The sequence below is a fragment of the Danio aesculapii genome, chromosome 1 (genome assembly GCF_903798145.1).
Source record: "Danio aesculapii chromosome 1, fDanAes4.1, whole genome shotgun sequence".
Lineage (NCBI taxonomy): Eukaryota > Metazoa > Chordata > Actinopteri > Cypriniformes > Danionidae > Danio > Danio aesculapii.
The window spans coordinates 24,333,251-24,405,339 of NC_079435.1; the positions used below are offsets into that span (position 1 = coordinate 24,333,251).

General features: G+C 33.4%; 1 protein-coding gene across 1 annotated transcript; it reads right to left on the minus strand.

Annotated features, from left to right (window-relative positions):
- Nucleotides 1-20,510: 20,510 nt before the first annotated feature.
- Nucleotides 20,511-54,209, minus strand: ednraa (endothelin receptor type Aa). Its single transcript, XM_056457742.1, has 8 exons — nt 53,967-54,209; nt 50,862-51,342; nt 44,399-44,526; nt 34,571-34,769; nt 32,448-32,600; nt 29,101-29,234; nt 25,464-25,572; nt 20,511-20,748 (listed from the first exon to the last, which is right to left on the minus strand). Exons 2-8 carry the CDS (start codon nt 51,270-51,272, stop codon nt 20,611-20,613), a joined length of 1,272 nt encoding a protein of 423 aa, XP_056313717.1. The 5' UTR covers nt 51,273-51,342; nt 53,967-54,209; the 3' UTR covers nt 20,511-20,610.
- Nucleotides 54,210-72,089: the final 17,880 nt, after the last annotated feature.

Here is a 72,089-nt window from a genome sequence, read left to right on the forward strand (position 1 = left end):
AAGAACTGTGTGTAGTGTTATTAAATGAGTTTCCATGGTGGAGTAGTCACATTGGTGTGAAGCATGTCATGCACTACTCTTGACTCTAAAGACCTGGAGACATGTTATGTGGAGTAAGGAATCACGCTTTTATGTCTGACAATCTGAAAGATGAGGCTGGGTTTGGCGGTTGCCGGAAGCACAGTAGCTACTTGGTTGCATCATGCCTAGTTTAAAGTTTGGTGGAGGGGGTTGTTGTGTGGTTGTTTTTCAGGGTTTGGGCTTGACCTCTTCGTTGCAGTGAAATTAACTCTTAATGCTTCAGCATACCAAGACATTTTATACTATTACATGCTCCATTTCAATTGTGGGAACATTTTGGTGATGATCACTTCAAATCACTTCTATTGTCACATCATCAGCAGCATGTGTATTATGATGAATGAAAAGCTTAGGTGCTGGCTCTAGACATTGCAAAATACAGACAGTGCAAAATACAACAACATACTCCCAATAAACAAAACAATATACAATTAGCAATGTTGACAGTAATACGTACAGTAGAAGCATACGTAGGAACCTACATAGTCTGACTGTTGGTGGAACATTATTGTAGGCAATATTGTTTTAAGTACGGATTGGTTAAATTGCAGTGCATGGTATATCTTGTTGGTATGCAGTGAGGGGTATGGAAAGAGTTTGTGTGAAGTGTGTTAAGTGTTCATCAGTCTTATAGTCTGTGGGAAGAAGCTTTCCTTCAGTCGGCTGGTGCGTGACCGGATGCTGCAGAACCCTCTGCCTGAGGGTAGCAGAGAGAAAAGTCTATGGCTTGGGTGGCTGGAGTCGCTGATGATTCTTTCCTCGTGCACTGCCTGGTGTAGAGGTCCTGGAGGGAGGGAAGCTCACCTTCTACCACATCGCCAGCAGTTTGCACAATCCTATGTAAACCTTTGCAATTGCTGCTGGAGCTGTTTCCATACTAGGTGGTGATTTAGCCAGTCAGGATGCTTTCCACAGTGCAGCAGTAGAACGAGCAGAGGATGTGGGGGCTCATTCCAAACCTCCTGAGATGCCTGAGGAAGAAGAGGTGTTGTGCCTTCTTCAGCACTGTATCTTTGTAAGCAGTCCATGTCAGATCCTCAGTGACATGGACTCCAAGAAATTTGAAAGTGCTAAACCTCTCAACTGGTGTCCCGTTGATGGTAATGGGAGTGTGTTCTCTTTCTGTTCCAACATGGATTTGGCAATATTACCAGTCTTTAATCTTTTGCAACATGTGTTAGGTCTGATTGTCCAATGTTTTGTACAATCTAAGGTTCATATGGAAAGAATTTATGGGAAGATTACAAGTGTTTGAATATAATTTCATATGAGATTTAAGTGTGTCAGGAAAATAATTAAAAAGAGAAAGATGTATGAAGAGAAGACAAGAATGCCTTTGTTATTTAGACCCTACATCTCTTCACAAAGCAAGGTCCATAAAGGCACAAATTACTGAACTTGGTTTGGAGGAACTTGATTCGCCCACACCTCTTGACCTCAACTTGATTAAACACCTTTGGGATAAATTAGGGTGGAGACTCTGAGCCAGGCCTTCTCATCCAACATCAGTGCCTGACCTCACAAATGCACTTCTTAAAGAATTGTCAAAAATTCCCATAAACACACACTGAAACATTGAAAAAAGCCTTCCTAGAACAGTTGTTATAGCTGCAAGGGTGTGCAGATTAATACGGATTAATATTGGGTTTTTATTAAAGATCATGTGCATATTTAAAAGCAGATGCCCAAACATGTTTGGCAATATAAAGTATGTCAGGAAAGTTTGTCATACATGACACAAATCTTTGTTTTTATGTCTGTCTGTCCTGGTTTATATTTAAAGAGATTGAAGAGATGCTGTTTCCCAATCATCCCAAATACTGCAGAATACCTATTGGAACCCGCATGGACCCAAGATTCTCAAAGAAATCAGTCAAGTTTGGTGATGGAAAATTCATAGTTACATTCAGTATGGGGCTTGCGAGAGATCTGCAGAGTGGATGGCAACATCAACAGCCTGAGGCATCAAGACATTTGTGTTGCCCATTACGTTACAAACCAAAGAAAAGGCCAAAGTTTTCTACAGTATAGCGTTCCTTCTCAGCCTCCACATCAAAGTTCATGAAAGCAAAGAAGGTTAAGGTCTTCCAGGATTGGCCAGCCCAGTCACCAGATATGAACATTATTGAGCATGTCTGGAGTAAGATGGAGGAGGCTCCTCATTTTAAAAGAAAATTCCAGATGGCATTTAGAGGCTTTAGTATCTGAACTCTTCAATTGTTTATTTGTATTAATTTATTATTGTATTAATATGGTTATTTGTCCATTTATTCATTGGTTGTTATATTGATACCAATCACTCTGTGCAAATATTATTAATGCCATACCTATTTTTAACCTCGTCTTTAACCTTTATATCCTTCATGTTATATTGCCATCATTCTGGAAACAAAAGGAAAAACTCATATGAGACCGAGAGACATGACAGAATCTTCATTTTGGTCAACAAACAGTAAAGTTTAAACCTTTGTTTTGGTGCATCTGTTTACATAGTTTTACTTAAATTCTAAAACAATGAACATTATAGAAGAGAATGCAAATGATCTTAAAACAACACAAGAACAAATCCTGCGTAAAACAAAGATGACTGTTTTCAGACTCAAAATGGTTCACTAGATGGCAGTGTGTGCTAACACTTTATAACTCTTCATGTAGCTCTGTTTCTTATAAAATGTTCCTAAACACATTCTGTTCTTTTTTTTTAACAGAATGATTGCGCCACATTTTAGTTTGTTGTCATGAACAAAAAAAAAAAAAAAAAACAGTGATCAAATTACCATTTCTAATTAAGATTCCTGAGATGTGAGGAAAAAGTACCATTTATTTCACCCCATGGTTATCTAATTACAACAAATGCAATATCAGCACAATGGTTCACTGTGTTTGTACCTACATGTAGTAATGAAGAGCTGCTCTGCACAGAAGTCCAGAATTGTCTTTTTCTTAGAAATAACTTTTATATTTATAAAAAAAAGTTTATTCCATCAGCTGTAAGATATTATATTATAAGATAATATTAGATATTATAAGATAATATTGCTCCCTACATCTTAAAATGAGTTTTAGCATGGTTTTGGGAATGAAATGTGTCCATTTATGAACTTTAAAAGCTCTTCCCAAATTCTGTTCCAAATAATATCAAAAGTTATTTTCAAAATTGTGTTCAAACATGAATGAGCAATGAAAAATTGCTATCATTTCCAGATGCTTTTATCATAGGTCTGGTTTGAGTTTTTCTTGTGAGATCCAGCAGTCCTGTAGAAGACATAGAAGCATGTTTCAAGAAAGGCGAGTTTACTGTTCTTTAAAATTAGCTTAAACCTTTTTTCCATGATGAAAGTAGAGGCAGGATCTTGACCCATAAAACTTCTCTCTTGTTATGATGAGAAGAACCAGACTGCAACAAAATATCACGTGCAAGTCACACACAAAAAAAGGTATCCACATTTAGCTGCTTATGAAATCTACGTTACAAATTATTGGTTGCATTTGCAGTTTATGAAACTGAAAAGAACTGAAAGAAATAATGTCAAATAATAAGGCTGTTCAACAAATAATCAATTTACATAGTGTTTGTCATGATTTAAAAAATAACATTATACTTTGTATTTTAACATGACATCGTCACAAGCATATCTGTATCTAAAACTCTTTACTTCAGTACAATCACTGACCATTAGCTTAGAACCAACTTATAAACCCTCTACTGCACGGTGTCACCATATGGCAACATGAAACTTATGTTCATTTCCCTGCCACTGTTTCTTTAAGATCAACATAAAAAAATTTTGTTGGAAAGAGAAGACCTCAGTTTAGTCAATGATGTGCTTTGGTTAAGTCACATGACATACAGTGTTTTTCTGTTGCGCGATTTATGGCAGACTGGCGTTTATTGTGAGTAGTTGCTGAATGCAAATGTAAACGTCAATAAAAACAAAGGATCAAATTATGTCAGATCCACAAAAAAATCTGAAACATCACCTCCAGTAAGTTATGATGACATAATCACAACTCAAATGTTTTTTGTAAATCGATCAAATGTATGTGTTGCCAAATGGCAACACTGCGCAATAATGGAACGTGCAAAATTGCAATGGGTTAGCTAGCAAGGTCTGCTGTGAACTTTTAAGTTGTAACAATAACAACATAAATGCTAGTAATGTAATGTTGATTAGTTGTATATAATAATGGCATTTGTATTATGGATAAAATCTAGTTTTAATGGCAATACTACTTTTGAATAGATATAAATACAGGGAACAGTGTATTAGTTAGCACCACCATGTTCTATGGTAAGTGAAAGAAGAAAAGGACAGAACTGACTCTTCCTGCAGATGAAAGTGAGGTTGAGATGGGTTTTAGTGATCATGAGAATGATGCAGACTGGACATTTGATAGAGACAATTCAGGTAAGTTAGCTCGGAGGCAGATTAGACAGGCGTAGTATAGTATATATAGTATAATATATAAACATTGTTAGCTAGTAGCTACATTATTCTGATGCATCTGGATATACTAGACTTGTTATTTATTTGTTATAATATTTACTAGAGAAAGTATTTATATTTACTGTATGTTGTATACATGATAATACAATATTAGGTTTGTTTTTAATAATATTCAGCAAAAAAGAAAGGAATAAGGGAAAGCTGTGTAAATGTTAGTTGTTGGAAAGTATGTATTAGGTGTTATTTATAAGTTCTGTAAAAAAATAAGTTCTTAAAGCTTATAATACTGCAACCCCAATTAAATCATTTCAACCAACAAAATTAAAAATTATAAGGAAAGTTTTAAATTGGAAATTTCTAAGTTGGATCCATTGTTGGATGTTGTTGTGTGCAGTAGAGGGTTAAAAATGACTCTTTATACTTTATACTTGTGCACTGACACTTTTCTCTTTATTTATTTATTTATTTATTTATTTGCATTTAATATAATATTTATTTGTCTTTAGGGTTTGCTGTGTAAATTGTTTTATTGTTTGGTCAGCTTGTTGTTGTAGTAAAGTGCTAAGGTTAAAATAAAGGTTGATTTTGAACCTGCAGATCATTTTCTTGTTTGTCCTACAACACAGTATATTCAATATATGTCCACAGTATTTCTGTTGAAAGTTTTAGTGTATTGTGCGGAAAGTAATTTGTTAATTATAATAAGTTTCCTTTTTAGTATTAGATGGATGAACTTTTGTGGAGAATAATGACACCAAATTGTTCCTTTTTTTTTTTTACTTCACTGACAGTTTTTATCTAAACTCACTAATTTGTATGTGTAACCGAGGCCAGACACTAGCAGCCATGGTCAACCAATTCCCATGCAAAGAATCACAGGTTCAATCCCAGCTCAGAGCAGGTTGGGTGGTGAAGTACTGGTGGGTTACATACGAATTCACACAATTACATTTGTGTGCCCTCTACACCAGTGCACAAAGCAAAAGCCGTAAAGGCATGAATTAGTGAACTTGGTGTGGAAAAACTTGATTCGCCTACACAGAGTCCTGACCTTAACCCGATTAAACACCTTTGGGATAAATTAGGGTGGAGACTGTGAGCCAGATCTTTATATCAAAGGCCTCCACCATCCCTACACTTCATTGGGGGATGGGCAAATCATAGAAAATTGTATGAATGAAATTGTATACACTGAAAAACATTTAAGGTAACCAATTTATATGGGCTGAATTTAAACAAATTAAATTTAGCAATGTTCAACATATATTTTTTTTTTTAAACCAACTTTAAAATTGTATAAACCATTACATTTAAAAAATAATTTTGTAAATCTAATGAATAATTTTTCAGTGTACAAATGAATATAAATCAGCCTCTAAATCAAAAAAAGTTCTGAATTGCAGTGAGATTGCGTTGGATTGTTTTACAAAAGTTACTCCCGAAGTTCATGCAAAACATCATGGGCCAAAAAGGTGGATATTTGAAAGAAAAGAAAAAGAGTTGATGCAATAGTTGTGGGCCAAGGAAGATGTAGGCTGAAGTCGTCCTGAATACGCGGAGGCAGAACTTTTCCTTTATGTCGCTGCGCTGTCATCATACTGGCCCCCCAGTTACAGAAATGGCTCATTGTGACAGGACAGATTGTTCATGAATATTGAATCGATCCTTTTGGCTTTTATAAATTAGAAATTGCTCTTGCCACACTCATGCGAGCGTCTTGTTGGATGACTTGGAGGGATAGCTCTGCAAAATGGCATGCGGGACTCTGCCATGTCGGGGCAGGGAAGACAAACAGGCGGTGTGTTGGAGAAAATTGGATACACATTTAAAGTTTAAACGGCGAGTGACGTCCATGGTTAACGTCTCATGTGACTCCCAGCACGAGAGTTTGTGCTTCTTCTGTTTAGTTTGGATTTAATTTAGATGTCACCTCGTGTTGGACTGAATGGGGAAGGTTGGCGGTTACTTAATCTCTTGATATGTGAATTTTTATATTCACGAATTGGTGTCATGCCAGATGGATACCCTCAGGACAGGAAAAAGAGAAAGTATATGTTTGATTATTTATTAATCTCAAACATCTGGCCAAAGATTTATGAGTGCACAAACGATTCAATCCAATTGTCATTAGCATTTGAATCCAAATACCCCTAGATGATAAAATGTAAAATACTATATATGGTATATAGGCATATACTACATAGCCTATATTACATTTACATATACACACACTTACTGATCACTTTATTAGGTACACCTTACTAGTACCGGGTAAGACCAGCTTTTGCCTTCAGAACTGCCTTAATCCTTTGTGGCATAGATTTAACAAGGTACTGTAAATATTCCTCAGAGATGTTGGTCTATATTGACATGATAGCATCACGCAGTTGCTGCAGATTTGTCGGCTGCACATTCATGATGTGAATCTCCCGTACCACCACATCACAAATGTGCTCTATTGGATTGAGTTGTGGTGACTGTGGAGGCCATTTGAGTACAGCAAACTCATTGTCATGTTCAAAAAACCAGTCTAAGATGATTCACACTTTATGATGGTGTTATCCTGCTGGAAGTAGCCATCAGAAAATGGGTACACTGTGGTCATAAAGAGATGGACATGGTCAGCAACAATGCTCAGGTTGGCTGTGGTGTTGACACAATGCTCAGTGGGTACTAATGGGCACAAAGTATGCCAAGAAAATATCCCCCACGCCATTACACCACCACCAGCCTGAACCATTGATACAGGGCTGGATGTATTGGTGCTTTCATGTTGTTACCATGACTCTACCATCCGAATATCACATTAGAAATTAAGACTCTTCAGACCATGGAACGTTTTTTCCAATCTTCTGTAGTCCATTTTTGGTGAACCTGTGTGAATTGTAGCCTCAGTTTCCTGTTCTTAGATGACAGGATTGGTACCTGATGTGGTCTTCAGCTGCTGTAGCTGATCCGCCTTAAGGTTGAATGCATTCAGAGATGCTCTTCTGCATACCTCGGTTGTAACAAGTGGTCATTTGTGTTACTGTTGCCTTTCTATCAGCTCGAACCAGTCTGGCCATTCTCTTCTGACCTCTTGGCATCAACAAGGCATTTGCGTCCACAGAACTGCGGCTCACTGAATATTTTCTCTTTTTTAGTACATTCTTTGTAAACCCTAGAGATGGTTGTGCGTGAAAATCCCAGTAGATCAGCAGTTTCTGAAATACTCAGACCAGCCCGTCTGGCACCAACAGCCATGTCACATTCAAACTTGCTTAAATCACCTTTCTTCCCTATTCTGATGGTCGGTTTGAACTGCAGCAGATTGTCTTAACAATATCTACATGGCTGAGTTGCTGCCATGTGATTAGCTTAGAAATTTGCGTTAACAAACAGTTGGATAGGTGTACCTAATAAAGTGGCCGTCTAGTGTGTGTGTGTTTGTATTTTTTACTTTACATTTAATCGATTTTCAATTGATTTAATTTGTTATGTATATTTTTTTATTAATCAATTATGTTATTAGTTTTTATTTCTTAATAACTATGCACAAAAAAGTTTACTTATTTCATGGTAAGTTTTCAGTTAAATTACATTAACTGTTAAGATTTACAGAATGCACTCATTGACATGGCTTTTAGTAAAATAGTAGTTTATAAATGCTGTCAGGTACACTGTTTATTTATAAGAAGAATCATTTGATGAAATTATAAAAGACCTGTTTATGCTCTTAATAACATATTTCGGAATGCTTTAAAATAGCTTGCATGACAGATGAGGTTATCTCATTCACAGAAATAGAAAATAGAGGCCGCTGCACTGCACGCTCTCAACAGTTAAAACATGCAGATATGATCCAAAACCCTTTTGTTTCTTGCCTTTTTAAGTATCAAATCGGCAGAATGTAATATCAGAAATGTGTTATTAATATAATCCATGGCAGAGCACAGTCTTATGAACAAACGTAAGGATACGGTCCAAGCTTATCTTTATAGGGGAGTCTGGCCTTGGAGACCTGCACTATAGCACTGTTTTTCCTCAGAACATATGGGTTTTGTTGAGAGATTTCACCTCAAGGCAAGAGAAAGTTATTATATTATATTATATTATATTATATTATATTATATTATATTATATTATATTATATTATATTTGTTGTAATGAGCGACGCAGTGGCGCAGCAGGTAGTGCTGTCGCCTCACAGCAAGAAGGTCGGTGGTTCGAGCCTCGGCTGGGTCAGTTGGCATTTCTCTGTGGAGTTTGCATGTTCTGCCTGCGTTTGCGTGGGTTTCCTTCAGGTGCTCCGGTTTCCCCCACAGTCCAAAGACATGCAGTACAGGTGAATTGGCTAAATTATATTAGTCCGTAGTGTATGAGTGTGAATGAGTGTGTATGAAGATGGAGATGGGTTGCGGCTGGAAGGGCATCCGCTGTGTAAAACATATGCTGGATAAGTTGGTGGTTCATTCCGCTGTGGCGACCCCAAATTAATAAAGGGATTAAGCCAAAAAGAAAATGAATGAATGATATTTGTTGTAGTCATCAAATGTGATAGTCTAGCAATCTAACTGCTTGAATGTGTCACTCATTTCTCGAGCATTTCATGGCAGAAACTATATTGATTATATTTATTAGGACACTGCTGTTGTTGTTGTTGTTGTTTCTTTTTTTATCAATTTGTGCTTTTGAACTATTGTTTAAATGCATTATCACTTATGGGACGTGGCCTCTATTTTTAGGTTAGGCTTAGAAGAATAAGTTATCATACTTGCAAAGATAAACCTGTACAATGTCTAAATGGTATCATATATATATATATATATATATATATATATATATATATATATATATATATATATATATATATATGTATGTATGTATGTATGTATGTATGTATGTATGTATGTATGTATGTATGTATGTATGTATGTATGTATGTATGCATGTGTATATGTGTATATATATATGTATGTATGTATGTATGTATGTATGTATGTATGTATGTATGTATGTATGTATGTATGTATGTATGTATGCATGTGTATATGTGTATATGTATATATATGTGTATATATATATATATATATATATATATATATATATATATATATATATATATATATATATATATATATATATATTAGGGGGGTAACGGTTCACAAAAATCACGGTTCGGTTCGATACGACACAGTGGTGTCACGGTTCGGTATGTTTTCGATACAGCAAAAAAAGAAAAGAGCCAGAGGATTTCTTTGATTTAAATTTTTTAATGTATTAAAACTAACATCATAAAAGTATGATCTTGTTTTTTTTTTTCTTTTACTTTAAACAGTGATAGAGCTATACTTCTGGAGTTTCTGCTTGGCAGCAAATAAAACAAATCCCTCTTTATACTCAAAACCAAAAAGCGTCCTTTAAAAAAAATAAATGTAATATTGTAGTAGTTAAACAAATAAAAAGAAAAGAAAAAAAATTTGTTTTTATATGGAACTCCGTTTCAATAAATTTTTAAGTAATTTTTTATTTTCAGAAAGATGAGTGTCCACCTTTTTTTCTGACAGCACAAATCTGCTTGATTTGACTGTCACTTGCCATTTTAGTGGATCTGAAAGCAGGAATTATCTGATTGAAATGGGCTTATGAAGGAATAATGTAACAGGGCTCTATTACATTTAACATTTTCTTAAAACCCAAAATTTCCTCTACCGATAAAGGTCTAACAGGGCCTGAAATTAACCCTTTTCTTCTTGGTAGCACCGGTGCTCCTAACTTCAAAAATGTATAGGCACACCAGACAAAATTTTGTAGCACCCACCAAAAATTATGAGCACCGTTACTACACGTTTTATAATAACAGATTCTATTATATATTAACACTCTAATCACAACTAACAAATAACCAAAAATCTGCATGCGCTCAACGGCCCTGCACACACTGCTTGACGTGAATGAGATGAACTGAATTAACAATAATAACTGTGCTGTTCTCACAGGTGCTGTCTGATATTGCACAGATGATATTATAACTATTTGTATACGCCATCTTAATAGCAGTAATAGTCTTTTCATGAGCTGCAGTTTCATCTCAGTGAATGCATGCTCCTCAGCTATGGTGAACGCTGTGTCAGTCGCACGATTGACAGCATCGTGACGATTAAACGAATGATTAAATAACATTAGATCTCGTGCTTAATGTGTAGATTCAGTGGCAAACACTGTTACCTGAAAACTCCGTCCCACCGGCTTTACGGTGAATGCTTTAGTCATTTTCATAGCGGACTTTAACCACTGGAAGTCTTTTATCCCCTCTTTGAAAAGTGTAAATGCTGGATTGACACTCCGCACATGATCACTGATCAGATGTGTCATTAATTGTAACTCTTGCCTAGAGCACCAGTTCAGCTTGCTCTGGCCCTGCGTGTGTTTAACGTGCAATTTGTATCGGACCAAGGGCGCGCTTTTAGAAGGAAAGTTTCAGTATAAAACAATTAATGTCGCATCACCAGGCTATCCTGCATTTCCTCCAGAGTTTCATGCAATTTTGGGTGTTTCATTTTTAACATTAAGACTTTAACTGCAGTTCAGCAGTTCACTCTCATTTAGCATATTTTCATTCAGGATGTTTTATTGGAATTTGTTACCTCATGGTGAACGGAAAGAAAAACATCCGCATTTTGGGACTCACGTGATCCTTTAAGGTAATCAAAAATCGCTGCTTACATGATATCTTAATCAGAGTATCTTAATCATAAAAGCGGAGTATTGGTGTCCATGTAAATGTACTTTAGTGAAAGAGGCAAATGAAGTCGAAAACTGTCAAAGACAGCCTTATTCTCTGCCTTTAAGCTACTTCCATGAGCCTTCACTCCCGCCCTACACTCAACTTTTGTAAAGAATCTGCTTTACGTTGCTGTTTCAGAATCGTTTCTTGTAAAATACAGCCATACTTTAGAACGCTTAGTTTAAACAATGAACGCGATCATGCATGTTGATGAATCTGAAGGGATCCCTCGCTCACCGGGTCCGTACTGTGCGCGTTGTCTGTGTGTGTGTGTGTGTTTGTAGTCTACTTAGAATCCAACATGGAAATCATTTTTGTTTGTTATTGGCATTGATTGTTTTGAAATTCAAATGGCACTTAAATGCCTGTGTTTTTATTTCTGTAATAAATATTGCGTTTCGTGATTAATCATGATTAATTAAAAAACAAGTGTGATTTAATTACGTAAATTTTTTTTAATCATTTGACAGCCCTTATATATATTAGTGCTGGGCCGTTATCTGCGTTATATCGCCGTTAATCTATTCTCAAAGTTGGGTTGGGAGCTGGGTCTATTCTACGCAAGCTATACTGACTTTCACCTTGATATTTTACCGTGGCTGTATACCTGACCTATACTGTGAGCCGTCTGACAAACAAGTGCCCTTCTGAATCAAATCATCAGGATGCCTGACTTTAACTGCAGTTCGGCAGTTTCACTTTAACTCATGAACATTTCATTCATGCCATTAGATGCAAATAAGGAGTAAGGACTGCTGAGAGTGTCATGGAATTTACTAACGCACGTCGCTGGAAAGAAAAAAACTTCCGCATTTCGCGATGTGTGTGTCTGTGTGCATGCGTGTGTGTGTGTGTGTGTGTGTGTGTGTGTGTGTGTGTGTGTGTGTGTGTGTGTGTGTGTGTGCGTGTGTGTGTGTGTGCGTAAGGTCCTTAACTGACAGCCGTGTGTGTGGATCTTGTCGGAAAATATGGCAAAAAGTCCTACATGACGGTAATAATTTGATAATAGTGTTTACTTCCATAATGCCACTAATATCTGCATACTCCACATGTCTTAATTCAGTTTCTGTTTAGTTCAGTTATGACTTTAGTCGGATTAAGGTAATCAAAAATCGCTGTTTGGAGCTTATGTAGGCCTACAATTCAAAATTCATGTTTAATTGAAACAGTCAGTAAATACAAGTACATCGTATTGAACATAATTTATTTTCATCATCAATTATCATAGTAGAACAGTTTCTCATGCAGTTTGTGATGCATTTTGGAAACAGGAGATGAGCCCCTGGTCTAATGTGCCACCTGGCTTGAGAAACCCTTTCTCAAAGACTTATTATTTGTGTAGCACACATATGCCTTTAGCAGAATTCAAATGAGCCATTTTAATCTAGATTAATCTAGATAATAATTTTTTTATCTATGCCCACCTATAATATATATATATATATATATATATATATATATATATATATATATATATATATATATATATATATATATATATATATATATATATAACATCAATTGACTGTTAAAAAAGCAACTTTTAACATACTAAGTTTCTTTACCTTTATAATACAACATCAACCAAATAAAACAGGTGATAACAAGAACGTAACATCAACAATGCTAATATTTTATGTTTTTTAACTGAATAGTTAAAAAACTATAAATATAAAAGTACTTTAGTGTAAAATTAAAATGGTAATTATTGTTGCTATTTTATTTTTTTATACATGACTCACACCCTTACAAACTCAGCTCAACCAATCTAAATGAATGATTTTTCACAAATAGAGCTATTCAAGCCATCTGGTGAAATTGTATTCATATCACAATATATATTGCAGCAAAACACACTATCGCAATGTTAGATTTTTCCAGTATCGTGAAGCCCTTCTTCATCCTCATTATATATTACTTAATTGACATAACCTTACATTCAATTTTACACTATAGTACTTTTATGTTTCTAGTTTTTCAAAAAAAATGTTATAGTATTGTTTACAGTTGAAAAACGTAAAATATTACTATTATTCATGCTACTTTCTTGTTATCACCTCTGGTTTATGTGGTTGACAGTGTATTATAAAGGTAAAAAACAAATGAGTATGTTTAAAGTTGCTATTTTAACATCAATTGATATTGGTGTTGTTTTTTGTAACTTTCAGCAATTACATTTTTGACTATTTCTTTGAAATAAGTATTTCAATCTCACCAATGCAGCATTTGTTTGATCAAAAATGTAAAAAACTTTATTTTCACTCATCTTATGATTAATTTTGATCAAATAAGCGCAGCATTAGTGAACTTAAGACACTTTTAAAAATAAATAGATAAAAATGAAAGCATTTTAAAAAGTTAATTATTCCAAATTAATAAGGCAGCTTTCACAAATTAAAAATAAATGAATAAATAAATCCAAAAAGTCAGCCTTGCTTTGCCTTTGAGCTTCATTTGCTTCTTCCTTGGCAAGCTCAGAGGTTCCCAGCAAATTCCTCGAACCATTCCTTCTTCTCCCTGAAGGCAGTTTCACGAGCATGAGAAAGAATATCTCCAACTGCTGATGATAACTCATACATTTTCACTTTCAGTAGTTTGACAAAACTCTCAAAGCAAACTTGTCTCTGTCCTCTAAATTTAGTTTCTAATTTCATTTGTGATAAAGAATGCCTTAAAACAACATTTCTCGTCCATGCTTGTTTTGGCTAGAGCGTGGTGTAGTATTATATTCATCTGAGTACATTGTGCTGCAATGACTCTAGATCAATCAAAAATGATTTATTTTAAAAATAATACACATTTGTAGCTGTAAGAACTTATAATGAATCATCATCACTGTACTTCTTTATTTACTTACAAAAATCCATATAAGCAAATAAAAACACGTTTATTTGTCTAAGCCGTCTCTGTTCTCTGATATCAATTTCTAATTTCATATGGGATAAGGAACGCCTTTAGACAACAAAACAGTTCATGCTTGTTTTGGCGAATATATGGCATATTATATTCAGCCTAGAACATTGTTTTGCATTGACTTTATCATTTTAGAGCAACAAAGAATGTTCTTTTTAGAGCAATTGATTCCAATGCAACTTCACACTTCCAATTTTGTCATTTAGTAGCTTATATAATAATTTGCTGCCCTTCAAGCCATCCTCTGTGCCTCAATGTATATGACTTTTGTTTTCTGTCAGAGGAACACAGTCGGTGTAAATAATTTTTTTTTTTTATCTTGCTGTAGCTTTTGCATGCTGTATAACAGGGGTTCTCAATCTCGGTCCTGGAGGTCCGGTGTCCTGCAGATTTTAGCTCTAACCCCAATCAGACACATCTGGCCTAGCTAATTAAGCTCTGAAGCTGCGGTCACACTAGAGTTTGTGTGTGCGAAATTCTGTCGTGCGGTGCTGCGAAAAAGGGCGGGATTAAACAAGATGATTAGACATTAAAAAAGAGAGCTATTGCTCCATGTTTTAAATTTCTGTCCAGAGAGGTCATGTTTTGATCCTCGATTGGTCTCACGCAGATAAGTGATACGATTTTGCAGGTCAGAGTTCACCAAGCTTGAACTTTGCACCGCAGAAACATGCGAAACTTGACGGATGACCTTGCGTTTCCGGTCTGACGCATTCGCGTGCGTATGAATGGAAGTCTGTGGGAGGGAAAGCCCAGTGTGACCGCAGCTTTACTAGGCTTTCTAGCGTGTTGAGGCAAGTTGGAGCTAAAATCTGCAGGACACCGTCCCTCCAGGACCAAGTTTGCGAACCCCTGCTGTATAATGTTGTGGGATTGTGACTTTTATTTTGAAGATTCGAAAAAGGGAATATATCTGTCGTCAAACTAACCAACATGCTGTCATAGGATCAACGCTTGTCTTATGAAGTGGAGCGATGTGTTTTCATAACAAAAATATTTAGATTTTTTTTTTTTTAATGATTAACTCCAATCACTAACTTCCGTCAGCAACCAATGGGCTATAGGCAAAGCTAGTGTTTTTCAGCCAACTTTTGGTGAAAAGCTTTATGTGACTATTTTCAATTTCATAAGGTTCCTTTTACAGCATCAGTGTTGTAATGTAATTACAGTAGATTCAGTATAGACTTAAGCATTCATTTAGTTGGCTAGCACAGAAATTCCATTGAAAATACTGGGGCAAAATTAATTTCCATATTTTAAAGACATGGTGCGTAAAAATATAATTGAACGCAGTGCTTCTTGGTTGGTCTGATACTCACTTTATATCGTATCTTAGTCAGGCAGTGAAGATCGCTGTTTTTTTTTTTTTTTTTGAAGAAATCAAATCTTAAACTTGCCAATTTTGGATATGGGATGGCAATTAATCAGAAGCCCTGGGGCTGGCTGACTGAAATTAAAAGTCAGTGTGCAAATACCCCATTGTATGTTATGTGTATGACGTATGATGATGTAAGACACATTCGTAGCTGAAAAATCTCTCGTGTGAAAAGGTAAAGTCTAAAAGTGATACATCGGTGGCCGGAAGTTAATGATAATTATATATATATATATATATATATATATATATATATATATATATATATATATATATATATATATATATATATATATATTATAACAGCAGTAGAATTATAATCACTGTTTTACATTACAGTGAGGGTTGGGTTTAGGGTTGAGGTAGGTGTTAATACAATTAAATGGGCATTTTAATAAATAATATGAATAATACTCAGTATAAATATCATTTTTACATTACTGTGAGGGTTGGGTTGGGGTAGCCATTAATACAATATAATTTAATGGATAATTTAATAAATAATATGTTTAATACTCTCTATATTTACTGTTTTTAGTGTGAGGGTTTGGTTTAGAGTTGTGGTAGGTGTTTTTAAAATACAATTGAATGGGTAATTTACTAAATAATATGAATAATACTCTGAATAACTACTAGTTATTACATTACTGTGAGGGTTCGGGTAGGAGTAGGCATTGCAATTTATTGGTAATGTAATAAATAATATGAATAATAGTATAATTACTGTTTTTACATTATTGTGAGAGCTGGATTTAGGGTCAGGCTAGGGAAAGGCTTCAATATAATACAATTTAATGGGTAATTTAATTAATATGAGTAATACTCTCTATATTTATTACTGTTTTTACATTACTGTGAGGGTTGGGTTTGGGCTTAGGGTGGGGTAAGCATTAATAAAATACATTTTAATGTGTAGTTTAATAAATAATATAAATAATACTCAGTAAAATTACTGTTTTTACATTACTTTGACAGTTGAGGTAGGGTTAGGCATTAATGAAATACAATTTAATGGGTAATTCAATAAATCATATGAATAATACTAAGTATAATTATCATTTTTACGTTACTGTAATCATTGGATTTGTTAAGCATTTGGTCAAGCATTTGGTTATGGCATGGGCAGATGTTAATAAAATACAATCAATGGGTAACTTAATAAATAATTAATAGATGTGTCTAGCTAGAACTACTTGCAGTACTCGTTTGTTTACCACAGAAGAACAGAAGACGACGATGAAAAATAAAACTATTTGGCAATTGTACATACGTCAGTATATACGTCAGTTGGGCATAATGTGCATTCAGTCATTGTCGGAAATCAGTTACTGGAGTTTCATTAAATTAATTAAATATTTATATATGATACCAAACCACATTCATCCCCTTAATAAGACCTGAATTAACCCCTTGGTATTGTATAATGTTTTGACTATCCAACAGTACTATACAGCATGGAAGCATATTATAATTACCCCAGTTGTGTTCGTCTGACAGAAAAAAAAGTCAAGGAGTGAGTAAACTATGGGGTAATTAAATTTCTGGGTGAATCATTCCTTTAAATCTCTGTAAAATGTCTTTATTTACATACAAAAACCCACACAAGCAAATAAAAAACACATTTATTTGGCCAAACCAAAATCAGACAGACAGAATTCTTTTGTCCAAATAAACACTTGCAGAAAATATTTGTGAGAAGCCCCACAGTCTCAATCTGATGCTCTAGTGTGCCCCGTTCACATCCTCTGGGTGGACACTGATGACCCCGTGGGGCCTTGTTGCCTGCTGGGGTCAACGTGCATCACAAATCACTCCATCCTGGAGCTTCTTCCCAGGCAAAAAGCAGACAGCCGTCAGAAGACACCAATCTTTAAACACTAAAATCTCATTACATTTACAGATAAGACCGCGTTGCTTTAAGTGGTAGAATCAATAGTCTGAAACAACACTCTTAAAAATAACTAGCAGCTTATCTTGAAAACAGGACTACAAAGAGTCTAGGAGAAGAAAGGTTTTAACCATTCAATCGTGATATGCAAAATAAACAATTTAATTACTGTACTGCATTGCATTTAGAGTAAACAAAGGCATTCGCAAGCTATAGTGCTAAAATGCGCTTGTATTCATATGTGTTTGTTTTTAATAATTGTGCAACATTTCCTTATTCAGTGGTAGCAGTGAGGATGTGTAACAGAAGGACATCAAAATTCACCACACACTTTTTTTGTTTCTGTCACACACATTAACACTTCATCAGCACATCAGATTAACAAGATCCATTTAGATGTTTGTCAGAACGTATATAACGTCATTCATTTTAGTTTCATTAGGTGTATAAGGACATTATTTTATTAAAAATACAAACGTTACCGTTCAAAAGCTGTTGGTGTGTGATTTTGTTTATTCGATTGATATTGTCTTTAATGGTGATATTTATTTATTTTTACCATATTGTAAATTTTTTTTTCCAATTTAAAATAAGTTTTCATATCTATCTATTAGGGCTGCACGATATTAGAAAAGTCTAGCATTGTGATTTTTTATTTTTATTTTATTTCACGATATTTATTGCAATATGAATTATAGGGATGTCCAGGATGATCAGGTTTTTTTGCCCTCGAGTTTGAGTCATTTGATTTTGAGTATCTACCGATGCCGAAACTCAATCCGATACTTCTATAATACATAAAAAAAGAATTAAAAAGAGCAAAGAAACAGATCCAGGATGTTCCTTATTTTTTAATTTCATTTACCTTATTTTATCATTTAACAACTTGGTTTGTTTGTTGTGTTAAATGTATATTTTTCTCTTTTACCTCAAGTTTACCCACATCCCAAGTGTACATATGACACAGTTTGCTATGAAAATGTACTTGTGACATACTCGTGCTTTCTGCTTTAAGCTGCTGCCATGTTCTACTTTGCTGGCATTTAACCAATAGAGTCTCTGCAACAAAATTATGTCATGTATGTATATATATACACACTTATATATATATATATATATATATATATATATATATATATATATATATATATATATATATATATATATATATATATATACAGTTGAAGTCAGAATTATTAGCACCCCTGTTTATTTTTCCCCCCAATTTCTGTTTAATTTCTGTTAATGTGTTTTTTCAACACATTTCTAAACATAATAGTTTTAATAACTCATCTCTAATAACTGATTTATTTTATTTTTGCCAAGTTGACAGTAAATAATATTTTGCTTGATATATTTTCAAGACACTTCTATACAGCTTAAAGTGACATTTAAAGGCTTAATTAGGTTAACTAGGTAGGTTAGGATAATTAGGCAAGTTATTGTATAACGATGGTTTGTTCTGTAGACTATCGAAAAAATAATTGCTTGAATATGAGTCCTGAGAAGGTAACGTCCGATTCTGAAACTGCGTGATCGGGCCCATTTTCCGATTATGTGATATGGGATCTGGACACCCCTAATATGAAAAAATAATAATAATAATAATAAAATAATAAAAAAAAAAAAAAAAAAAAAAAAAAAAAAAAAAAAAAATATATATATATATATATATATATATATATATATATATATATATATATATATATATATACACACACACACACGCACATATATATATATATCATAAACATTTAATTCCTTGCTATGATTGCAGTGTTAAATGATACTTTTAGTAAAAATTATACTTTTTTTGTATTTTATTTTGTATATATTTGATGAAAGAAACAACCAGCCAAACAAAAACTTTAGTTAAACGTTATAAATGTTACAGTTTGGTAACTTCTGATTATTTTCATGCGTCACTGCTGAACACTACAAAAAATAAAAAAAAAATAAATCACACACTATTCTTGAGCTTTTGAACGGTAGTACTTTTTTTTTCTATCACAATATACATTAAAATATATCAACTTAAAATACAGATGATATACAAATACTGAAGCCATTAAATATCAATAATATTTAAGTATACAAGGTAAATAGCATGTATAGGTTCTCTTCACAGAAAATTCACAGTGTAAAAATAAAGCAATGTTTGAATCACTTTTTTGGATTACAGAAAGCTTTTTCCCGTGCCCTTATGCTCTCTTTTTTCTTTATTTCTTTTCTTTTACACTATAACCCAGCATTTGTTGCAGTTGGATGCATTCCTAGAAATTACTCTTAAATCCCACCAAGGTCAAAGTTTCACTTGCCTCCTTAATGCTGGAACAGAATCCAGCTGCTACCCTTCACATTGGCTGTGCCGTGTTCATGCTTTGATTTTTACATATTCATACACACACACGCACGCACGCACAAAAAAACTCATTTAGCACTCAAACACAAATCTTCGTTTTCTTCCTAAAGAGAGGTGACGTCCAGCGCACAATACGATTCACTTAAGAACTAAATAAAGATATAGGCATGAGGTGACCTGAAAGTTCCTGTTTAAAAAAAAAAGTTCATAACTGCATAGAAAATGCTAACAATAACAGCCGGACGCTGAAAATAAAGGATAGGCTGCCTCCTCAGCAGAACGCTGGGAGTTTCTTTGGCAAAGTTCATAGGAAGGAACCGAAAAAAACACTTCACTCTTCCTTTCTTTGACTTCCTTTCTCATTGGACAGTGATGATCCTGACCATGTTGGTCGTGCAGTATTTACGCAAGGAAAGCATGTGGAGCCCTTGATCAGGGTTCATTTGTAGCTGTTAGGTTCAGCTGCATCCTGTTGCTGTTGGTCTTCACTCCCACCACTTCTCACACAGCAAAACAACACTCCCGAAGTCTGAGAAACAGCTGTTGTGGGAAACTTTAAATATATCAGGTCCATTGTCTGGTCTGAAGCTATATATATATATATATATATATATATATATATATATATATATATATATATATATATATATATATATATATATATATATATATATATATATATATATAAACAGCTTGATGCGCCGAGCACAAGGCCTTTTAGTCTTATATAAATGTTTGTACAAATGTTTTGTAAGGCATATTTTTAAAATATACTTCTTAGTCGCTGTATTTCCGGATGCTTCTGTCGGTGTTGAGGTTGCCGGGCTCATGGTTTTTGCACTGAATGCTAGTGCCGTTCACTGGACCTGAGCTGGACACCTGGTTCTTAGAGTAACACCAGCAGCATAAGCAGGACTGAAAGAGTGATGGAAAACAAAATACACTGTTAATAATTTTCTGTAAAATCTACAGTAACTTACTGGCAGCAGCAAGCCTGGTAAATTACTGTAAATCAATTACAGCAGAAAATACTATATTTACATTTACAGCCCCAATTATCTTGCTGTATAAGTGTTTACAGAATTGTATGTATATCTTAACTCTAAAATATACGGTAATTTTCCTTTAAAATACAGTAACATACCAAAACTGTCCTACAATAAAATACAGTTCATATTATAGTTAAATACTGTGTAATTTACAAAAATTGTTTACAGTGTATGTGAAATCTATAAATAACTTGATTCATAAATGCATACATGAAAAATGGATACATTACATACATAAATTTAGTGCACTGTTCAAAATGATTTCTTTTAAAAAGAATGTGTGCAGTAAAATACGAACATCTTTTAACACATTCTGTATATTATGTACCCATTTTTTTAAACAAGATAGGTTAGCTTAGGTTCAGCTGTAGTTTTGTCTAAAATACATTACAGATCATTTAATGTAATGCTGTCGATGTTGTTTTTTATTTACAGTTTTTCTCAGTCGCTTTGGTGCATTTCTCACAACACTATTTACATTTGTACAACAGTTAAGGCATTTCTCAAAACAATTAGTACAAACTGCAAAACCTAGTTGATAACCTGCAAAAGTGTGTCACTTTCTCAAAATGGATTCCTCAAAGCAAGTATTCATGTCAATTATAGTGTCAGTGTCATCAAAATGAAAAGTCCTGACACCATTGTTTATGAACAAGATAGTCAAATAGCTTTGTCGTGTTTTCATTATGCCAGTTTACTCTGTACATTTTTCCAATGCAAAAAAAGTCAGATTTTGGTGACACTTCCTGAAAATGCTCAAGACAGCACTATATACTATTTGCACAGCCAGGAAAACTACAGTAAAGTTAAACATCACTGCATTTAGTGAGGTATCTGAGTACAAGACACTGAATATGTATGTTTCACATTTTTACTGCATATTCTCTTTGCAATTCTAATTTATTCACAGCATTGTGCAAAAGAATAAACACACCCTTATTTACAACAAACATAAACTCCCTTTGGGTAGAGCTGTACACAACTGTACACAATATTGCAGTACATATTGAAACTGAACAAACAACATACATAGGTCTGTAAATCATTCATAAATTTGTGCAATTTAGAAGACACTTTCAGGAAAAAAATATTTTTCAACATTTTTGTATGTAATGACATACAAAATGACAACATAAGCAAATGATAATGTTATAAAACAGCAGAGAGTTGTGTGAAAGCAATTAATGCATGTCCAAAAGCATTTGCAATTTGTTGGAATGAATGAGAAACTGCTACTATGATGTGCACTAACTAACTGTTTTGAGAAATGCATTAACTGTTATCCAAATGTAAATAGTGTTGGGAGAAATGCACCAAAGCGACTAAAAAAAACTGTAAAGTAAAAGCACACAGTTTTGTGTGTATCTCTTTAAATGCAAATGAGCTGTTGCTCCCATCCCTCTTTCTAGAAGAAGGTGGAGCCTTTACACCATGGTCTTGGACACTCTCAAGGCAAAACATCTGTTTAGTTTTATCATTGTGTGGACTTGTACAAAAAAAATGTACACAAATAACTTAAACAAAATTCAATGTTTATGTTAATTAACAGTTTGTATTTTAAGGGTGTTTTCTTTTTCTTTTAAAAATTCCATTATTGGAAGTTGATCTTTAGTGTCAACATTTTTATGATGATGAAAATTAAACTCCAGTTTAACAGTTTAACTTTCATTGATATTTTTAGTAGTTTGACAGCACCATTTAAACATCTTTGCTGCTTGTTGAGTTGGAACAACACAGTTCTTCAGGTTTTTTGGGACAACTTTTATGTGTAATCTGCAATTTCACAATCTGAAAAAATGGTTAAGTTAACATGATCCATTGGTGTTGTGAAAGCATAAAGGAATTGTATTGAACCCAGTATTTTTTACAGTGAATATTGTGAATCTGGAAAAATAACTATAAAAACACAGATGTGTATCGTTTCAAACTATTAAAAATGTCAATAAAAGTCTTGGTAAATTATTCAAAATCATAAGTATTCGGAGCTGAGATTAGTTTAATTCGAGTTTACGTGTAGTGAGCTTTTTAAAATGATTATTGCTGTAAAGCAGCTTTACTGATTTTAAAATTTAAATGCCCCAATTAGCAGAAACAACCAAATTATGTGAAACAGATTGTTAATTAACAGATATTTTGACAGTGTGGTTCAGTTACTGTACCTGTGATTTAAATCACTATTTAACAGCATTCAATAAAGGCAATCTAAAATGGTATGATTGCTTCAGGAAATGCATTATCTCACATTTGATAGCATTGTTGGTTTATTGTAGGCGTTGTGTTAAATTCAAACAACATTTAAGTGATAGTTCACCCAAAAAAGGAACATTTACTCAAAAATCATTTACTCTTTCACAAAAAAAATCATGATGTAGTTTATCTTTAACTGTTTGTAACCTTTTAATTTTATTTAGTTTGTCAGTTTTTTTCAAATGTATGTTGTCAGATTTCTTAGAATCAATCTAAATCTGTTCAATCGAATACTTTATTAATCGAATACTACATACATACATACATACATATATATATATATATATCTATATTATATATATATATATATATATATATATATATATATGTATGTGTATATATATGATATATAATATGTGTATATATATGTATATATATATGTGTTATATATGTATATATATATGTGTATATATATGTATATATATATGTGTGTATATATATGTATATATATATGTGTGTATATATATGTACTATATATGTGTATATATATGTATATATATATATGTATATATATATGTATATATATATAGTATAATATTATATATTGTAGTATTATATATATATATATATATATATATATATATATATATATATATCTATATATATATATATATATATCTATATATATATATATATATAATACATATATATATATATATCTATATATATATATATATATACATATATATATATATATATATATTATATATATACATACATATAGTTGAAGTCAGAATTAGTAGCCACCCTGAATTATTAGCCACCCTGTTTATTTTAGAGAAGATTTTTTTTCAACACATTATAGCTGAAATAAAACGAATCAGACATACTGTGAAAATTTCCTTGCTCTGTTAAACATTATTTAGGAAATATTCAAAAAAAGAAGAAAAATTAAAAAGGGGGGCTTATAAATCTGACTTCAACTGTGTAAATAAATATATATATATATATATAGCTGTAAAAAAAAGCCAGTTCCAATTAGTTTAAATCTGTGGGCAAAATTGATGCAGCTCCATACTTCACACAATAGATTAAATCGAATGTGTTTTAAATTAATAAAAAGAATTTAAAACACATTGGATTTACTGATATTATCACTTAAACCTTGTTCTCAATTGTTTTATTTATGTTTAGCTAAAAAATATGATTATTATATGATTATTATATAATATATTATGTCAAAAGTATGTATCTTTGTAAATACATAATTCTTATATGTTAGGCCTAAATATATATTTTTAAGCGACACAAAAGAGGTTTTTGAAGAATGTTAGAAACCGATAACCACTGAATTTCATAGCAGAAAAAAAATACTATAGAAGTCAACGGTTACCGGTTTCCAACATTGGAAATAACTTCTTTTGTGTTCAACAGAAGAAAGTAGCTCAAAAAATAGGTTTGTGACAAGTGAAGGGTTAGTAAATGTCAGAGATTTCAATATTGAGTGAACAATCTCATTTTAATACATTCAATCGTTTCATTTCCAAACTTCCACCATACACACGAAAATCAACATTTTAAAATGTTATCAGATTGATATTTATTTTAATATAGCACTCATTGTACATTTTGATTTTAAGAGTAAAAGATCTGTGCAATGGTAAAATGTCTTTGTCAGAAATGTTTCCAAAGGCACTTTCATAGGCTTCGGAGGATTTCCATAGGCTTCAGAGGATTATAAGTACATTAGTGCACTTAGGCATTGTTTTCGAGGGGAATGAGTTTAAATAAATCTGTATTTCTTATCTGCAGCACTAAGTTTGGCCTCAATAAATAACTTTCAATATTTCTCTTGGCCCGACACAATCTCTTGCACAAATCGCCAATATGCTTAAAACCCATGTACTTTGACTTGGTGTTGTTGTTTTGCTCAACTCACAAACACTTGAGCTGCATTGTATCTTTGGGATCGTCCTCATTACTCAAAAGAGGCCACTTTGGGACTGACATCACTTTCAGTAAACTAGCAAGACAACCAGAACCAGACATACCTTATCTCTCTCTCTCTCTCTCTCTCTCTCTCTCTCTCGCTCTGATTTGGTGTTGTCAAAGAGCTTTATGCTCAGTTATTGATGGGAATTTATTGTTTTCATGCTAATGCTTTTTAGTAGGTTAATGTCTGAATATTTGAAATTAATTGGCAATAAACAAAATGTAATCCGTCTCTCTCGTTCTCCATCTCCTTCTCTCTCTCTGTCAATGACTCACAGGAAAGTAAATCAAAAACAGTTTGTTGATAGACTCTTTGTTTTCAGCTTTTGCAAAGCTGCGGGGGAAAACATTTGGTAACAGTTTGTTGTGAGTCTGTTTTTTATGAAGGAATAAACAACTCACCTTGAAGCAATTCTTGAACTTCTTGCTGACAAAGTAGAGGATGATGGGGTTAATGCAGGAGTTCACAGTCGCCAAGTTGATACCAAAATAATCCATGATCAACAGGAAGCTGTGAATGGGTTTAGACACTCAATTACTTTGTTTTGTTTTGTTTTTTAAAAACAGTCATAAAAACTTAATCTTTAGGACCTCAGAGTCTTTACATAATTTTAAAGAATTGGTTCAATTCTTTTTTTTAATTAATTAAAATGTTTAAATGTTTATAGATTTGTATGTATTTTTGAGGTTGTGTAAATATGCAAAAACTTAAGTATCCCATATTTTCACATTAAGGTTTTGTTAATTTTGTCTACGTAAGAGTTTTGCAAAATAACCTATTCTAAAAAAAAACGAATATGGGCGATGCAGTGGTTCAATCCGCTGTGGCGCCCCTGATTAATAAAAGGACTGAGCCGAAAAGAATGAATGAATGAATGAAAAAACTAATACACAGATAAAACTGTGAGATATCTTCTATTGAGAGGTTATAATTTTTATCATCAGGAAAGATGTCTGTGGGTCAATTTTATGGGTCTACATGTTCAATCCCATCTCCTGATATACAGAGAATTAAAACCAAATGGGAGGAAGAGTTAGATACTGATATTGATGAGGAAGCATGATAATATTTAACCTAATGTTAAGAAATCATCTGTTTGTACTCGTTCAAGAGAAATACAATATAAAATAACATGGACTCCATATCTAACCACAGACATCTATTTAACCCTTTTAATTCGCCTATATGTTTAAAATGTAAAACTGATGTAGGTAGTTTAACGCATTGTTTGTGGTGATGTAACAGACTGCAAAGGTTTTGGTCTTTGGTGCTTGGGGAAATGGAAAAGATCTTTGACATGCAGATTTTGACCCAGTTTCATTGACTTTGTGTGTCCCTAATGGACGCCTTTTTCATCAGCTAATAAGAAATTGTATAATATATTAACCTTTGCTGCCAGAAAAAAAAAACATACTTAATTTTATTGGTGATAAATCTCCATCACTTAAAGGTTGACACAAGATAATTTTTGAGTTAATTCTCCTGGAACATCTTACCTATGTTTTACACAAAAAATGGAGTTAACTTGTTAACAAAGCTTCGGTGTCGGAACCACGCCTCACTCTGCTCCTTGACCAATCACCTACTTCCTAAAACATATTTAAAGCAGACCAGCCCTCTAGCACTGTTCTTCTCGTTCTTTCAAAACCACCGTCTCTCCCTCTCCTCACTTCCCATTCACAATCCTACAACCCTCTCTTCACTCCTAGGTTGAATCGGGGGTCCAATCACTCTGCAAAAATATATCACAGAGAATGTACCCCCATTCTAAGTCTCTGGGCATGTGTATGATAGGGTCCAAGGAAAATAACTGACAAATGGCTTGGGTGGATTTGGGAACAAGTCCATTATCATTGAAAATAATGTACTCCACAGTGCTAAGACCAGTAATATGTAATAGCAGTTTAGTGTACAATTTGGCATCAGCATCTTTGCTTAAGAAATGAGATCTCAGTCTTTAAGAACAGGATGTGGAGCCTTCAGCACATAATCAGTCTCAGTGCTGCAGGTGGAAATGCAGAGGAACTGTAGAAATATAAAACACCTAATCGTAGGATGCCCGATCAACCTACCTACCTGCCAGAGGCGCAAAAAGGGGGTATGCAGTATATGCGGCGCATAGGGGCGCCACACATGGGGGGGCGCCATTGTGTCAAAACTATTTTTGAAATTATCCTTACTAAAAGTTTCAAGTAATCAAAATAAATAAATATTTTTTATTTAAAATATTTATTTTGCGTTCGTTTTATACAAGTATATAATTGTATTTTATTAAATAAAGAAAATCATACTTCCCCTCCCCCTCTGTTGACCATTTGATTGATTCATTGCAGCTGGATAAAAAAATTGAAACTAATATTTGGGTTAAAAAATTACCCTATATAAATTATATATTATATTATATTCCCCTATATATTATAAAATCCATAATTTTACAGTTTATTTCCGGCAGCTGGGGTGCCAGAAAAAAAGTAAAATAATAGCCATTAAATTACAGAAATATACCATAAAATAACGAATATTAAATTACAGAAATTTGCTTAAGTAAACATTTTTGGTACATTTCTGTAATTTAATATCTGTTATTTTACGGTAGATTTCTGTAATTTAACGGCTATTATTTTACCCTTTTTCCGGCACCCCAGCTGCTGGAAATAAACCATAAAATTAAGGATTTTTTTTACAGTGTATGTATCATATAGATACATCGGCCCCTTTGGTAATGTTTTTTGCTCAAAACTATTTTAATTTTAATTACAAAAAAGTTTGGCGATAAAATAGAACATCTCAGGGCAGTTTGTCTTTGTTTATTTTTTACACTAAACATTTAACAGTCTTTTTTATTTAACTTTGTGAAAGGTGTAATAGCAGTTTCAGTCAATAATTCATGCAAAGACAAATCTTACACCTCTCACAGTAAGCATTTGAGAAGTGATTGCATGTTTAAGTTATGTTGCCCTTTAGGACTCCCAGATCTATAATTTTGTTTTGACAAATGTCATACAAAAGCAAGGCATGTCAAGGTGCTATACTCATTTAGTGAGGAAAATGAAATCATTTGGGGTGGGATGAGATGTAATTCTTTGACTCATCACATGCTTAGTGTAATTATACTTTTACTACTTCATATATTTTAAGTTGTGTTTAGAACTTCTAAATGTATTTGTTTAAAGCATGTTAATGAGAGGAGGGGGGGGGGGGCGCAAAACTTGAACCCGCATACCCCTCACTAAAATTGCAGTTGCGCCCCTGCTACCTGCTCACTGTTTATCTCACTGTCTTACTTCCCTTCCCCTTCATCCCACTGTTCTTTTACCATCCACTTCATCCCTACATTCCTACTATAAAGTCTAGCTCAAAGTGCGGCGTGGTTCATGCTGGTGAAAGTTTGGACTCCATGTTGGGATTATTTGGAACCTAGTTTTTGCCCTATCATACTAAAATGAATATTGTAACTGTATTATTATCGGAAAAATAAACAATGTTGTTAGCCCTTTACTGATTTAGTTGGGGTAGTCCTATTTTATATATAATTTTCTTTTCTTTTTCCTTTTGTTTCTCTCTATTGTTTTGTGTTGATATTTTTCTTTGGGTGTCTTTTTAGGATGTATTGTTATATGAAAATCCAATAAACGTAATTGAAAAAAACTAATACACACACAAGCACACAAAAAAGTATTAGTTTAGTATAAAAATCTAAACAATATTTTAAAATTATTATTATTATTTATATTTTACTTAATTTAAAATAATAAAAATCTCATCCTTAAGAGTTTATAATAATAATAATAATAATAATAATAATTATTATTATTATTATTATTATTATTATTATTATTATTATTATTATAACCCAATAAATCTTCAAGTTTATGCAAGGGGTATGTAAACTTATGAGAGCAACTGTATAAACACTTTAGAATACACAGTATAAATTTTATCTCAGGGCAAAAAAATAAATAAATAAATAAAGCGTGCTAAAACAGTGAAAGAATGTAGGGCATAGAATAAATCTGTCCAATACTAAGAGTCACTCACTTGAGCAGGTCACAACGTCTTTCATCGTTTGGAACGTAAACCATTTTCTTCAGCAGTCTGCTGAGATGCAGAGGGAACCAGCAGAGAGCAAAGATCAGCACCAAACAGAAGACGGCTTTAGCCACTTCACGCCGCTGCAGGACAGAAACAAGCCATTAGAACATGTAGTGCATTTAAAGGTCTCCTGAAATGTCTGTGCTGAAATGTGCAGCTTTTTACAATTTGTGATGTCAAACTAAAACATGAAGACAGAGCGTGGCATATCGAGAAGATCTGCTCCCCCTTTTTAACAATAGTAAATAGCATTTAGTTAGCATCTTAGCATCTTGGCTCCCATTCAATAGTGTCTGGATGCAGACTTGGATTTGCAAGCTGAGACCGCAGTATCTCAGACTTGCAATGTCAGACACATGCACCCAATGGGCTTAGTGACGTCACTGTGAGGGGTTGGGTCAGGGGTGGGGTTAGGTGTAGACATTAAAAAGCATCGCATGCAGCTCACCTTGCAACCGCACCAAGTCTGCATCCAGACTTCCCTCCTCGCATTCAGATTTGCTGAGCTAAATTAGAGCCTCATGTGCCATTTTGTGCATTTTCGTTTTAAAATAGACATTTTGTTAAGATTACATCTGGTGTTTACACTACTTCAGCACTTTCTACATCTGAAAATGAAGCATTTTATAAATGCGGAGGTTCTTTTCAGTAAAAGGTCTGAAACTAGGGCTGAACAATGTATCGTTTCAGCATCTATATCGTAATATGAATTTCTGCAATAGTTTAACCATAATAGAGTGAAGGATTTTTCTTGTTTGCATGCATTTTGAGGCCTGTGACTGATTTTAAAAGCATTCAGACATAATAAACTGTAACGTTTGTAACTTTAATAATGATTCATTAATATTATTGACGTTTATGCAATGACTACTGACTACTGTTAGACTCTGCCCCCCCCAACAAACATAAAACACTGTTTATCTTATAGATTGTTTATTATATTTTATGTAGATACATTTTTCCTATTCACCTTATTCTTTGCGTACGAACATTTGAATAAGCAGCCATTTGAATAATTTTGGCTCGAGACTTCCAGTCTCATTCACTTCCATTGATTTTTAGATGTTAAAAACAGCTCGTTCTGCTGCTTGATGTTGCAAACTAATATTTTCTTATTATATTATTCTGCTTTGTCTGTATAATCATGCAAACATTTGTTTGTAGAGCAAGTAGTTTGGCTGTTTTCTGCGGTTTAATATTCCTAGTCATTTTTCGCACAGGCAGCTGAATCTGAAGTTTTAAAACAATCGCAAAAACGAGCGCACTTCCACATTGAAGAAAAAGGTCAGTACCAAATCGTCCTAATCAATTATCAATTATTTTATCAGCCATTTTTAGATTAGATTAGGCAAGGAAGGCTTATTTCTAAAGCACATTTCATACACAGTGGCAATTCAAAGTGCTTTACTAGTGCAACTGTATAAACACTTTAGAATACACAGTATAAATTTTATGTCACTAGCGCATTCTTACACAGTGGCAATTCAAAGTGCTTTACAAGAGACGAGTATAAGAAAATAAAAACAAATAATAAAAGTGATTAAAAACAAAATAAAATGTGTTAAAACAGGTTTTAAAGGAATAAAAAGAAAAGAAGGACATGATGGTGCGATCTGTGGGACATAGAACAGTGCTCATTTAGTAAAGGCACAGCTAAACGGACGGGTTTTAAGTCTTGATTTGCCTAATCAAGTGCCTAATGTTAGATTAGATTAGATTCAACTTTGTTGTCATTACATATGTACAGTTACAAGTTCAATTCATCTGTACAAGTACAAGTCATCTGGTGAAATTGTATTCAAATGGCAATATATAGCACAGAAAACTACAAATTAGAATGTTAGATTTGTCGGATATCATGCAGCTGTAACTGAAATGCAGAATTTGTAAAACAAAAGTGTTTTTAAAACCACAATCACTCCCAGCTCCTCTGGACTATTGTGTATCAGTCCCTGATTTGTACACCCATAAGACCATTACACAACCAGTTGACAGCAAGCATGTATCCCAGCAAAATATGCGCATGGAATATCTGCATGAATGGTCACAAATAATGCATTTTATATTAAATACTATAGATGGAGACCTTATTTCTTAAATCCAGTAAAACACCAGTACAGTAGAGGAGTGTTTTCATTCTGAAACACCTTTTAAAAAGAAAATGTACTACTGTAGAGCAGCTCAGTCTATCTATAATGGCAATGCGGAGTCGGTCTAACGATCTCTCTGCTTTTACGTTATTCATTGTCATCTAAATGAGTCCAATACATGTTGTGCTTCAAGCTGACTTGTTATACAACTACAGGAATTCAGATCAGCACAGTGTCAGCATTACCGTTTACTGCTTCACTATTGAGAAGCTTAACTATTATGAACTATTATGCAAAACTATTATGACAGTCACCAAAATGGCACACTTTGGATCAAAGCCTAAAAGCAATACACACATAGACACACTCTAGGGACACCTGAGGCTCATTTTACTATATAAAATAAGGGGGCATAATTGTTCCCCACTGTAAAAAATAAATCTGTAAAATTTATGGTAAAAAAACGCAGCTGTGGTTGCCAGTATTTTACATTTAAAAATATGGTACAAACCGTAAAAGTAATTTTTCGTTTTTACAGTAAACTACCGTATTTCATTAATTTATAGATGTAATATGCTTGCATTTTGAATTACCATCTACACACCTTTTGTTACACAGATAGACATGTTAACACAGCCATATGCAGGTGGGGATGAGCTAGTTAAATAATGAACCAATGCTCATTACAAACTATTTTCCCACAAGCAGAAACGTGTTTCAGTGTATAGAAGGTGCTCAGTGTCATTCACACAGCTACTAAACACCAGTATGGTAACACGCATAACATTAAAGTCATGAAATAAACATTGTTTATCAACATTAGATGCAACATATATCTCTTATATACATAACTGATGGGGAAACAACTAAAAATATCCATAGTAATGTCAACAAAAAGCATAAAAAGTGATGTGCCATGCAGGGAATTCTGGGAAAGTCAATTTACAGTTATTCGCTGTATATATCAAGGAAACATACTGTTAACTAGATTACAGATTTTTACTGTAGCAATTTTACTGTTTTTTACTGTTGAAATGAAGGCCATTTTTTTACAGTGCCCTTTAGGTGCAAAGTGATGTCATAAAAATGTTGATTCTTATTGGTGGAAGTGAGAAACTGAGATAATTGTTAATATACAGAACACAGACATTTGCTGTTCTGTAATTAACACCTTGCTTTTTATGACAATCAGAGTTTCCTTACCTGTTTAAGGTGTTCACTGAGGGCGATCCGAAGGCTTCCGTTTCTGTGGTGCAGCATTTCACAGGTCATGAGCGTGTAGAAAACAGCCGTGCAGGCCAGAGGCACACAGAAGTAGAAGCCAAATAACCACCAGTCTTTCCAATACACATAGAACTGAGAGCAGAAAAGAATCAAATAGGAAACATTATGCAGTATATTTATGGTGAACAACAAAAAAATATCATGCAGTGTTTATTGACACTGAAAAATCATGTAAAAGTGAGTTATACCAATAATTAGTTAGTAAATTTGAATATGACAGGTAGCTAGCTGTCAATAAAAATAGCAAAAATTGAGCTCAGAAAAAGTCTGTATTATTTGGTTGTATTTGAGCTTAACCATTTTGGATGGATAACATATTAATAGATGCATGTACACTATATGACAAAAGTCTTCTAGTTGATCATTTGGTATCAGAAGTGGCTTATACGAAAGGCAAATGCCTCTTGATTATGCTTATTTTTAACAAAATAAAAGTCTTGATTTTTAACTTTTTAATTAGGGCAGTAAGGTCTGACTTTACTTAGACAAAAGTCTTGTCACTCAACAAAAATATTGTACAGAATAGAATATAAAGTCATGGTTCAGTGAAAAAAGAATTAATATTGTGCATGACTCCCATGAGCTTTGAGGACTGCATCCATACATCTCTGCAATGACTCAAATAACTTAATAACAAAGTCATCTGGAATGGCAAAGAAAGCGTTCTTGCAGGACTCCCAGCGTTTATCAAGATTCTTTGGATTCATATTCAATGCCTCCGCCTTCATCTTAACCCAGACATGCTCAATAATGTTTATATCTGGTGTTTGGGCTGGCCAATCCTGGAGCACTCTGACCTTCTTTGCTTTCAGGAACTTTGATGTGGAGGCTGAAGTATGAGTCGAAGCGCTATCCTGCTGAAGAATTTGCCCTCTCCTGTAATTTGTAATGTAATGGGCAGCACAAATTTCTTGATAGCTCAGGCTGTTTGTGTTACCTTTCACTCTGCAGATCTCTCGCATGCCCCATACTGAATGTAACCATGATTTTTCCTTCACCAAACTTGACTGATTTTTGTGAGAATCTTGGGTCCATGCGGGTTCCAATAGGTCTTCTTCAGTGTATGTGATGATTGGGATGCAGTTCAACAGATGATTCTTCTACCTTCTGCCACTTTCCAAATGATCAACTAGAAGTTATTATTTGTTGCTCTTACAACTGGGATCGATGACAAGACATTTGTCTGGTAGTGTATGTATGTATTTATTTATGTATTCACTCATTTAAAGTGTTGTCTATTAATTCTAATATTGATTGAATTATTTATTGATTAATAACCAGCTTTGACATCATATAAATAAATCACATTTTGTACATGAAAATAGAAAACATTCATTGATTAATTTGACTGTTTTTCAGTAGTTTTGATCAGGTAAATGAAAACTTGCCTATAATAAGATCAAACATAACATTTAAAAACAACCAAAAGATACCAAAACTGTGAACCGTGGAGCTTGTTAGCTAACATATCCATATAGGGAACTTTACATATTAAAATTTAATTAAAATTTTCTCCATTCAAGCTAACGTTTTAATGAAGAGTTCAGTTATTTAATCGTTTTAGCTATTAGATTTTAAAAAAATATCTTGATCACTGGGGGTTATAAGTTGATAATGATCAGCTGACCTTATGTTATTGCTAGGTTACAAATTCGAAAGAACACACTGTTAATTTAATCCTTATAATTTCATTTACACTATATTGAATTGTCTGGCCTGTTGTTTTTGTGATTAATGGCAGGGTTCATATGAGTGAATGTTTCTAATCTGCACATATGGCTCTGCTTGAAGAAGATCCATCAGCTTGTAATTGCATTCAAGGTCTGCTATCAATTTACTTCTTTGGACCCAAACAAAAGCAAAAGAAATCTCCAGATATCGCCCACATAATGCATCTGAAGAAAACTCAAAGGTTTTACTTTATCCCCCGATAGTTTTCAGGATCAAAGTTTGCAGAAGATGACAGAAAAGGTGCATAAATGCTCTGTTTATCGGAAAGTATTTGAGTGTTTTATGGGAAAGAAAGTCCAGTTGAAACCTACCGTCATGAAGTCAGTTTCAGGCTTGAGCATGCAGGTGTGGATGGTTTGGTTTTTGTAGGTGAAGGTGATCATGTTGAAGACCATAGCCTCAGGTACTGCCAAAAAAATGGACAGCACCCAGATTGAGAAGATCTCGATGGCAGTTAAAAGAGGAATGCCGACACCCTGCACTCTGCTCCAGGAGGCTACAGCCCTGTACCTGATTGAGACATGCAAAACATACAACCATGACCAAACATTGTTCATCTACTTTATCAGTTCAGACCAGAGACATGATGTTTACAGGGCGTTTCTAACTTTTCTTTAGTGCTGGAGGCAGGTAACCAGTGATGAGAATACAAGGGCTAAAAATAAACAGCGTTATTAACGGCGATACTTTTTTCAGTAACAAGTAATCAAATTAAATACTGTTTCCCCGTCACAATGCCGTTCTGTTACTGACAATAAAATGCGCGTTACTATAATTGAGAACACTGAAGGGGTTTTCATGTGAGCAGCGTCTCTCTCAGCCATAGGACCTCTCTTTCTCTGAGGTGTGTGTGTTTGTGTGTTTTCGGGGCTGGGGTAGGACACATAACCAACCAACCAACCAGTGATGATGATTGGTGTGTCTGTGAACGTGGTGTAACTGAGAACGTGTGGATTGGCTTAGATAGAGTACATTTCTATTGTTTGTCAATCAGAAGCAGAGCAGTGCAGGCATTTACACACAAGCACACACACAATCAGTCGCACACACCAACGACCTAGAGTCAGAACGATGGCAAATCCAACAAGTTGAAAGGTAGCTTTTGCAAGCTGAATATATACCTTCGTTGAGGTGAAAGGCAAGAATGTTTATGTTTCGTGCAACTTATGCCCAGGAAAAAAAAGAGTCTCTTTACGTTGGTGACTAATAATTCTAATCTAATGAAGCACTTCAAGTGTTGTGAGCTATGATCAGTGCAACAAATACTTAACGTTCTAAACCATCTATTGTGTTTTATTGTGCAACTATAGCAGGGGTGGCCAAACTTTTTCTTATGAAGGGCCAAAAACCAAACTTTATTAAGGCTAGTGGGCCGAAGGTAAATATAGTTGCCATGGGTAATTTCCTAATTTATTTAAAAATAACCAGAAAACATTGCTTTATATTAACTAATACAGTATAATTTTTTATATTTTATAATGAACTTATTACAGTAAAAACAACAAAGAAACTCATTTATAACAGAACAGAGTTACATTCGTTTTTGCCCTGATTTGTTCGCCAATGTCTTCTGCATTATCCTCTATTTGTCGAGTGACAGTATATATGTTTTAAAAACTCTAACTTTAATTTCAGTTTAGCTTTTTTGTATCTCAGAAATAAAACAAACAAATAAACAAACAAAAATGTTACGTCAAATTATAAATGACGATCTCTGTTAAAGACATTGTCCCAACCGTCTCTATCAATCTCAGATGGGATGGAGGGCCTAATAAAAGGTTACAATAGGCCAACTTTGGCCCACAGACCCTACTTTGGGCATCTCTGAACTAAAGTAATGATAATATTTATAATGGTATGTTAAATTTGATGGTTGTTTCTCACATTGTGCCACAACAACATTAAAATTGTGTAGATTAGTGTACAATGTATTATACTTATTTTATAGGCATTTGGCATATTAGATATTTTTTTAAGGAACGCAATAGTTACTTTCAATGGTAATTAATACTTTTATAATTATGTAACTCAGTTACTATTTGTGAGAAGTAACTATAATTAATTACTCTTTAAAGGTGCCCTGTACTGCATTGATTTAATAATTTTAATTGTTCTCTGATTTCTACATATGTTTATGGCTTCGGTAAGTTCCAAAAATCTCCAGAAATGGTTTAATAAGCTCATTTATTGCTCCATAAAACCCCATAGAGTCTGAAGGTCTATAATTGACCATACTGTATATGGTTTGTGTCGTAAATATTAATGAGCTCAACTGTGATGTACAGACATACACACAGACAGCATAATGTACACTGAACATGGACAAATATAAACCCAATCAGAGTAACGTTAACCTATTTTGCTCACCAGATCTGTTGTGGATTAAGGCTAAGCTATAATTAAACTTGATGACAGAGAGTGATAGAGATGTATCACGTTGTATTTTGAAGCTATAATGTCAAAGAAAACACGGCCAAAAACTTGGGGCTCGCGTTTTCAAAATAAAAGTCTCACATACATAGTAAGTGAAATATTCAAGTGAAATAAAGCTTACAAATATCTAAAATTAGCTGCATATGAGTTGGTGTGCTCTTGATGATGTGGCTGCTTGTCAAGTTTGGATAAATGACCTAAAGTAGGCATACATGCAAATGAGGAGGGTCTCGTCACAGTATTCTGATTGACCCATTGTCCGGCTGGAATTTACATGAGAACAAGGAAACTGTGGTGTCTGACGCTCACAGTATGCCCATTTCCATATACTGATCTTTTATTATTCTACTATGCCTTTATATACCCAGATTTTTATTATAGGACACCTATAAAGGAACGTGCCCAACACTACAAGCAGCATATTTATTTGCAAAATGTATTTATTTGCATGTATATATATATATATATATATATATATATATATATATATATATATATATATATATATATATATATATATATATATATATATATATTCAAAACTGCATATTTTATTTATTTTTTGTCCAATCCTGAAGATTTTATTTTCTCTCTAATAAAATACCATGTACAGTTGCGTTGTAATGCCATTGCATATGATTCATTACAATTTAATCCAACTGAGGTATATTGCAAATCTGTTTGACTGATTGAATAAATTTTTTTTTGCAAATCTGCATCAGTTAAATTCATTGAGGTTTTTTTCTTTTTTTAAATTTAGTTTTTTTTTCCATAAATATTTGTTTCAGTATAATATAAAGAAAACATCCAAAATCAATTTCAAGCATTTCTTTTATTGCTAATTATTGAATACAATTACAATATATATATTTTGAAGGCTGTTTTCTTCAAAAAAGTTTATTTCTCCTACATTTCAGTAGCACTTATGACAGCCTTCACAGTTTTGCATGTATCTATATTGTTATAGACTTTACTGAGAAATATGTAGATTATACATCATTTTAATTATAAATATAATATATACTCATTCTGTATATATTTCAATAACATGATATTCTACTTTATTTGACAATTACTCTTATATGTCCAAAAAAACAAAACAAATAAACAGTGCAACTAATGCAGTATGTTAAAATGTGCACGGATGTAGACATAGGTATTTACATAAGTATAAGTAATATTATTTATCCCTAAACTTTTCAGAGGACATGGCAGCAATATGAGCCCCTGCTCTTTGACTTGTTTTCCCTGAAAAGTCTTTCTTTTGTTCTTGTTAATATTTGTAATTTATTATTAGTAGTAGTATTAGTAGTAGCAGTATTTTTTGTTTTCCCACAGGTTCATTAATCGGTAGTTGTTCATTATTATATCGCTTTTTATGTTGGTCCTTAATCATTTTTATGTTGGTCCATATTTGTATGTATATTATATGACTTTTTACTGTGTGTTGGTCCTTAAACTGACTTGTAACCCAAGCCGGGGGCTGCTACTCCTGGTCATTTAAACTCCACTTCATGTGCACTAAACATCTCTGACCTCCGAGAAGAATGTTTAAACTTCAACAACACTGTTTACATCAACACCTGCAAGGCTTGACTCATCAGACTTCTACTTTGTGGGAAAGATTGTATCAAAAATATTCCTGTGCAGCTGTGGCAACACTCCGCTATTGGTTTAGAGCTACGATAATCCTACAATAGCTGTGAAAAGTTTATCTAAGATTAATGAAAAGACTGCTATGCAGTTTTATTATTCATATTACTAAAATGCTCACAGATATACTTCGGCTGTTTGTTTGGATAAAGTCACTGGTTTGCCTGGCTGCTTGTTTTCCTTTGCTCATAGTCATGTTTGCTTGTTTGTTTCATTAATATCTTTCCTCTCGTGGCTGTTTCGGTAAAATGGTGCATCAAGATTTTATACGTAACTATATATATTTTTTATGACCTCTTTGAATATTCCTGTTTAACAACAATGGGGCATTTATATTTCACTAAGTGAAGATGTATCCACTTTGCCGGATGAGAAAGACATGATATGTAAGCTCACGCAACATTGGGGAACACGAATCGGACGAGATGTGCTGCACATTTCCTCAGCATGAATCAGAAACTAATTGAAAGCGGCTGTGTGCTTGTGAAATTAAGGCCAGACGCTCGATTCAAGTGATTCATTCTTTCAAAATTGTGGCAGGCTGCTAGACATTTGTGGTTTAGATTCACTCTTTTAGGATGTCAACGAAACATTCTATACTATACTATACTATACTATACTATACTATACTATACTATACTATACTATACTATACTATAAAAGTTTATAAATATTAAGTATATATAAGGTATATAATATATAAAGTATAAATATAAAGTATATAAAGAGCGAAAAAACATATCCATAAATTAACAGTTTTCTTTATTTTGTGATTCATCTGTTTTTTGGTTATTTATTTATGCCTTTGAATTGCAGTACGGGATGCTGACAAAAAAAAGTGAAAAAAGTAGCTTTTGTTGACATTGATTTATTATCTGTACTGGTGTTGTAAATTACTGTACAAAAGCTTGGTACTGAACTTCCAGTACAATATATACAGTGTATACAATACAATGTATTGCTTTAAACTACTAAAATATTAATAAAAGTCACTTTGTTAAACTGCAAAGTTGAATTTTCAGCATCAAAAGGTGACAGAGCACAGATACAGGTTCCATAATGCATAACTGTAAATAATTTAAAAACGTAAATGATCTGTAAATGAATATGCATCTGAAATTGAATATAATATAAAAAAAATTAAGCAATAAAACCCATATTATTGTAGTAACCTGACTTTTCTTAGTTGTACAATAATTTTTTTTTTGGCGTAAAAATTACAAAACAAGAGTTTTGAGTATTTCTGCCACAAATGTAACAATCAAATTTGACATATTATGCAATAAAGATCCTTTTGTATTTCATACATGTCTATAAAGGTTTTTACAGTGACTTGAAATGGATAATAGGGATGTTTTATCAGTTGCTATATTATTAGATTTATTTTTATTTTAACAAGAAGTTAACAGAATATGAATCTGCTTTGAATTTGCATATCTGTAATTAGCTACTCTTAAAATTTCTGGGGTTTTGTAACTCAGAGTTGGGTGAAATATGTACAAACCCAAGAGTTGGGTTAAAAAGTTTCCTCCGGGTGGTTTTAGTCCAAAGACATGCACTATAGGTGACTTGAATAAGTTAAATTGACCGTAGTATGTGTGCGAATGAGTGTGTATGGATGTTTCCCAGTACTGGGTTGCAGCTGGAAGGGCATCAGTTGTGCAAAACATATGCTGGATAAGTTGGTGGTTCCTTCTGCTGTGTCAGCCAAGCAGCAACCTCCCGCTATTCCTCGTGAAGCTAATATGGACGTAACTGAAACTGCAATTCATCAAAATTCCGCTAGTCCTGGCTCCATAATAGAGCAAACTTCTATTGATCCCACTGTTAAAATGCTCAACTTTACAGCACAAAAAAAGTTTTACAAGCTGGTACAAAAACGATTTTGGTGTATATAGCTAATATTACACTTCATGACAACTGTGAGGGGTGAATTTTTAAACTCATCCGTTTCCTTTATATTAAGTTATATTAAGTCTGCACACTTAAGTGATAGCTAGGTCTCGCTAGTCGCAGTCACTTCACCTCAGCTGAATTGAACACCTCACCTTAAGCTGTACTTAATTGTGCTCTCAAACCATTTACGTGAACAATTTCCCAGTTGATGGAAATTATATACTTATACCATCTCTTTAAATGAATTTGTTTTATTTAAGATCATTTATCATTTATATTTTTCTTCAGACCTGTAATGCACTCCAGAATCTGACAGATTGATTAGCTGTAGGCTATAGAACGGTCATCTGAAACGTTGTCATACAGTTTTATGCCTGGATTTCATAGCCTTCATTTACTAACACAGACTATATTTGAAGTATTTAGAAGTAATTCACGTTTTCCTCCTGTAGAAAACGTCATAAGAACAATGTTCAGTGGCTCAATGTATTTCAACAGTGTTTTTAAAAGACTAAACACTTTACTGATATAGTACACAACCAAGCACATGTGGTCAGAACACAAACGAGTCGCAGCTAATAAAGTATTAAGCATTTCTCCCAAAGAAAAGCCCATCTAAGCAAAATGCTAGCAGGCGTTAGTAGCTCCACACAAGCTCCGCCTCTTTGCCCTTATTTATTGACCCCCAGTTAGAGCGATAACTCGCAAACAAAATGGCGATGGTTGGCCACACCCACTTGTAGCTTCATTTGCCATCTTCAGAAACCTATGGGTGACGTCACGGATACTACGTCAATATCTTTTACAGTCTATGGTGGCAACCCTTAATGAATAAAGAGACTAAGTCGAAGAACAATGAATGAATGCTGGGATTGTTCCAACATTGGTTTATGACAACAGTAGTTAGTACAATAGCAGATTCTGTGGTTTTAAACTATGTGTCCATTTTCATTAGAAATACATTTTTGTGTCCTGATGGTATTCATAACATATTCTAACACAAAATCTTTGTTCATTTATAAGTTCATATGTATTTTGTATGTACTATGTCTATTTATATGTACTGATTCCAGTGGTGCCTGCATAGACTTTTTTTTTGGATAACTCCAATGCATTGCAAGGTCAATATACTGTATTTTGACAAAAGATAATTTTCTAAACTCACAGACTCGTAAAATACAATGACAGATATTCAAAACTGTGTTCTAAAACCTCAAAATAATGACCTGATAAATAGTGATTATCTTTAAAAAAGGGATTTAACACAGTGCTTTTAAAGTGATTAGTTAATTTTATTTTAAAAAGTAAGTACACACTGCTTTAAGATTATGACGTAAACAAACTATGTGCATAATTATATAAATAAAGTTAAATCAACCTAGCAGTTCCAAGTTACAATGGGTTTACTCACTTTTTTCAGTAATCGCTCTTTACAGTGCATTCAGTAAAATATAATATAGTCCGTAAGTCAGTCAGTTCTGCACTGTAAAAACATATATGATTTAAAAGTCATGCAAATGAAGTCACTTTGACTTATTTTAACCGGTTAATCAGGTTTTAACTTTATTTTTTAAGTGTTTAATTAATGCAAGTTAAAATGACTTGTAAAGTTAATTTGATTCAACTTTAAAAATTGAAGGCAACGACATTGTTTTTATGGTGTAGTGTGTAAGCTTTTGTTTTTGTTTAGAGGTTTTGGCTTACAACAGCAGTAGCATATACAGAAATGTAATGAACTGGCATGAATCAACATCTTGGTTTAGATTTATTTTACAATCCAACAACAAGATACTAGCTGTTCGCTGTTCTTCTTTATGGTAGTGATTAGACTGAGGTGGGCAGGTGCCCTTCAGGCTCCTGATGAGGAAAATGCTTTCTAATGAGAGGTGCCCATTAGATGTGACCTTATAAACTTGAAGGAAGTGGTGGAGAACTTGACAAGCCCACGTCCCGCCTTTTCCCTGAAACCATCGGCAAATGCACTCGAGTTTCCTGAGAACCACCCTGATCAACATGATACAGGGATTACACATGTCTCTCTTTTTCTATAAAAGTCCTAAAAATATACAGCGGAGAAAATAAGTATTGAACATGTCATGTTTTTTCCTGAGAATATTATTTCTAAAGGAGCTGTTGGCATGGAATTGAACCAGATTATGGTAAAAACTCAAACAATACAAACATAAAAATAAAACAAAACCAAAAAATCTGAACAATTAGTTATGTGTGATAACAATGAAATGACACAAGGAGAAAGTACTAAACTACTGAAACGTATTTAATACTTTATATAAAAGGCTTTTTTGGTGATGGCAGCTTAAAGATGCCTCTCATATGGAGAATGAATTGCTCAGGTGTGAGTTTTTCAGTGTAAAAATATTGATGGTTCTATGTGTCTTTCTATCAAATCTGATCTTTAATTTGCATTCTCTATTGGATTCAAGTCAGGTGATTGGCTGGGCCATTGACAGCTTGATTTTCTTTCTCTGAAAGCATTTGTGAGGTTCCTTGGCTGTGTTTTGGATTATTGTCTTACTGAAATATACACTCTGGTTTCATCTTCATCATTCTGATAATGTAGATGTTGGACTGAAGCAGCTAATATTAATTTACACTGACAAAGGACAGCGGGTTGCTGAATAACTACTGACTAATTACTTTGTGTTCAATACTTCTTCGTTCTTCCCTGCATTCATTCATTTTGTTGTGCATAACTTAATTTGTAAACTAGTTAGATTTGTTTTCTTTGTATATATGGATTTCTTTTGTTGCTACCAACTTCCAGGGAAATTTTCAAGTCAGCAGCAGAAAAATGGTGACGTGTTCAATACTTATTTTCCCTACTATATGTGTATATATTATCCTCTAAACTGCCTGTATTGTTGTTTTTGTTGATAGAGGAAGAAATACATTGTCAGTTTACATATTTGCAGATGGTATTACATGAAATTTAAAAATGAAAAGTATAAATATTTTGGTTATGGTAACAAGATTAATTCATATTTTAAAATGTGGAATTAGCATACTGTGAAAGATTGTGTTTTTAAATTCTGTTTTAAGATTAAAACAGAGAAAATAAGTAACATAACGAGTGAAAGATTATAACGCTCACAGGCCTAAAACCATAAACACAGCATTTGACCTTTGTCTGTGCTGACCCTGAGACCTCATTGTGACCTCAAGTTTAAAGGTGAAATTAAAGAAACGTGTTTTGTGCAAAAAGGTAAGAAGCTTTATTTAATTAGGTGGTGTTAAGTTTCATCAGAAGAAAAAAACGGTCAGAGATTCTGAAAGTAAATTAAAAAAAGGCTAAATATTTTGGAAATGAGCTTTAAAGCAGCAAGACTTTGAAAAGCAAAAAAAATGGTTTTTGTATTTTTGTGTATGTGTGTGTTGGTTAGTTTTGTTGTTGTTATTTTTACATTAATTTTATAATATTTTTATTTTTATTTATTTGTTTGTTTGTTTGTTTGTTTGTTTGTTTTTGTGAAGCCTGTATGAGTACCACATTCATAATAAATTAAAGCAACTAAAAATTGCAGAATTGTGAGATAAAAAAAGTCCGTTCTTTATAAAATTGTTATATATTTATCTTATTCGGTATCAAAAACAAACATGTTTAATAATAAAGGTTTAACAATATAGGCTTAATGAAAATAAAGAAGTAGCGTCCAATAATACATTGACGAAGGGCAGATAGTTGCTGAATAACTACTGAGAGATTTCAGCTGCTATCTGGCCTTTCACTGCCTTTGTACACCTCCTTTTCTTCATGTGTTCAATACTTTTTTCCTGCGTTAATTTAATTATGCATAACTTAATTCATAAACTAATTCGATTTGTTTTCTTTGCATATATGGATTTTTTTGTTTGTTTTTTACCAACATCTGGGGAAAATTTCAAGTCAACAGCACCATTAGAAATATGTTTTCTGAGAAAAATGGTGGCGTGTTCAAAAAAATAAACAGCATCCATTGTTTTTTTTTTTTTTTTACCGACTCTGTTAAAAATGTTTTATTATCCCTCAACACCTGTTTCAGATTTGAAATATGTGGATCAAGAACCAGTGTTTTGGTTTATGCACATAATTAGCCAGCACTTTAGAACCACATACAGTATGCATGCTTTAATAAGAAAAAGCTGAAGCTGTCATTTACCTGTCCACACTCAAAGCACATAGATTGAGCACTGTAATCCCAACAGACGCTTTCTGGAGGAACGGCACCAGTTTGCACAGGAAGAGTCCAAAGGAGCTGTCATCAAATGGCCACTTTGTGACCAGCAGCTGCAAAGAAAATACAAAGGCATAAATAAAAACTTGACAAACTGAATAATATGCTACAGTTAACTCATGGAGGCCTGGATGAAGAATTAATACCTTCACTATTTGAGTCTAGGCATGGGTCGGTATAAGATTCTGACGGTATGACAATCTAATTATAATATCATGGTTTCACAGTATCACCGTATTGTGATTACTGCTCTAAAATAAGTTCTTTTTAAACGTCTGGGAAAGAAACAAAAACTTTTTTCCCCTTTGAACACCATAAACTTTGAACACAATTTTATTATGAGAAGCATTTAAAATATTTTGGAATAGTAAAGATGAATAATTAAATATTTAAAATGCTGCTGGAAATACTGTTATCCTAAAAAAGCTAACTAAACAAAATAAAACAAGTTAAAAAATGAACAGTATAACTTTTTTGGCAGTTTTAAAACCTTTTCCAAACCACGGTAAACCTTGAAACCAGTTATTGTCCAATGCAGTCAAAAGTTTGGTATCAGTAAGATTTTTATGTTGTTTTTTAATTCATTATATTATACATTTGCTTTATCTAAAATACTGTAAAAAGTCAAATAAAATACATGTTTAAACTACATTCAAACAGTTTAAATTGCAATAATATTCCAATACAGTTTTAGTGTATTTTTGATCAGATGAATGCAGCCTTGTTGACATTTGAGAAGCTACTGATCCCAAACTTTTGACCGGTAGTATAAGTTTACCCTTAATTGAGGCTAGTCTAGATTTCTGGAATTTGCTTTGGTCTGAAAAAGTCTGACTTAAATACGAAGCAGATTTTTTTTTTTACTTTGACTCTGTCCTTGGCCTTGAGGGCACACATCTTGTCTTGATGAAACAGTTACAAAGGCTGCTTGTATAATTTTCTTTGGTCATTGTGCTTTGTGTACAGTATTTTTCAACTCGGGCAGATGGACACAGTTACCTTGGACGACTCACTATGCTAAAAAAATGTATCTCTCTTGGACTTCAGCAAAGTCTCATCATTTAAGTGGTCTTGACAAGGTTCTCTCTGAAAAGGGTCTTGTCTTCTGTTAAACAGGAAAAGTATGTGGATTTTGCACAGGTTTGGAGAGGAAACTCTTCACGGGTGTATCCTGACCCTGTTTGTGTGTGAAGTGCAGTTTAATCAGTGGCACAGCTGGAGGAGTGTGTTTGTGTGTGGATTTGATGTATATTGGAAGTCGGTGGTCTGGAGTGCACACAAGTCTGTGCGTCACAAAACAAGCCATGCTAAATGCCAAGTTTCCGTTTTAAAACATTGACGTTGTTTTTTTTTTCATATGAACTTTAACCTTCCATCTTGACAGAGAAGCACTTAAGATCTCTGATCTTCATTAACAATGCTGAAGAGTATGTTTGTAAAACATCTCCACCCAATATCCTGTCGAAAAGTCCCTTGATGTGAAATTTTAATAAGATAAGATATGACATTTTGAAGGGTCTGTAGTTTACTGATTGACATAATTTCAGTGTTTTAACATTGTAAATTGAATTTAAAAGACAAATTGGAGTCCCTGACAATTTAAAAAGAAAAACAGATTAACACAGATTAAAACAGATTTCAGAATTGTATATCTACTTGTTAAGTGTTTAAGAAAACAACGTTCAAGAATTTGATTTCAGAAAATGGTAAATTAATCAAATAAAAAGTACAATTAACACAAATACAGTTAAAGTCAGAATTATTAGCCCCCCTTTGAATTCTTTTTTTTTTTTTTTTTTTTAATATTTCCCAAATTATGTTTAACAGATCAAGGAACACAGTATGTCTGACAATATTATTTCTTCTTCTTCTTCTTCTTCTTCTTATTTGTTTTATTTCAACAGGAATAAAAACAGTTTTTAATTTTTTAAAAAACCATTTTAAGGTCAAAATTATTAGCCCCTTTAAGCTAATTTTATTTTCGATAGTCTACAGAACAAACCATTGTTATACAATAACTTGCCTAATTACCCTAACCTGCCTAGTTAACCTAATTAACCTAGTTAAGCCTTTAAATGTCACTTTAAGCTGTATAGAAGTGTCTTGAAAAATATCTTGTCAAATATTATTTACTGTCATCATAGCAAAGATAAAATAAATCAGTTATTAGAAATGAGTTATTAAAACTGTTATGTTTAGAAATGTGTTCAAGAAATCTCTCTGTTAAACAGAAAGTGGAGAAAAAGTGGGGGCTAATAATTCAGGGGGGCTAATAATTCTGACTTTAACTGCATACTTGATGTACTTAAATATACTGTGAGTTGAAATTACATACCTTTATTTGATTTGATTCAGCTTAAAATGTATAATAATTAGTAAAAACAATTAAATAAAATAATTGCATATAATGTATTTTTCATTCATTTTCTTTTCAGCTTAGACCCTTTATCAATCAGGGGTCGCCACAGCAGAATGAACCGACAACTTATCCAGCATATGTTTTATGCAGCGGATGCCCTTCCAGCCCCAACCCAACACTGGGAAACACTCATACACCCTCATTCACACACACACACTATGGACAATTTATCTAACCCAATTCAACTGTACCGCATGTCTTTGGACTGTTAAAGAAAACGAAGCACCCGGAGGACATGGGGAGAACATGCAAACTCCACACAGAAATGCCAACTGACCCAGCCGAGACTCGATCCAGCGACCTTCTTGCTGTGAGGTGAAAGTGCCCATGTATCTTTGTGTTACTTTAAATTCTAACTTTACACATGTTACATTAAATATTTTATTATTATTATTATTATTATTATTATTATTATTATTATCTACATTGTATAAGCGCTATACAACTAAAGGTGAATTGAATTGAATTGAATATTAATTTTTGGCTATATAAGAATCAACTTAATGTTTTAAGCCAAATTAATGAACTGCAGGTTGAATTTACTTAGTTATTACCAAACTTACCAATTTGATTCAACTTCTATATCTAAATTTAACAATTGGATATACACAATAGTGTGTCAATTATTAATTAAAAATGATGTTTATTTCATGAATAATTAATTTCTGAATGCAATTTAGCTATATTTTCCATGAATCAGAAATTGCTGAGAGTTTTATTTCAGTATGTTGATGTAGGGTTCCTTTTGTGCATCATTTCCATTCCCTTATAGTAAACTAAAGTCAAGAATGACATGGTTAAGAATACTGTTGCTGAAGCTGGCAAACTGATGTCAACAAAGAAGCACCACTACTGCAAATGCAGAAGTAGTTGATTAGTCTTTTATAACAAATCTCTATTTTAAAGTCTTTTAAAAAAAATATGTGTATTAACTTGCACGAATTACATGTTCACTTAAAGAATTACAATGTGCGCCAGTAAAATAAACAATATAAATTCTGATTTCACACACATTTTACAGCCTGAGGTATAGTCATTTTAAGAGAATTGTTCATCATGCAACAAATTCTTAAGAATCTTTGTTATATTTGATATATTTCCTTTATATTCCACCAGAAATAACAATACATGATTGTGCCAAAATGTTTTAATTGCTTATTTAATGAAGAGACTAGACAACTGTTTTTTTTTTAAACACAAATTCAAATATGTACTTCTTAAGCCTTATCTAAAGCCTAATCTGACTAAATTAAGACACTGTCCCATCACTACCCCATCTGCTAACAATAGAGGCCTCTGTTCACCGTCAGATACTGTCTTCACTGACAAGCGGAGAATTCGACAAGCGATGTTTGGCTAGCGATGAAGCAGCAGTCAGAACAGAGCCGTTCATTTGGATGACGGCCCCTCAATCCCCTGTTTACTTTACCAGGCCATATCCCTGCTGCTCTCATCACGAAAGCCTCAGTAACCGTAATAGGACGGCCCTGGAGATAAACTCTGGATGACCACATAATTGTACGCCCCTGTCCCGTACATCTAAACCCCCTCCCGACTTCCTCTGCCAGCTCATTCACCCTTCCTGCCCTTAAGTACTCGCTTTTGTATTCCAGCATGGTTTAGGAACAACATAACGTCATACTAGGGATGGGCGATATCTTATTGTTAATAATCTTATCGTTAATTAAAGAAAGTAGACTTGTAGTATTAAAAACAATAAAAGCAATTGATCTGTGCCATGATTTATTACAGCAGCACGGGTGGAAACTCCAAAAACGTCTCTAAAGTTTTGCTTTTAAGATCCTCCTTAAAGATTTACTGTCATTCTTTTAATTTAAATTCAGTCGAGTGTTTGAAATCAATCCTTTAGTGACCAGACGGGATTTCATATCACAGAATCAGGAAGAAGTCATACTATTTTACAATATTCAATATGGGGATAAAGGCTAGGTAATTTAGCATTGCATTATAAATATATTATGCTAAAATATCTAGGATGGTTTAAAGCAGTGGTTCTCAACCACCGGGCCAGTTCCGGTCCGTGGATCAATTGGTACTTGACCGCACAAATCATTCAATTCTTTCCATGTTATTTATTATCTGAGTCTGAAAGATCTTTTATTTTGAAAAGTCTTTTATTTTGAAAAATGACTGTATCCTTTTGGTTACATCTCAGTCACTTGAGTGCCCAAAATTAACCCACAAGCAGCAAAATAAGTAAGAAGTAGACGTCTTTGGAAAGTTTCTTTGATACGGGGAAAAGGCCCAGTGAAGGACCTGTGAACTGCCAAGGAATAGATTTCCAACCCATTTGTCATTAAATCAGGTGAATCCAGCATGGCTCTGCAAGAAGATCAACTGTTGGAGATCCCAATTGACGATGGCCTTTTAGGGGTTGTTCGCATATTGCGTCTTTTCTAGAGTTCGCACAAGTTTGTTGTTTCCAATGAAGGTGCACGGCTTGCGTGCACAAGCGGCTGACCGACTTGCCCCCTTCCAGACCAGACACACCCAGTTAAATGAATCCCACGAGCGCACTGCGAGTCACGTGACAAGTACAGCTTCAGCTTGTATGGAATATACACATTTTGGTAGACTAATTATCTCATACAAACCCAGAAAACCCAAACACTGCAGCGCTTTGTAATTTTCTCCATAAATAAAACTTGTAACAGAGTGACAGCAATGTTTTGTCAGCTTGTCTTCCTCTGAGAAAACAGTTGATGGTCTTTTAGCAACACCACCCCCATAGTCCGCAGTAAAGTTGTCAAGCATTGACCAGTGTGTGATGATAAAAAGGTTGAGGAACACTGGTTTATATAACAGAAGAAATCCACACATTGCCACAAGCATTTGTTTATTGTGCTCATGTTTGATCCATTTATACATTTAATCACCTTTTAATCACCTTTAAATATATTTATATTTTATATTTTTTTGTTCAGCAGCAGTGAAAACAGATATCTTTTTTCAGTGATCTATATGTGTAGTTTATGCACAAGGGCACCCTCTAATGTCCAGTATGAATGAAACAGGAATAACATATTTCTAAAGGTGCTGTTGACATGAAATTTTCACCAGATGTTAACAACAATCAAAGAAATATATATATATATATATATATATATATATATATATATATATATGAAAAGAAAACAAATCTAATTAGTTTACAAATTAAGTTAGGTGTAATAAAATGAAATGACACAGGAAAAAGTATTGAACACATGAAGAAAGGAAGGTGTAAAAAGGCAGTGAAAGCCTGTGGGTAGCACGTTCGCCTCACAGTAAGAAGGTCACTGGTTCGATCCTCAACTCGGGTGCTCTGTTTTCCCCCATAAGCCCAAAGACATGTGGTACAGGTGAATTGGGTAGTGAATTGTCCGTAGTGTATGTGTGTGATTGAGTGTGTATGGACGTTTCCCAGTGATGGGTTGCGGCTGGAAGGGCATCCGCTGCATAGAAACATGTGCTGGACAAGTTGGCGGTTCATTCCGCTGTGGCGACCCCAGATTAATAAAGGGACTAAGCCGAAAAGAAAATGAATGAATGAATGAATGAATGCTTCAGTCCAACATCTATGTTATCAGGATGATGAAGATGAAACCAGAGTAGACATTTCAGCAAGACAATGATCCAAAACACAGCCAAGGAAGCTCACAAATGTTTTAAGAAAAAGAAAATCAAGCTGTAGAATGGCCCAGCCAATCACCTGACTTGAATCCAATAGAGAATACAAAATAAAGATCAGTTTGGATGGACGAAACCCACAGAATCAAGTCAACAACACCATTAGAAATTTGTTTTCTGAAAAAAAAACGTTACAATTGATCAAATATTTTAAAAATGGTCCCTTGATGGATACTTATTAATTATATCATGATTAATATCATTATCGCCATGTGATATATTTTTAAGTCTGTATTACCATCCCTATATCATACGTATTGAAAATAAAGTGGTGCCTACCTTGTAGACATTTATAGGGATGTCTATAGTGATGTAAATGAGGTCTCCAAGAGCCAGACTGGCGATGAGGGCATTGGGTCCGTTCCTCATACACTTATTCTGGTAAATAATCCTCAATAAAGTGGCATTACCCACCATTCCCACCACAAACACGATACAGGAAATGATTGTGTTGATATACTTAAAATAAAGCTTGATGGAAGTGGGATCCTTACAGGGTGGATGATTATTATTGAAAGCCGAAGTGTCTTTTTTTGTGGGGGGCTGGAAACCCTTGTGTACGTTGGTTTTGGAGGTAGTAGAGTTTGGAAATAAAGCGTCCCGGGCTTCCTCTGTGCCATTTATCTGACATAGTCCACCAGTGGCCAGAACGGCCATTAGCAGAAACAATTGTAGCGTCGTAATGGCCATCGCAGAACACTGGCAGCTCTTTGATTTCCAGATGAGGTGATAAGAGCCTGATTAGGGTTATTTAGCACAGCTGCGGGATAAGAAACAACAGGACAGACATCAAAAACATGTCATGTTGTAAGGCAAGTCAGAGTTCTGTTTGTCACGGCGCAAAATAAAGAGACATGCGGCCTCGGATTAAAACCAAATCAAAGAGAATTGCTTAAAAGTATAACGCTAACTTCAACACAACTTCAAAAGGGATTTAGTAGAGGAGCACAGATGGAGAGTGCCAGTATGAGTTACTGTCATGCTATGGGGACGAGATGTTGCCTTTCCTGTCATTCCCGGCAAGTACCCATCAGTGCTGGCATGGTGCTAGTGGCACAGCACCAAGCTTTTGTTTTTTTCATTTGTCACTTTTTTTTCTAAATGCACCCGTTGTTCGACTTTCATCACTTTGGTTTCTACAGAACACATTCCTGCTCTGGTTTGTGTGTGGATTTCGTAAGGGCAGTTTGCTAAAGTTAACATGAAAAAGAGGCGTCTGTTGTAACTTCAGAGCAAACTTTTAGGCTAGTAAATAAATCAAATATCTTTTGAGAGTACTTTATATTTTGTAAACTAAATGAATATAAAATCAATCAACTAATAATCAAAAATGCCTTTAAAGCAATTATTAAGCTTGGATAAAAGTTTTATTATTAGTTTTTATTTTTAATAAAATTTTTATTTTTATTTTATTTAATATTAAATTTTTTTAATAATAAATTTTTTTATGAAATTGATTTTAATGGCTGCAGTGGCTTAACCAGTTCTCAAAGGAAGCTTATGTTTTCTGATATAAACTTTGAATTTGGAACACTGGTTTAACAAATGACTGATTTTATGGAAAACTATTTTCTTTAATAATTTCCTATGAAATAACAAATATTTAGTGCTGTACTTTTTCATAATACATTTATAAAGACAGTTTAGCCAAAAATGACAATTCTACCATTACATACTCACCATTGACTGTTCAAAACCATTTTTTTTATTTTTTCCATTTATTTATTTTTGGTAACACTTTATTTGATGGTCCATTTGAGTATTAGCAGACTGTATGTTTAATATATGTTGACACTGCTCCTTCAACAGACATTTAACTGACTATAAGAAACTTTGCAAGTACATGCCAGCCTACACTAACCCCAATCCCAACCCCAACCTAACAGTCTACTTATAATCTAATGAGAATTAGTTGGCATGTAGATGCAATGTAACTTAAATTCAATAAACGGACCATAAAATAAAGTGTGACCTTATTTTTTGCTCTGTTGAACACATATCTTGAATGTTGGAATAATTTTTTGCTACTTTGGATGTCAATGCTTACAGGTTTCCAACATTCTTCAAAATAACTTGTGTTCAACAGAAAAAAAAGCTAAGAAAGAAAGAAAGAAACTGGTTTGGAAGAAGTACAGGTTGTTTAAAGGATATTAGAATTAGTTGTGTGTTTTTTTATGACAATTGACAGTTAAGTTGACAATAAAGAGTTTAAAGATAGAAAGAGTTAAAAGTACATTATTACGTTAAACAGTGCTCGTCAAAATTGAGTACACCCTATTTTGAAAATGAATATTTGTATCCATTTCTCAGTGAATATAGGCAATGTATTTTAATGCATTTAAACAAAACCGATTTATTAAACAGATATATTTATTTAAATAATATTTTAGTCACCAAACATATTTAGAAATTAAAAGATAACACAATTAAATTCAAGCAAAATATTGCAACAAAAAATTACAACCTACAACATTTCAACAAAATTTTTCTCTTTTTTTTTTTGCTTCTCTAGATTTTCCTCTTCTTTAAATTTGTATTTAATATTTTTCAATAACATATAAATGTGGGTGTACTCGTTTTTGGACCGTTCTCGTAAGTTATTTTCTTAGACAAGCTCCAGATTTGGCTTCAGTACTGATTAATCTAATGTATATGTACAATTTAATATTGTATAGCTTCCTAAACTATGAACTATGAATATAGATTTGTGAGGGGTGTACTTATATATGCTCAGCAGTGTATCTGTTAGGATTATTTAAGAGTTACATTTAATCAATGCATTTTTATTATTTTACATAGATTAATCAATATTAATTTATATCCAAAGAAAGTGGAAGATAACATTTTTACTAAAATGGTTATTCTATCTCTGCAAAAATCCTGATTCAGAACATTTGTAAGAGTGTAACAAATGTTGTCACATATTTTGAGAATACAGCAGCCATATAGATTTTATCACATTAAAAAGAGCATTAAAATATGTTCATTTAATCTATTTTGAAAAAACAACTTTTTACTCACAAAGAATGATCTGAAACTCTTCCCCCCAAAAACAAAAGTTCAATAACTGAATCCTCAAATAACACAAATAGCCTGTTTAAGCCCCACGTAAGAATCACAAGTGAGAAAAGTTAATCAACTCTCATCTTGTTTGGAATCATCTAAACCCCCCTTTCATTATCTTGACAGCAAAGGAACACTTCAGAGCCAAGATGTGTTTCCTGTTCAAAGTCCCTGCCACCACCTGGTACACAAGGAACTATTTAGTAGACAGCCCTTCAAGTAGCATCTCAGTTTAGCATCAGCTAGGCACTAAAGGGATCCTTAACGGCACGTAAACTGCTACACTTATGAATTATAAATGTCTCCTGGTTTTTCACCTACCGCTCCTTAAATGTCTGCCTTCCCCAGGATCCCGTCAGTCAGTCAGTCAGTGAGTTAGTGAGAGACGAATATTCGGCTAGAGCCCCCCAGACATCTGTGTGGTATCATATGAGTAATTAACCAACTATCAAAGTCTAACAGAATCCCATTTGGACGCCACGACGCACCAAAGCTGCTGTGAAGGGGCTGCGCATTCTGTCTCCAGTTTTTCCTGTGGAGAGTTGCCGTATGTGTGTGTGTGTACTTGTGTGTACGTGAGTGTTTAAGAGAGAGCACTTTGACGGGGTGGGATTGTAATTCTCCACCTCCCCCCTCGGCCGGGAGGGGGGCCCCAAAGGAAACACCAGCGCTTGCTGAGGCACAGCCTGCCTGACTGTCGACAGTCAGCCCGAGCTCGGGAAGCATCAGGAGGAATTACCAGTCCTCTCCTGAGGTTTGCCATCTTTGTCATTTTCCTTCTCTCGCCCTGACAGAACCCCTGCCGCCGTGTCGTAACCTTCTTGATCAGCGAGGATATTTGCATCTGACAAAAACTTTACAAAACTGCTGGCAAACTGATACTTCTAAAACAGAATGGGTGTCTAAATGGATACTTTAAAATAGCCACAAAAGGATGGTATATGAGATGTAAACAATGTATTTAAAGTTTAAAGTACACTTAGAACAATATACTTATTACTTAAAAAATAAAAGTGATGCCTCTCATAGACCTCTGAGCTTTTGGCCACTTCAGATGCAATTAAATATGTATAACCATACCTAGAACTACAGCAATTAAGTATTTTTAAAGTACCTTTTTCTCCCTATTTGTTTATTTAAATTTATTTATTTATTTATTTATTTATTTATTTATTTGTTTGTTTATTTTTATTTTGTTTTTTTGTTTTTACTCTGTGCACTTTTGTTTTTTTTTCTATTATTTAAATACTGAAAATGTTTCTTACTGTATTTGACCTTTGTTAGTGTCTCAATTGTTTTGCTTCTTTACGATTCTATTTTGTAGATTAAAACCAATAAAAAGATGATTTAAAAAGTTTCAAGTATACAAAAATAGAAAAACTGAAGTAAATACAAAATACAACAATTTTTAATCATAAATTAAGATGATTAATTTATGATTTTAATTTATGATAGACTTTATTTTATGGTGTCCTTGTTACATATGTTCCATGTACTCTATTTTGTACATTTAATTATGCTTAATTGCATGCAGCTAACCCTAGACCTCAACCTGACCCTAACCTAATTAATTAATTAAAATTACTCAGTTAAATGAATTGTCACACTTAAACAAATAATGTGAATTCATAATAAAACTCAAGGCATCTAACCAAACTACAACAATCTAATTTTACATAACACTTACAGTACTGATAACAGCTAAATGAATCTTTTCTTTGGTATTGCTACAACACAGCTTCACATTTCATTTCAAGAAATGCGGCCATCAGACCTTTTCTGATTTATTGTATTTCCTGATCTATCATGAGATCATTTAAAACAATGGAGTACATGATACATTTCTTTATATATACATGACTAGAACCACATTATGTGCTTCTTATGTTGCACAGGTATATTTTTTTGGCAGTACCAAAAATTTCATTGAATGGATCAAAATGATCACCTTTTACTTTTATGCCAAAACTCATTAAGTAAAGTTCATGCTTTATGAAGATATTTTGTAAATTTCCAGCTCTTAATATACAGTTGAAGTCAGAATTATTAGCCCCCTTTGATTTTTTTTTCTTTCTGAAATTTCATTTTCCAAAATGATGTTTAACAGAGCAAGGAAATTTTCACCATATGTCTGATAATATTTTTTCTTCTGGAGAAAGTTTTATTTGGTTTACTTCGGCTAGAATAAATGCAGTTTTAAATTTTTTAAAATCATTTTAAGGTCAAAATTATTAGCCCCTTTAAGCTATTTTTTTCGCTTGTCTACAGAACAAACCAACGTTATGCAATAACTTGCCTAATTACCCTAACCTGCCTAGTTAACCTAACTAGTTAAGCCTTTAAATCTAGCTTAAAGCTGTATAAAAGTGTCTTGAAAAGTATCTAGTCAAATATTATTTACTGTCATCATGGCAAAGATAAAATAAATCAGTTATTAGAAATGAGTTATTAAAACTATGATGTTTAGAAATGTGTTGAAAAAATATTTTCTCGGTTAAACAGAAATTGTGGAAAAAATAAACAGGGGGGCTAATAATTCTGACTTCATTCATTCATTCATTCATTTTCTTTTCTGCTTAGTCCCTTTATTAATCTGAGGTCGCCACAGCGGAATGAACCACCAACTTATCCAGCATATGTTTTACGCAGCGGATTCCATTCCAGCTGTAACCCATCACTGGGAAACACCTATACACTCTTGCATTCACACACACACTACAGACAATTTAGCCTACCAAATTCACCTATAGCGCTTATAACTTAACTAAATAGTTGTATCTCGATAAATTTTATATATATTTGTGATTTGTGGCCCGTCTTACTCTGGCTTAGCGCAAGCTATCGCAGGAAAGCAGATTTGAATTTTGCAGCTGATCATATGATGCACTGAACATTCTTATCACAGTGGTTTAATCGTAAACTTCAGGGACCAGACTAGACTGATCACACTGGTGTGATCGTACACACCAAAGAGTTAAAAATAACTACAAATTACTTACGAGTTACTGATTTAAAATGTAGCCCTTTAGTTTCTTTATTTAGCAAAACACATTTGCGACCCTTTTTCTGCACCTATATTTTATATCAACAGCTCAGGTATTTAAAGGTCTCGTGAAATAAATTAATTTTTTTATAGATGTTAGTAAGAGTATTGTTAGTCTTAAGGATATCTATAAGCAAGTATGCTCCACAAAAGTGACACAAGTTGCGCTTAGAAAATGTAAAACACTTATAAACATGCAAAGCTTGCAGTTTGTCACTTCTGATTCAGATTTTTCATGTAACCTCATACTTTCATGTTTCTCATCAAATCTTGACCAATCAAATGTTCTCTAGTGTCTGACATGTCCCGCCCCTTCAAGATGCTTCTCATTTGCTTTTCATTTAATGCGCTCAAGCTCAACTATTCTCAATGACAGAGCTGTGATAAAACAAAATGCTATTGGATATTTTTTTAAAGAGGAGGAGCTACTCTATGTCCCACCCTCTCTTCATAATTCAGTTGAGATTATGTCAAACATTAAATAAAAAATGCACATTTCAAAATACTTCTCATTCTCACACACTCGCATTCTCATTTGATCTGCTACCACAGAGTCCTTTCCATTATATGCAAAACTGACAGATATGTAATGGACGACAGTGGAGCTGAGAGCCAAGTATCCCTTTAACTTTCTCCGCCCGAAATATCCCAATGTGGGTGGTCAGACTCAGGGGAAAATGAACATAAAAGCCCACATAAGCCTTTGGCCCAAGCCTGCCTTACATAAATTGGAGCTATTTTGGATTCTTTTTCATTATGTGCCCTGGCAGTGTGATGGGCTGACTTTAAGAAGGTCGATTACAACAACACGCTCATATAAAGCAAAGTTCCTGGCCGACTACATCACTGTCCATTATGCAACCTATACGTCTCTGCCCAGTAAAATGGGCCATTATCAATATGAGGTCTAAGTGCAGGAAGGCTGCTATCAGCGCTGCAAACAGGCACCTGAATAAGCTGATGCAGCATCTGTACTTGTTTCTAAGAAAACATTCACCTTAACATCATTAAAAACCGCCGGGCTATGGTGATGGTTATTATAGTATAGTGATGATGCCTCCTCATTATAGCTGCTTTGTGGAGTTGCGTTAAGATGTAGATGATTATCTCATCGTGTTGTACGCTAGGATTGATTGGCTCTGTCTGCCCAAACGTAGGAAGTTCTACTGATAAACATTTATTTACAATGCACTAATTAGTTTGTGGCCTTCATATCTGACAGTGAGTGCTAATTCAATCAAATATGTTAAGGCTGCTCTTGTAGTTTGCCTTGGTGGACATCCATCAGTGTTTCATTTATTTGTTTGCTTGTGTTCGAATACACAGATACAAATGTTATCATTCTAAAGTTGTGGTTCAAAGGGTCAGTACATTATATGTAAATCAATCCATTAAAAGTAGTAGTTAAGCAATTAAGTGAGTAAATACACACATTTCAAATTAAAGACTATGGTAGTACGTTTTACAAAAAAAATCTCTCTGTTTTTACGTCAGAATTTTGAGTTGACTTCAGTGTTGCAATTTTGTTGGTGAGTTGAAAAGAGTGTCTGATGCTTTATTGCTTATTTTAAACAAAAGTTTATTTGATTAAATACACATTAACACTGAGAAACTGTAATAATATATTTGCCTTCCAATTTAAAATACGTTTTCATTTGTAAAATAATTGAAAGATGCAGCATGTTTTTACCCAGTGGTTGAACTAGGTATCAAATCAAAATGCATACGCAGGTTGCCAGATTGAGGACCAACAGGAGCGAGTCTGAGTCTCGAGCCTAAAGGCTGATTTAAGTTGTGTTCTATATAAAAGCAACGGCATGCGATTGTAGAAATATTTTCCATATTAAAAGGAGTCATAACCAATACCTGAAATTTCTAGACCATTTCAATATGGTTATGCCATTGGCCCATGAACATTTGCTTGTTGTCAAACTATTTCATATCTGTGACAAGAGGTGATTCAATCATAACTTGGTGTTATAACAGCTATTGCTACATTATTTATCAATATATGGAACTTTTTGGACTCTCGGAAGCTATGGAAATGTAAAACAGGAAATACGTCGGGACCATTGTTATTGTTTACATCCCTCAAAATGGCCTATATTTTAGGAACGGCTTCTCTTTCTTGTAGCTGAACAACAGAAAGCTTTTACAATGATCACCTCAGGTACAGCTCATGTGCTTTATTCAGTGTTAAATGCTAATAATGTGTCTTTGAATTCCATTTTACATTTTTGAAATTAAACTTTAGAACTGTGACTCAAAACCGTCGTGTTTCGTCTGATGCAAACAGCCGAATTGCTTATCGCTGCAAATCTCACATAGTGTGTTGTTAAGACTCAGGGTTACAATATAACCTGCTCACCTAATTTTTAAGTTTGTAATATTTATATTATTTGCTAATTAATAACCACCTCATGTGAAACTCTGAATCTGCATCTCATTTTAAAGTCTGCTATTGTCAACCAGACGTTGCATTTCGGTCACGAATGCATTTTTTTGAGGGCCTTCATGAATGAATTAATAAAATATGCTGTTTTCCAATAAGGCAACTCATGGTGCTGAAATATAATTGGCTGAACTGGCATTGGGTGGGTTAAAAGAACCAAAAGAAATACAGCATTCCGGCACGTGATGCACATTTTCAAAGCAGAATATCTGACTTCAGCATTGTTTTTCAGATAAACAAGAATGTTCACTTAATATGTTTGTACATATTTAATCAACATGCTAGGGTATTTTTATGCTTTAAAAGAGTGAAGAACTTACACACAGCACCTTTAAGTGTTATTTTTTGAGTATGGGTAACAATTTTGAGTATGGGTAAAACCCACTTGATAAAAATGCAGAATTTCCAGCAGGCATGTAACATTTCATTACCACAATTCTTAATAACAACAATTGTTGAGCTGCTTATTTGTTTGTTTATTTGTTTAGAAAAGTATATGCATTTTGACTCGATACAAAGTTCAAACTATATTTTTAAATAAATTGTTAATATTATTATCATTATTATTGTTATCATTATTACTTTATTATTCTTATAATAACTCTCACCATTCCATACAGTACTTGATAAGGGACATTCTACCAGAAACGTACATTTTCACTTATAAAAATATTGTGACAGGGCCTGACCTTTAAGCTTGTCTTCCTCAATAAATCATACAAGAACAAGCATAAAGTCATACAATTCAGTGATCGAACACATCCTTGATCACTGCCAGCTTCTCCATCAAATGATGTCACTTAAACCTTAAAGATGCATTGCAGGCATTTTATGTTCAATTTAAAGCAAATGTGACTGACTGAAACATGGGGACAATTGTTTATGTAATTGTATGATATATATGTAGTATTTATTTGTAGAATTTATTTATAATTTCATGTTTTTAATCAATTGATGTGCATGAAAACAACTTGAACTTGCTATTTCTGAAGTATTTTTTTCTAAATAACAGTATTTAGCATAACAAAACTATTAAAGCTGTAGGATCAATTGGGCTGAGTAAGTGTTTTTAATAAAGAACAAAAATCTGAGAACCAAATGAATGACAGATTCCTTTAAAGAACAACTCACAAAAATCACCCATCAGTCCATTTTAGAAACTTTTGGGATGAAATACTTTTTATTGACTGTATTTATGTTGTTATTTCAGGGACAGATAATGTACGTTTCTGGTAGAATGTCCCATAAATAAAATCATTAATTTCTTAAATTTGTGACCATGAAGTCAGTATAAAAAAAATGGAAAAAATAAATAAATTGAGTTTCATACTTCACAGAACGCTTAATAAATAAAATTTCCATTGTTGTATAGTTTTGGGGCAATATTTTGGTTGAGATACAACTATATGAAAATCTGGGGTCCATTCTTCGCACATGGATGACGAGTTGACACGATCATTGAGAGAGTTGTTGTCATTGCAACAGGTCTGGTAGCTCAAACCTGCTCAGGAGCAGGCTTATTTCATATAAACAGGATTAGATCTGGTCATTTCAAGCAAAGTTAATACTGAAAATGTCGACCGAATTCTGATATTTTCTTACAGCAGTAACCTATGAACTATAAATAGTAAAATAAAATAGTAAAATAGTTAAAAAATATATATATACAATTTAAAAATATATAAAAATAGAAGTTAATTATAAAATCTAAATAAAACTTACACCTACACTGCAACCTACACTCCAAAATAAAAGTACAAAAATTGTAACAGGGGTGTTCTCTCCCCAAGGGGTTCAAAGAAAACATTTATTAATATGGACTTTTTAGATACAAACGTGTACTATTTTAAGGTACCAACCCAGCTTTGATACAATTTATTTGTGCATGATAACAGACATGGCCAATACTCTCAATATTCTTTTCTTCTCTATTTTTACTTTTTTAAAAGAATAATAATTCATGCAGTGATGCACATGTTCTGACAGCTAATATACCAATGATTTGATGCTTCGCAAAAGTTGCAGACACCTTTACCAATATCAAAATGCTTTTTTGATGCAAAATTAATTAAAACAGCCATTTTTTAAGAAACTTGAATAGGCCTAGTGTAATCTGGTCTAAAAGTAAAACTAAATCAATTGCTAAATACTCTTGACACATGAAAGTGTAAAGCCTGCAGCCTAACAAATGTGGCAAGTTATTGTGTATCATATTTAACAAACAGTTTACTACACATTTTAGATCATTTTGCTCACATGTATAATTGAATAATAATCAGATTATGTCATTACATTGCTGTGCCATCAGCCAATTGTTTTATTGCTGATCATGATTTCGATGATTGATAGATCTGTCACATGCATCGATCTCAGATCAGTTTATTCAGACATTTTATCAGATTCGCAAACTTGTTTGAAGAACCAAATTAGCCAGAGATCAGTTATCAAGATGAAAAGATCCAGGATCTGCCAAATCATCTTAGATTATTTAAGTGAGGTACAAAGATCGGACCCCTGGAATCTGAGAGTTCAGAACAATCAAAAAACTGAGCAAATCAGATTGAAATTCATCTAAATTAGTGTTTATCAATGAACTTTACAAATCAAAAACTGAGTTTTGATACAATGAAAACATGGAATGAATTTTGGCATAAAAGACCAGTCAATAATTTACCTGAGCATCATGATACTGGTTTTGTGGTCCCCAAACTTTTGAATATTATATTATATTATATTATATTATATTATATTATATTATATTATATTATATTATATTATATTATATTATATTATATTATATTATATTATATTATATTATATTATATTATATTGTGCACCATTAAAACATCAAGTCTCTTTGTAAAAACTGCAGCAGCAGCAGTCTGTCCTAATCAACGAATGTACAAAAATTTTAAAACGGCTTGTTTTAAACATCAAAACATTAAATCTTGTTAAACATTATCTCTTATCATCCCTTTCCCTTTGTCCATCTATTGTCTATTCTCATCACGTTCCATGTCCAGATGCTACAGGCACCCTAACTCCCTCTTTCGTTCCACTTGTACGTGCATCTTTTAATTGGCCTGTTCGTTCGCCACTAATCAGCCTGCTTAGTATTAATTGTGACATAATTGGGTAATACTAATATTTATTGCCATTCAATTTTAAAACGATTGTGTTTTCTTTAATTGTAGGCATGAATTCATAATGGCTCCTGAATAAGTCATGGTCAACAGTGGCGTATCTTTTATTTATCGTAACGTGATTTGCTGACAGGATTCTTTTTCCGCAGAGTCCCCCAAGTCTGCCGGTAGTTTCAATGGTGTCACAACTTTTGGGGGAAAGAGAGATAGAGAGGGAGAGAGAGAGAGAGGCTGAAAGCGGGAGTTGAGTTTGGAGTCTTTGTTAATCAAGACATTAATATATAAAATGATGAAACCTTTACCTGGTCCCAGTTGTTTTGGGCTTTCATGTTGTTGTGCTGTTGTTGTTTGGGCTCTTCATCTGGTATTAATGCCATTCTGTCTGAACTCAAAGATGGCAGGCTGCCTGGTAATTCATATGCTTGTTCTCTGATGGCATCTGTGAAAATGTGCTCTGTGCATATTGGTACATACCCTGTGGGAAAGAGCAGAGCGCAAACCTCTGACTGAGTGGGATGAACGCGGTTTCAGAACTGGGGCACTTGCACCAAAAAACAAAAGAGAGAGAGAGAGAGATGGAGAGAAAGAGGAAGAAGGATGGGGAGAAAGAAGGCCAATTTGAGTGTCTATGTGGTGACTGTGATTGACATACTGACACAGGGTGATATTAGGATTGGACTGGGCTGAAGTAGTTTGCGTTGTACTCTAGAAAAAAAATTGAGCATTGTAATCAGAAGTAGTCTTAAAGAATATAAATCAGTATAAATAAAATCCTAGAGCAAATCTATGCTTCTAAAAAGTATGGTAAAGTTTCACTGAAGTCTTCCGTATCATGTTCTGTTGTACACTGTAAAAAAATCTGTTAATTAACAGTTTGCATATTTTGTGATTTACAAGAGTTTTCTGTTTATTTACAGTTGTGAATTGCATCATGGGATGTTGATCTCTGCTCTGTCCACTTTTGATGTTGCAAATTCAACTCTACAGTTTAATAAAGTGACTTTTATTAACATTTTAGTGTTCATGCAGAGCATACAGAAAACTAAAGGGCACCTATGATGAAAATTATATTTTGTAAGCTGTTTGGACTGAACTTTGTGTAGGTATAGTGTGTCCACAGTCATACTGGAGTGATAGAAACACAATAAATCTTTTTTTTTTTTTTTGCCTGACGTTAAAATAGGATCCGCATCCCTCCCATATTGAGGACTACCGCAACGTGACATAGCAGTGCGATTTCCCTGCCCACCAAATTGATTGACAGCTGCTATATCAATATCAACAAGACAGGATGTGCGCAAAACAACTGGTATTAAAAGATCTGTTCAGCGCTCTGTGATCATCAATCAACATCAAATGTGATCAAGAATGAGTTTTACAAGTTTAAAAAGTGTTTAAATCAGTGAATGTTTGTAATGAATTACAGTGATTTTTCTTTATCACCACAGCCGCATAGTGTCAGTACAATTATAAAAGACGAAGCTTCAATCCCAGTTTGTGGACATTAAATCAGGTTTATTTTGTACATTAACATAATGAATATCCATACAGCAGTGGATATTAATGTGTATCCTGTCACATTTGCCGTGCAAAAACAGTGCAAGTTAACGTGCGCACTGTGTGTGTGTGTCTGTGTGTGCGTGAACTTTGTAATGATATTGTGTGTGTCTCATCAAAAGGCTTGAAATTGACTCCACAACAAATACATCAAATAATCATTGGAAAAGTTCTTACTGTAGTATTTCTTACAAACGTTACGTGAGATCTGCTTCCTTCATGTCTGTCACTGCGCTGTTTATCTGACGCAGCCGAGGTGGAGATTGAGGTACACTCTGACAGGCACGTGGGAACGGTGGGTGGTAAGAACTAGCATTAAAGGCACAGGCAACAAAAACAGCTACATTGTGTTCAGAGCAGAAAATTCCAATATTCTGAAAGGTATAACAAATAATCTGATGGCTGTTTTGAGCTGAAACTTTACAGACACATTCTGGAGACACAAAAGACTTATCTTAAATCTTGAAAAAGGGGAAATATAGGTGCACTTTCAGTCTGTAAAATAACAGGAAATGTACTGGCAGTTTATTACAAGGTTTTTGTACTGTAAAATACAACGCCAAACCAGAAAATAAATAATTTGAAACTATAAAAATGTTAAGAAAAGCCACTTTTCCAACTTTTGGAAGTTAAAGGTTGTTGGAAGAATGATCAAGATCCCGTTATTCAATTAAAGAAAACATGTATGGATAAATGAATGAGGGAAAAATAATACAAAATACAGAAAACAGCTAATTTATGGATATTTTTTTTACAGTGAACTTGGGAGAGTTTTGGGAGAGAAACAATGCAGATTTTAGGCCATTTTTTCATAAAACATCTCTGTGTATGCTTTCCTTGTACTCTTTATTCTAGCTCCTATTTTTTAAAACAGTCTGAAACTTCTCAATGAAAAATCACTTGCAATATTTATGTTTGTAATCCACTTTGACTGAACAAATATAAATATAAATGAATGTAATGTATGTAAATAAATGAATAAATTAAGCAAGTTATGTGACATGGCACACTTTAAGGATATTGTTTATTTTTTCATTACCATTATGACAATAACTATTCATTAATTTCTAATAAATGATAATAAATAATAAACAATTAACAATAAAATTAAACAAAATGACACATGAATATTTTTACCATGATTAAAGATTGCACCAACTTTCATTCAGTGTAATGGCAGTCATATCAACAGTAGATACAAACAAACTATCTAATCTTCTCAAATATATGCAAGGCATTTTTCCCTAAAGAAAAATTTCTAAATATATCACGCACATTTGACTTGAAAAACCATCAAATCTCTTTATTGTAATAAAGTGTAGTTTAGTTTCATTTTTATACTTTCTCACTTTGCTTTCTAAGTTTTAATAATTTAAAATATAACAAAATTCAGCATGACCAATTATTCTTTTTTATTGCCAATAAAGGGATCCTTAAATGCATGCAATGGGTTATACTAATGAATTATTAATACCTTCTAGTTCTTCATATTTTATTTCCCTCTTCTTTTTATATATTTTCTTTTATATAATTTAATAATAAGTACAGGTCAGAATAAGTATTCTCTTTATCATTTACTTAAATATACCTATTATTACACTGAATGGTGATATTATCCTTAATATGCTACTAAATGTCCCATTTAGATTAGAACTAATAAACATGTACAGTGCACTATCCACTTTTATCTTCTTGTGTTTCACAGCAGAAAGTTTAAAAGAGAATTAAAAAAATATTCAGTTACACAAAGTGTTAGTAAAAATTACACTCTCCACTATCATCACTTTGTCCACTCGACTTCCTTTTGTTGTAAAAAAAGCCAGGATTTATGAAGGATCTGGAAAAGTGTTCCCATTAGTCATCTGACTATGACAGCAGAAGGTCTAAGGTCATGAGAAGTGGCCTGATTATCTGTTGTGCAGACAGACAGTTAAGCTCCAAAGCCGACAGCATTTAAAAAACACTTTTGAAAACAGCTAAAGAGCTGTTTGATGTCAAATAACAGAGAGAAATAATTTTAGATTGTTCTTTGATATTAATGCATTTCAATTGTGTTGTTTCAGCTCATTTAAAATATATAGTTTAAACAAGCTGCTGAAATATTTTTTTGAGTGTAATATTTGACATATATAAGAAACAAAACAGATAAAGGTTTACTTTTTGGATAAAAGTTATCATACTTAAGTTAAAGTACCGTTACTTGTGAAAAAAATGCACAATTTTTTTGTTCAATCTACATAAATTTGTTAAAAGTGTTAACTTAATCGATTTGTGTTGGGTCAACATGAAAGAATTGTGTGGAACCCTGCATTTTTTACAGTGTGTAGTGCAAGTAGAGTAAATGTATCTGTTGTAATTATTACGCAATGTATGAGTAAAAAGTAGCCCTTTCAGAAGTACTCAAGAGCAGTGAGTAGTAAGTATTGCTTTGTAAAAAGATAATCTAATTTGAGGATATGTGTAAACGTAACATTCTGTAGTGCATTTAGTTATTACCCAGCAGGCATACAATGTCATAAGATGTTAATATTAGGTTAGATATAGGTTGTGATGTCAGGTGACCAAAATTCAAGGTCTAGTCAGCATCTAAAGACAATGTTATTTTGATGTTCAGTAATGGCGTAAAATGACGTTGATATTTGGTTGATTTTAGATTGTGTTAGAAAAAAATCCACAACAAGCCAACATCTTAAACCAATGTCATATTGATATCAAATACTGACATTTATTCATTAGGTGTGGCAACCAAACCATCTGATTGACGTCATAGTGGTAACGTCCACACAACGTCAAGCTGTAACATCCTTAGGCGTTAATATTTGGTTGATTTTAGATTTGACATTGATTTTGGTCTGATGTAAACCCGATTTTCAACTCAAATGCAACGTCTCCACGACATTGGGGCACAACATCAATCTGACGTCATGTTGACATCTTGTGCCTGCTGGGTGTGTAAGGCCATTTCGGTCATCATACAGTAAACATCCATCATCTTCTCATCAGTGACATGCATCTAAACAGTCTCTGGGTCATTGTGTGTAAAGATATTGGACATCTTCTTGGACACTTTAAATGGTTCAAAACGGTTTGCTGTGATTATAAATCGCCCATGTCTTGAGGTTGTTCATTATGTTGCGATGTACCTTCTATTTGCAATTTGATTGGACAGGAATCACAGGACTGAAGTACTGACTGCAGTGCAGGTTGAAGGATAGTAGTGGAGTAAAAGTACTAATACAGCACTAAAAATGTACTCAAGGGAAAGTAAAAGTACACAATTTTAAAACTACTCCGTGAATTACAACTCCTAAGAAAACTCAATTACAGTAGTTTGAGTATTTATAATTTGTTACTTTACACCACTGGATAGAATTAACCAGCTAACTTCTGCAATTCATCAGATGGAATTTTATGGGCCTCTTGAATCATCATCTTAACTTGGACAAGATTATTTGGTCAAGATACACCGTCCTCTTTCAAACTGATTATTAAGACTTACAGTTGACTGGAATTTCAATGGCTTTAAAATTTTTATTATTATTTAATTTACAACTTATTGCCGCTTTGTTGCAAATAACAGCACTGTTCCTGGTCTCATTGTGATGATTAACTGAGTAATGTTGACAATTATATCTAACTTTTAGCTGTGCCTTTACTGAATAAGCACTCTGCTACATTCGACAGATGGCATTATTATGTCTTTCTTTTCTTTTTCATTCCTTGATAACCTATTTTAACACATTTTAATCTGTTTTTAATCTGTTTTTACTTATTATTTGTTTTTTATTTTCTTACTTGTCTCTTTTATTGCTGTTTATGTAAAGCACATTCAATTGCCACTGCGTATGAAATGTGCTATATAAATAAACTTGCCTTGCCTTGCCTAATATTACTTATTACCTCATATTTAACAGGAGGTCATGTTTGAACAATACTCTCTTCCCAGTCACATAAGAGTAAAAAAGAAAATATAAAAAATATACTATTGTAATATAGATAATTGTGACCCTGGACAACAGTCTATGTTGCACAGGAACATTTTTGGCAATAGATAAAAATACATTTTATGGGAAAAATCTTTCTTTTTATGCCAAAAATCATTCATATATTAAGTAAAGATGCTGTTCCATGAATATAGTTTGTATATTTCATACTGTAAATATTTCAAAACTCAATTTTTGTTTAGTAATGTGTACTTCTAAGAACTTTATTTAGCCATTTTTGTAAGTGTTTAGATCTTTTTAACCCCTAAATTCCTGTTGTCGTGTTAAATTGTTGTATCTCTCAAATATTGATCTATCCTCTAGCAAACCACACATCAATGGAATTTTTTTCAGCTATCATGAGACGTATAAATCTCAGTTTCCAAAAATATGAAACTTATGATAGTTTTGTGGTTGATTTGATCAATTGCATTAATGTCAAGCCTGTAATTATGCACACACACACACACACACACACACACACACACACACACACACACACACACACACACACACACACACACACAAAACAAGATATATATTTTTTTTATAAAACTGCTGTGTTTGCAATTGTTAGTTCTCAAATTGAGCAGATTTGTTAATATTTTGAGCAAAAGATCAAAAGGTTAAGCAATAAAGAACATTTTACCAAGGTAAAAACAGCATTAAAAACAACACTTTGTTCTTGTTTGCTCAGACATGTTTACAGAACATCAAGATGTAATAGATCATTAAATGGGTGACCTTTGATTTTAGCAATGTTCCATCGTTCATGATTAAATATAAAGAAAGGACTGTGGTTTACCTTTCGCAGCAGTCATGTTGTGTTGATGGCCAAGCTCAAACTCACTAGACAACATTGAAAATGTCGAGGTAACTGATAACATGAGTCTAAGAAAAGTCAGTCTGGTTTTAGCCACATTCCTGAAGCACCCCTTGCCTAATCTGCCTTTTGTCAGACATGCTCATAGCGAGAAGCGATAAGGTCTGAGCGCACGTCTATATCTGGGACAGGCCTGCTGCGAAAGCTCTTAAATAAACACTCCGGGGACATCTTAAACTTAATAACCGCTCATCCTCCTTTTTCTAAACTTCTGTTTAGAGCAGGCATCAGTCACATGTTCGCCAAAATTCCCAAAGTTTGGAAAACACAAGCTTTTCATTTTGTTTGAAATGAAAATTCAAACGAGTCTGAAGAAAATGAGGAATGAATTATTCTTATTAGGAGGAGTCAGAAAGGTGGAACGTGAACTAGCAAAGCTATGAAACGCTTTTCTCTCTGTGCCAACAGAGCCTTTGTTTATGTTGCAGATAAATAAATTAGAGGCTAGATAATGTTGTCCAGTTGTTGTTGAGGTAAATGCATGCGCAGACACACACACGCACACAAACAAACATGCACAAAGATATACGATATAGTTTACACACTTTATTATTATTATTATTATTATTATTATTATTATTATTATTATTATTAATTTATAAATGTTTTATTGTTATTATTGGATAAGACTTAAGTTTAAGTCACAATTCATGGTATTGACAAAACATTAACTAACAACATTAGCTTAATAAACTACTTATTAGCTGTTTATTAATAGTTAATAAGTTAAAGGTTGGGTTTAGGTTTTGGGTAGGATCAGGGGCGATTTTAGGATTTTCATTTTAGGGGGGCTCAGCTTCATATAAAAAAATATATACATATATATATATATATATATATATATATATATATATATATATATATATATATATATATATATATATATATATATATATATGTGTGTATATATATATATGTGTGTATATATATATATGTGTGTATATATATATATGTGTGTATATATATATATATGTGTGTATATATATATATATGTGTGTATATATATATATATATATATATAGTGTATATATATATATATGTATATATATATATATATATATATATATATATATATATATATATATATATATATATATATATATATATATATATATATATATATATATATACACACACACACAGTTGAAGTAATATTTTTTCTTCTAGAGAAAGTCTTATTTGTTTATTTCGGCTAGAATAAAAGCAGTTTAAAATTTTTTATGAACCATTTTAACACAAAATAATTAGCCCCTTTAAGCAAATTTTTTTCGACTGTCTACATCATTATACAATAACTTGCCTAATTACTATAACCTGCCTAGTTAAGCCTTTAATTGTCACTTTAAGCTGTATAGAGGTGTCTTGAAAAATATCTAGTAAAATATTATGTACTGTCATCATGGCAAAGATAAAATAAATCAGTTATTAGAAATGAGTTATTAAAACTATCATGTTTAGAAATGTGCTGAAAAAAAATCTTCTCTTCGTTAAAGAGAAATTGGGGGAAAAATAAACAGGGGGTTAATAATTCTGACTTCAACTATGTATGTATGTATGTATGTATGTATGTATGTATGTATGTATATGTATATGTATATGTATGTATGTATGTATATGTGTATATATGTATATATATATATATATATATATACATACATACATACATATACATATACATATACATATATATATACACATGACTAATATAGTAGGTTTGTATGGTAAACTAGCAGTATTCCAAATTGTATAGACGTGCATAGTCATTTGAGTTCTGAATGAGCCAAATAGGCTTAACAAACCTGTTTACTGTAGTAAAAGCCACTTTATATTTTAAAGTACAATTTTTGTTTCCATGTATTTAATAAATAAAGCTGCCACTTTTCTAATTAAATGGCATTCATATAAGATATATATTTTTTTAATCTACAGGCTAATTCACATATTTCACGAACTGAATCATAACATTAAAATAGGAAATATTTTTAATACAAGACAACACATGATGTTTCTGTCTCTGTCAGTGACTCTGACAGTTAAAATGAGTACATTCACCAAGTGGTTCTGTCGCTGTGTTTAATAATTTCTGTGTATGACTGTGGTATAGATAATGCCACATGCACTGTAATGTGTTTTATAATGGTAGTTCATTTTGAAATAAAAATAGTAAAATGTTTGCTAAGAGTTACGTTTTCGCTGGAGGAAACAGCTGTGATTATGAGGTAAGCACTGAGGAAACAGTAGATTGGAAACCAGATGCTCCTATCTGACATTGAGGTACAAGTAATACAAATGTATCCATAGCAAAGATCTACAAATAAGCATATTTTATAACAATTTATCGATAAACACACACCTTGTTCTCCCGCTCTGCACAGCTGTGGTTTGCTGATCGAATGAAAAACGAAAGTCGGGGAGGAGCCGAATTCTGCCTCTGTTTTCATATCAAATTTAAAGGGGACAGAGATGATAATTTAGTCTACAGTTTATGAGCTAATCGGAAAAGTTTTAGGGGGCTGAGTATAAATATAATGGGGGCTACAGCCGCCCTAAAATAGGCCTAGCGACGCCCATGGGTAGGATTAGGGATGCTTAAAAAGATCATCCTTTATAACAAATGATGAACAGTTTATATTTTAATAATAGGTAGTTAAAATACTAGTAGATAATAGCATGAATTGTGACCTAAACTAAAGTGTTACCTATTGCTGTTGTTGCTATTTATTATTATTATTATTATTATTGCTATTAGTGGTCCATGAGAAGTAAAATTTTAGCACATAACTCACACACCATTTCTCATAGACCCTTGAATGAGGGGTCAAAATCCTGCAGGATATTGAGAAATGGTGTGATGCGACTTTTCTAAGGGGTTGGGGGTAAATTGCATCATGCAACCCAGGCTCATTCTAAAAACGTCTCAATATATATACATTTCTGGAGAGCGGCAATTGCATCCCAGGAAGTTCGTTTTTGCAGTTTTTTTTTTTTTTTTTTTTTTTTTTGCAAATCCACCAGAGGCTGCGGTGTACGCTTTTTGAGATCTCAAATTTCTCTCGTGAGTGCCATTCGCACCTGCTGTTCTAATGTAAATCCACCAGAGGCCGCTGTCGACTGACTGACTGAATGACTGACTGACTGATCAACTGACCCACCCCCCTCCTTTCCTTAACCCAACCAACAGTGTTTTAAAGAGCAATCCGGAAAAAGAAAAGCCTTTGTCTGATTTTCACAACGTTTTCAGTTTTTACCACATTCTCACCCTGTTATGTACTTGTTTATTTTATTTTTTGGCTTCTGATTTTGTGTTACCTGCTTTCTGGAATTGTTCTTCTTCTGATTCCAACACGTGTTGTTGTGGTCAACTCCTCTCTGCGTCTTAAAGG

Bases quoted from the DNA above. Each gene is read 5' to 3' on its own strand.
- ednraa (XM_056457742.1), bottom strand. From the start codon at position 51,272: ATGGCCATTACGACGCTACAATTGTTTCTGCTAATGGCCGTTCTGGCC. The intron at 29,235-32,447 runs GTAAGGAAACTC...TCTGTCCTGCAG, and splicing joins TCAGTGAACACCTTAAACAG to CGGCGTGAAGTGGCTAAAGC. The intron at 20,749-25,463 runs GTGAGTTGTTTA...TCACTCTTTCAG, and splicing joins AGTTCAAGAATTGCTTCAAG to TCCTGCTTATGCTGCTGGTG.